Raw genomic sequence first — 60,948 nt, forward strand, 5'->3', positions numbered from 1 at the left:
TCTCGCTGTCGCTGCTGACTTTCTTCTCCTCCCTCTGTTATTTACAGCCCTGCAGCCGCTGCCGCTGCTCTGCTGCCCACGCAGGCTGAGGAACAGACAGCTCTTGTTCCAAATCCTTCTCTCCGTGCTATGCTTCCAGCTCTCCACTTTCTATGATGTGCTCAGAACACTTTTTTCACTCATCCAGTCAAAAAAACAAAAGTTCTCAGAGGTAAATGGAGTCAGAGGCAGAAGTAGCAACATTCCCATTCCCTTCTGGCGAGTTACTGGGGGCACTGGTGCAGAGACACCCCTCAGACTGGACCCTGGACTTGCTGCCCAGAGCTGCATCCAGCTCACAGCTCACCTGAGAGCACCTGAGCCACATGCCCATGGCAGAGCAGCTGCGCGAGCCCCCTTTTTTGTGTCCCCCTCTTTGCCATCCAGCCCACGCCCCACAGGAGACCCCAGCCCAGCCTGGTGGGTGAGAGGGACCCCAGCTCCAGAGGGTCAGGGGTCACAGCACCCTGACAGCAGCACCGGGTGCAGGGGGGGTTCCCCAGCACATCTGTACCTGTCTCCCACGTTTTCTGCTGTAGGACACCCCAGGATCACGCTCAGCTCCTGGAGGCCTGGGAAGAGCAGCAGCAGCCTGCAGGGTGTGTGCCAGCCAGGTCTGCCACGGGAAAAAACAGGCACAGCAGAAAGGCTGAAATTCCCTGTTGTGTCCCAGGCCTGAGTCCAGCTCCAGCCTGGACAGAGCATTTCAGTGGCAGAAGTTACAATGGGAATGCACACACAAAGCCCATAATCATCCCTACAAGCTGCAATGGTCCAAAGATCCAAGGAAAAACTCCTTTTGCAACCCAAAATCCGATCCTGCAGTGCCGACTGTTCTCGCTGCCGGAGCCAAGGAGAGCTCCTCCCGAGGATGCTCCACATAAATCCTCTAGCATTTTTCCCTTTGTCCTTTATTTGTCTAATTCTTTGCTTTCCTTCCATCTCCATCCTCTCTCAGCAGCCTTGGGAAGTGACACCGAAGATCTCATAAAACTCTAAGGCATGTGGCCTGAGGAGGGTAAGGGAGGGGGACTTCTACATAAAAAGGGGGAAATGCACTTGCTAATCTCGCTGTAACTGGGCTGCGGGCAGCCAAGTTTGCAGCTTTCCCCTCTCTCCGCTGGTGCCATGTGCCCGAGCAGCAGCAGCAGCAGCAGCAGCAGCCCGTACCTGCCGGTGGAGCGGTGCCGAAGCCGGCTGCCGGCGCGCACAAGCTGCAGAGACGCCGCCTGATTTCCCTCAGGATGCAGCCGGGAAGACTAGTCGAATAGCTAAAATTCCTACCTCAGCGAGTTAGCAGAACAGGCTAATCCCCGCAAACAGACAGCATTTAGGATTTGACTCTCGGGGTCCTGATGCAGCTGCACAAATGCGCGCAGCCCCGGCCTTGCCGGAGCTCCCGAGCCGCGCGCGGAGGGCGCGGGATGCCGGGTCAGCGGCTCCGCCCGCGGCGCACGGATCAGAGCGCTCCGCTTCGGGATGGTGTGGGGAAACGGGCCCGGTTTGGTAATTAAATATCGTAACTGAGGCTTGGCATCGCTAATTACGTATTAAAACCCAGCGGTGGTTTACAGTTCTGCCCCTGGATTTCTACTGGAAGATGACAGTTAATGTCACCACTTCTGCAAACCTGATGACATCTGCCTGTAAAAGGGTGATTGTAAAAGCTGAGGGCTTTACCTATAAATTCATCTCGCTAATAAGCAATACGCTCATGATTGAAAGTCAAAGAGACTTTGGAAAGTAGTTGGGTGTTTTATTTCCTTAAAAAAAAATGTATCTGCTAGCAGTGAGGCAAGTTCTGGAGAGCAGCACGAGTGTCACGAGTGCCAGCGCTGTGCGCTCGGTGATCCCGGGCAGGGTGATAAATAGCGGCTCCTCAATTACATCTTTGCTTTATTCCCCAAGTGACTTGTATTCGGGTTGATATACAGGCAGTGTGACTGCACTTGTTTCCCAATGCAAGGGAAATGCCCTTCATGAAAACATTATTAATTAGGCAGAGCTGTAATGGTGGGAATGCTGTGGGAGTGGCGGGCGGCTCTGCCGTGCCCAGGTCGCATATCCTTGGCGCTGGCAGAGTGCTCCCACACGTTCGTCCCAGTGGGACAGCTTGGCTGGAACTCGGGGGGCACAGCCCCTTCCAAAACCGCTTTGGCTCTCTCTGGAAACACCGGTTCACTGTGTCCATAAAACATTTTTTCCCGTTTATCGTGTGGTCCTTGTTTCCCTTTAATAAACCTGTAATTGTACATGCTCACGGGTATTTGCCGTGCTTCACGCCCTGACATCTCCTGCCTGAACCTTATCCAGGTTAAGAGAGGTCACGAGTCAGTAATGATTTCCCAAGAGCCCCAACCCGGAATCTATTTTTTTTTATTTGGAATATCTTTTATTTAATTAACCACTGAACCAGGCAGACGGTGTTTCCTGTGCAACCTGCCAGTACAAGGAATATCTCAGTGAATTTCCAGAGGGAGGATTTCTCCCTCCCACTGCGCAAGGCGGGCAGTGCCCACAGAACCCCTCTCTGGGCTCCTGCTTCCTTTCCCCCTCTTTCCTTCTCTCTCTTTTTAATTATGAAAATCAAGGAACCCATAATTCCCATGGCAGCTGTGACTACATACAGACTTAACCATAAACTGTGCAGCAAATGCTTGGTTTGTGGAAAATCATGTTCTCTGACATATGTTTCTCATTATGGGGTAGATTTTCAAAGGAACAAGGCTGGTTCCTCCTGCAGGTGCGAAGTAGAGCCCTGCATTTCCAGTGCCCTGCTCTGCACCTGCAGCCCAGCACATGGAAGGACAAGGACCGAGGCTTTGCCTCACCTTCGCAGTGCAACCAGAGGAGCAATCCCTGTGTCCCTGTGCCCGTCACACGCACCCGAGGGATGTCTGGCAATGCACCGGGAGTGCAGCAGCACTACAGCTGTGCTGGGAATAACCTGGGGTAGTGGGAGGTGTCCCTGCCCATGGCAGAGCGTGGAATGGGATGAGCTTCAAGGTGCCTCCCAACCCAAACCATTCTGGAGTTCCTCCCGAGGGGCAGTGGAGGGGCAGGTACCCATCTCTTCACTCCTGTGACTGGTGACAGCACTCGAGGGTATGGCTGGACCTGAGTTTAGGTTGGATCTCAGGGAAAGGTTCTTCCCCCAGAGGGTGGTGGGGCACTGGACAGGCTCCCCAGAGAATGATCGGGCCCCAAGGCTGCCAGAGCTCCAGGAATGTTTGGACAATGCCCTCAGGCACAGGGTGGGACTGTTGGGCTGTCCTGTGCAGCGCCAGGAGTTGGATCAATGATCATATGGGTCCCTTTCAACTCAGCATATTCTATGATTCTAAGTCTGTCCAGGTCTCTCAGGGTCTCTCAAGTCCCAGGACTGTACCGTGAGGTCTGGGCTGCTGCAGTGGGACCTGTCCCTCGACAATCACCGAAGAGCAGGGGCTGAGCAGGGATAACCCTGCAGCAACTGAGCAGGATCGCAGAGGGCAGGAGTGGGACCAGGGGAGGTTCATCTGAGCAGTTGGATGGTGTCGGCCCTGGGGAGCTGATGAGTCACTGGGTGCCCCCACAATCCTGACTCCGATCCCTGAGCAGGAGCAGCTCGTCCCTCGGCCCCAGACCCCGTAGATCCTGCTGCTCCCACTGTGCTGGGCTCAGCCACTGAGTCCTCCTCCATCTCCATCCCCTAGTAAAGAACACTTCCTCCCCCTCCTGGCTGCTCTAATTCCATCCTTCCATGGCATTAACTGTACATTCCTGCTCTCCCATCGTCAAACATTTTTACTTCAGCTCCTTTTGCGCATCCCGTGTCCACCAGTCTCCATCCAAAATTCCTCGTGTCATGAAAAGTTAAAACACTTCAGCAGCAGCAGGTTGCAAACAGAACAGAGAATTTCACGTTAATCCAAAAGGGTTGGCAAATCCACCAGCCAGAAAGAGGAAAGTTTCTGTTTCATGTGGAGCCATCGATCTCGCTGAAGGAAGCCCTGCATGGAGACTGATTCCTCAGCCCAGCCCAGACAAGTGCTCTGCGGGAGGTGCAGCCCTGCCCTCGTCCCCAGCCATCATCTCCCTCACACGCTTCTCCCTGCTGGCCAGCAGCCAGGCGCCCGCGCTCCCAGGGAAGGCAGCCGGGTGGGGCATTGGCTGCGCCAGCATCACCCCCTTTCCAAAATCAGAATGTCCCGGATCCCGGAGCGCTGCTGCAACGACCTTCCTCTTCCTGTGGGATGCTCTCACTGGCAGCATGCTTTTGGGCACGTGGAAATCTTGTCTCCCCTTTCAGTGTTGATGCAGATAATTCTGTGGAGAAATTTGTCACGAAACAAAATTGCCCAATGCGATGGCCCTGTCTCCGGCACCACCAGAGCAAGTCTAACCTCAGCCTCCCTGGCAGGAGCCTCTTGGGGTAGCAGATCTGATTGTCATCCCTCCATTTTATCAGCTGAGATCTGTGCAGATTTGGATTAGAAATAAAGAAAAATAAAAGAAAGCTTTAGATGTAGAGGGGAATGTTTCCTGGTGTTTATTATACAGCTGCTCCTGAGCTGGGAGAGTGCAGTTGCCATTAAGTATTAACTAGACAGGTATTAGCAATAGCCCATGTCACTGCTTTAAAGGAAATCAATAGACAACATAAATGCAAAATCAAAAGGTTCTTCCCCTGACGGTGTCATCTTGCCAGCACTGAGTAAATAAACCCCACAGCACCTTTCACTGCTCCCCAGTCTCTCCAGCAGGCTGGAATTGCCTGGATGTCCCGGGACATGCGGGTCAGGGATCCATGTGGGTCAGAGATCCGTGTGGGTCAGAGATCCATGAGGGTCAGAGATCCATGAGGGTCAGAGATCCATGAGGGTCAGAGATCCATGCAGGTCAGGGATCCATGAGGGTCAGGGATCCATGTGGGTCAGGGATCCATGCAGGTCAGAGATCCATGCAGGTCAAAGATCCATGAGGGTCAGAGATCCATGCAGGTCAGAGATCTGTGCAGGTCAGAGATCCATGTGGGTCAGAGATCCATGCGGGTCAGAGATCCATGCGGGTCAGAGATCCATGAGGGTCAGAGATCCATGCAGGTCAGAGATCTGTGCAGGTCAGAGATCCATGTGGGTCAGAGATCCATGCGGGTCAGAGATCCATGAAGGTCAGAGATCCATGCAGGTCAGAGATCTGTGCAGGTCAGAGATCCATGTGGGTCAGAGATCCATGCGGGTCAGAGATCCATGAGGGTCAGAGATCCATGCGGGTCAGGGATCCATGAGGGTCAGAGATCCATGAGGGTCAGAGATCCGTGCGGGTCAGAGATCCGTGCGGGTCAGAGATCTGTGCAGGTCAGAGATCCATGAGGGTCAGGGATCCATGAGGGTCAGAGATCCATGTGGATCAGGGATCCGTGCAGGTCGGGGATCCGTGTGATGAGCAGGCAGTGAAGCGCAGCCCTCGGTCCGTGGGTGGCTGGGCTCGGGCAGAGTCAGCTGGACCCCAGCTGTGCCTGCTGACCATGGGCTTGGGCGCATGGAGCAGCACTCTGTGACACTGCCCTGCACAGCCCCAGGACGTTTTGCTAAGCTTATCCCTAAGGATAGGGGCTCTCCCGGTCTCACAGGACACGCGGGAGCAGGGCAATTCTTGCCCTGCTTCTCAGAGGGGTGATGGTGTAACCCCAAGCCCTTACCTGCTGCATGTTCTACAGCAGCTCTGGGCATGGCAGGGCACATCCATGGGGAGCATCAGCCAGGATGAGCCCGAACAGGAGACAATGGGGTGCAAGGCCAAGTGTTGGCCGTGCCCAGCGTCCACCCCTGAGTGCAGGCAGACCCTTGGGTGATCCTGCTGCAGTGACTACGCCCCGGGGTGTGCTGCCTCCCCGGGAGCAGCTCCGTATGTTTCATTATGCTCACTGCTGGGAAATTGCATTTTCTTTCAAGGCTGAATTTCTCCAACCTCCACTTCCAGGCGTAACTTCAAGTGAAGAATGAAAATTATATTTTTAGGAAGTGTGATCGTTTGCTGGGAAAAACCATACAGAACACATAACATATCGAGAGAAGTTGCCTCATTAGATTAATTAACTTGTGGAGGCGAAGCCTTACACACCAGCTCTGGAAGGAGCAGAGCCTCAGCTGCCACCACTCCCTGAGCAGGGGAAGTGCCTGGTGCCGCAGGAATGTTCAGCTTTTCATGGGCTTGCAAGGGCAAAAAAAACCTGTGGCTCTTGTCTGCAGTATAAATGCAAAAACCACTTATCCTTCACTCCACCATGGAAAAAACAGGGAAAAATATGTATAATTAAGAAAATATATAGAAAACAAAACAGTGTGGGCAGCAGGGTGAGGGGGGCAGTTTCTGCCTGTCTGCCCTGCTCAAGTGAGACCCCACCTGCAGAGCTGCCTCCAGCTCTGGGGTCCAACATCAGCAGGATGTGGAGCTGCTGGAGCCAGCGCAGAGAAGGCCACAGAGATGCTCCAAGGCCACAGAGATGCTCCCAGATGCTCTGCTCTGGAGCCAGGCTGGGAGAGCTGGGAATGTTCACCTGGAGAAGGGAAGGACACAGGGAGAGCTCCGAGCCCCTTGCAGGGCCTAAAGCGGCTCCAGGAGGGCTGGAGAGGGACTGGGGACAAGGCCTGGAGGGACAGGACACAGGGAATGGCTTCCCACTGCCAGAGGGCAGGGATAGATGGGAGATTGGGGAGGGATTTTTCCATATGAGGGTGGTGAGGCCATGACACAGGTTACCCCTGGCAGTGTCCCAGGCCAGGTTGGACGTGGCTTGGAGCAACCTGGGGTAGTGCGACGTGTCCCTGCCCATGGCATGGGGTGGAACGGGATGAGCTTTAAGGTCCCTCCCAACCCAAACCAGTCTGGGACTCTGTGATTCTACAAACATGTCCTTAAGGAAGATGAGAAAAGGACCCCCCATGACTCCCAGCTGTGCCCCAGCCCACCCTGGTGCTGGGAGAACAAGGTGTGCCAGGCCTGGCCCTTGGCCCCTCAGGGACAAGGATTGCCCGGGGAGCAGGGGTGCAGCACCTCCTGTGCCGTGGCTGCCAAGGTGGGACCCCCTTCCCCAGCTCTGTCCCACCTTCCCGCGCTGCACAGCCCGCTCCCTCCCCACCACCAGCCCTATAATTCAATGTCAAGGGGGCTTATGTAATATTTAGGTGTGTATTACACTAAATTAATCTTAACATGAAAAATCTTTTGATTACATAGTGTGTTTTTGTCATTGATTGATTAATTCATTTATTCATATAGTAATGCTATGTCCAACTTCTATTTATATTCAGTTGTAAGAGAAAGTTCCTATTCATGTCAGAGGAGATGAATTAAAATAGTTATCACTGGTATTTGCCAGCCGACTGTTTCAGAAGGTCCCTTTACAATGTGTGCTCTCATTCCTGTACAAGCTGCCTGCCAGGAATCCCCACAATTCTCATCCTCCCCATGGGAGCTGCAGAGTCTGGAGGTGCTGATCCCTTCCAGCACGGAGGGCTGGGGAGCCAGAGGGGGTCCCATGCCCAGGGGAGCCCACAGTGCCCAGGGAGCAGAGGCTGGGACATCTCCAGGGAGAGGAGAAGGCCAAAGGGAGCGTGGCACGGTGTGACACACGGGACCCTGCCACTGGCACCCTGGCACTGCCAGACCCTGGCATTGCCGTGCCACCCACTGTTGGAACTGCAATGGTCATTCCTGGGAAGCAGCACCGCAGGACTGAGCCATGGGAAAGGCTTGGTTGCCATGGCATGAGGCTGCCCCGATGCAGGAAAGACTCCTCTTAATTTAAAAATAATGCTTAAATAATTGTGATTCTTTTATGGGCTCGGTGATGCCGTTAAGGCAGAGCGTCCAAGGGCCCCGCAGGGCAGTCACCACTGTGACTTGTGTCCCCTCAGCCCACAGCCCCTCACCCTCCTTCCAGCCACGGAGAGCGTGGAGGGAGTGGCTGGCTCCATGAGGCATCTCCCGGCCTCCACCCGCAGCACAGCCCGGGAGCCCGGCCCCTGCCGTGTGCACAGCCCCACGGCTCAGCAGCCACAGCAGCTCTTGCCTCGTTCCCCAAGGATCCAGCAGGCTGGAATTGCCACCAATACATTCTGTTCCTCTCACACACAACAACAAAGCCACCGGGAAGTGGTTGTGTACACATGGAATGTACCTTCTGCTATTTATATGTGCTTTCCTAAATTGAAGGGAATATAAAACCTGTGAGAAATCTACTTGGAAACATTCCCCTTTTGGGCAGAAAAACACTTCAATCCAAGCAATATTAGCAGGGAGAGGAGAGCCACCACGGAGCAGCTCCATGCACTTGGTTGCTCAGAGTGGCAGCATGGCACCAGCCCCTGGGCACATGCGGTTCGTGGCTGGCCTCTGGACACTGGAACATCCTGGAAAGCAGCACCCAAATCAGTTGGGATGCTGGGGAAAGGGTGGAGGTGTTGTAGGGCTGGAAACTCAGAGGGCGGGGGGGGGTTATGCAACCCAGAATATTCCAGCAGCATCAGGGAATTCCAAAGGGACTTTAGCTTCTCCAGAAGTGAAATATCTCTTTCTTCCATCAAACTGAGGTCCTGGAAGAGCAGCAAATGCCAGGCCAGGCCGGTGGCACATGCACGAGTTTATTATGTGGAGATAATTAAAGATAATTAACACCTGGAACAACATCCCTGGGGGTGTGAACGAGCTCGATTGGGAAGGGCAGGGCTTCCTCGAAGGCAATCCCATCGTGCAGCAGACAGTGCAGCCTGCTGCGGGGCAGAGCTCTGCTGCCCTGGCTCCTCGCTGGGGACAGGTGGTGCCCTGCGGAGCCCCGGCACGGAGGGACGCGCGTCCAGGTACCCGTGAGCTGTGGATGGAGCCGGCCCGGGCCCAGCCAGGGCTGTGTGCCCAGCGCAGGGCTCCGGGGGCGCCGACTGGCATCTGCTCATTAGCACCTGCTGATTAATTAGCCCCCACAATTAAGGCCTCCCAGGGCTGGCTCTCCTGCCTGCCGGGCTGGTCTCTCTGCTCTCCGCCAGCTCCCAGGGCTGGGGGGTCCAGCCCTCCCTTCTCGTCCCCAGGCAGGGGCTGGGGAGCGCAGCGGGGCCACGGCGGTTCTGGGGGCTGCGCCCTCTGCCTGAGTCTGTGCCCCTACACAGACACGCAAATCAGGGAGGTGCGTGTGCGGAGGCCTTGCAAAGGCTGCCTGCACATGGGCCATTGCTGCCTGGCCTGCAGGGAGCCCCTGGGTGCGCTGGGCTCGGGGCCGGACATGGAGGGGCTGCAGTCAGGCAGTGCAGCACTCCCGGGACACGGGGCTGAGGTTCCTGGGACGCAGCATCAAGGCGGTGCAGGGCTCCTGGGACACAGTGCTGCTCCGGGATTCCTGCCCTGCCCTGCCCTGCCCTGGGCATCCTGCTCCGCAGCTGCAGCCTTCGGCGTGTGGCGCAGAAAACAAGCGGGATTAGGGCACTTACCAGCCCACCCCCATCCGACCGACCGGCGAGAGCTGAACTTCCCGGCGGGTTTCTGTGCCGGGAAATGAAATCGGTAATGAGGGCCTGGACACCAGCTTCCCCTCCTGCTCTGGTCCCATGGAGGGAGAGCCGGGTTCCGAACAGCTCTGCAGTGCTCCCTCAGGAAGCCGGCGCAGTGGGGTTTGCACTCATACGCTCGATCCTGTTCATCAATATTTCACATATGCAGGTGTACGGAATCTTCATTTTCATGCAAATCCCCCTGCAGCCAGGCAGGTGCATTTCCTGATCTCTATTCATCATCCGGAAATCCAATAACGTGGCTTGTGTGCTTGCAGCTGGTTAGGGGCTGACCCGATGTGCACTTGAGCATGGATTTCAGGTCTGGGCAGCAGAGAAATAGCTTATTTCCCCCCTGGCCTTTATAAAATTAAATGCAAACCCCTCTGTGTTGGTGCAATGTTCATGTTGCAAGATCAAGCATTTAGAAGTCAGGAAATTCCATAACTAGAGGTTACTCCAGCAGTGCCAAGTTGAGGCATCACCCATTCAATGTGTCTTTTCTGTATACCTAATTATAAATATTAATAATAGAGCAATAAAATAAACAATATTAAAATATGAGAGTATTTCAGACAATTGAAACAAAGGGAATTGTGGCAGGAAATCTCAGGTGTGCTCAGAGCCCTTGGAGATGTCCTTGCTTAGCCTGACAGACAGGCTGCGAATGGGTCCCCACAGCTGTGACAGAGCAGCGTGGTTGGGGCTGAGGTGTCTCCTCATGGAGTGATTTTGCACCTTTATTGCAGGAAAACAGCTCATACCCAGAGGTTTTGAGAAGGGGTTTGTGCTGCTGCCAGCAGTGCAGCCAAGGCACCCCGGTAGCTTTGCCATCCCCCAGGCTGAGCATCCCTGTCACCTGGGTGGGGACAGCAGCTGCAGAGGGAATTCAGATGCAGTAATTCTGTTTCCTCCTATTCACGGGGAAAAAATAAAACCTGAATTTTCCATGGGGGAAAAGCTGTTTTCCTGATGCTAGAAGCTACTGTGGCTCCGAGCTGGCAGTGGCAGGGTGGGCACCCCATCTCTGCCCAGTGATGGGGGCTGTGAACCAAACCTGCTCCAGGCAGGGAAAGGCTCTGTCCTCCCTCTGCCAGCCCTCAAACATCAGGATGATTCTGTTGCTGCTGCTCCTTCAGGGATTCTGGTTTGTGCTTGCTTGTTTCAAGCAGGAAAAATATTTGTTTCCTTTATTATCTTCAAAATAGACCAAAAAAGGTTGGTTTTTTTTTTTTTCTTTTTTTTTTCCCTGGAAAACAGAGGAACAAAATGGCATGTGACCTTCAGGAATGGGCCAGACATGAACTGGTTTGACCAAAGAGAGCAACCTGGTCTAATGGAAGGTGTCCCTGCCCATAGCAGGGGGCTGGACTAGATGATCCTTAAGGTCCCTTCCGCCCCAAGCCATTCCATGATTCTGTGATTTTGGCCATTTGCTGGCTCTTCTGCACCAGAAGGGGGAAAATCTCATAATAAGGGGATAAACCAAAATCCTGCTGGGATGAATTCCCCTCCCCAAGCCAGGACCCGCTGCCTCCCATGGCTGTGGAACTGGCTGCTGGCTGGGGAGCTGCCGAGGATGCAGCCCCTGTGCTCAAATTCCAGGGCAGAGGTACACACGTTATTCCTGTCCAGCTGCTGCAGCTGCTGTGCTTTCATTCCAAAATAATATTTTTTCAAATGAAGTATCAGAAAACAGCTTTACATTTTTGTTATCCCTTCCAGCACAAAATAAAAAATGCCTGTGCTGCCAGTACCTGATTCAATCAAGTGGAGCACGTTGGATACCCACGGGCTACACGCGCTGGAAAGAGCTGACTTGTATTTTAATTAATAATGCGATACAGCGTCTCCAGACCCCGGCCTCTGGCAACGCTCTTGCCTTGCTTCATTATTTGCTGTAAACAATTTTCAAGCGATGTGTAGACAACCCTATTCTTTAATTTCTGCTAATTCATAACACCAGCAAAATGCAGGATTTTTCTTGTGCAATAAAGCATACAATTCAGCCTCCTTCCCACCTCACGGGGCAGCCGCAGTTTCTGTGGGCAACCTGCTCCCAAGCCTTCCCAAGGTCGGTGAGACAGCCCTCACCCGGCTCCTCAGACGTGTGATGGTTTTGTATTTCAGATTCCTGCAGGACAGGCTTCCAGCAAAGACGGCTGGGCAAACCCTGCTATCACCAGGACTCGATTCCTGAGGGTGGGATAGCCCTTCCTGCTTTTCACGCCACCAGCAGATGGTGACCAGGGCAGGTCTCACCTTGTCCCGTGTCCGATCACCTTCACACAACACACTGCAGGTACTGCACGTGCTCCAGAGGAGTGGAATGCCCTCGGAGGAACAGGGACACGCTGGGAAGCGCTGGGGAGGGTTCGCTCCCAGAGCTGTGCTCTGTGCCCTGTGTCTCGCTGTGCCGGGCACTGCTGCTGCCACCTGCACGGCTGCAGGCTGGCAGCTCCCTCCTGGCAGCATTCCCTCTTGGACATGACCTCGTGTGACTGAGAGGTGGCAGCAGGAATACCTCTCCTCTCCCTGGCTCATCACCAACGCCACGCAAGAGTGGCACACACAACCTAAGACAGGTGTCAGAGACAGCGAGCTCTGACTGCTCTGATGAATATGTAAAAATATCACCAAAAGCCAGAGAGGAAAATGGACCAGAAATAAGAATGGATACTCTGGAATAGCACACCATCTGCGGCAGGAACAAAATTCCACAAGCACGGCGAGCCCACTGGTATGTGGGGATGGGGCCAGCGCTCCCCAAAGCCTGCAGCAGGCTCTTCTCCACAACCCTGGGGAGAAGCCACAGCCTCTGCAAGGGCAGGGGCCCAGCACAGGGTCCTGCTCTCCTCATTTTGGCTGGGGTGGAGTTAGTTTTCTTCCCAGTAGCTGGTACAGGGATGGGTTTGAGATTTAGCATGAGAAGAACGTTGGTTCACAGTGATGGTTTCAGTTGTGGTTAAGGAATATTTATACCAAGCAAAGGACTTTTCAGGTTCTCATGACCTCCAGCGAGCGGGCTGGGTGGCATGAGGAGCTGGGACGGGGCTCAGCTGGGACAGCCAACCCCAACTGGCAAAAGGATGTTTCATACCATAGAGCATCATGCTTAGTGGATAAACCGGGGGGAAAACAGGCTGGGAGCCACTGCTCTGAAACTGCTGGGCATCAGTCAGTGAATGGTGAGCGATTGCATTGTGCATCCCTTGTTTTATTTATTTTAATTCTTTTACCATTATAATTTTTATTTTCATCCCTTTTTTGTCCCATTAAACTGCCTTTTATCTCAATCCAAAGTTCTCTCACTTTTACTGTCCCAATTCTCTGCCCATCCCACTGGGAGGTGAGTGAGTGGTTGGGGGGTTCAGCTGCCAGCTGGAGTTAAACCTTCCCACCTGCCACTCATGTTGGCTTTGTTCTGTCAGCCTGGTTGTTCACCTGACAAGCAACCACCTGGCCCTGCCCAAATCCAGCAGAAATCCCATTTCTGTGGCCATGGGGATACCCTTTCTCCAGCTGAGTAGAAAGGTGGCGTGCACAGGCGGGGTGGAGGGCGGTGTGTACAGCTTGCATATCGCCAGGTACAGGCAGCATTGTTCTGCCTGTGATCTCCCTGTTATTTTCACAGAACCATCAGGGTTGGAAGAGCCGTGAGATCATCTCGTCCAACCATCAACAATTCTGCTGCATTAATTCACCTGATCCTTTCATCTCGTGCATTTAGTTCTGGCAACTCCAGGATCAGTTTTCCAAATGCCCACGCAAATGCACACAGAAATAGCTGTACTTCTTCTTTCCCTGCTCAGTGCATTAGGGACTCTGCATCCCTTTAGATGCCTTGCCTGATGCCTCAGAAGTGCCTCAGCCTCCCAGCTCGTTTGATGAGCAGCAGTTTGATCCCAGCTCCTGATGAAAGCCCCCACACCACAAATACAGGAAATTAGGGTGATACAGAACGTGCAGCCCCGCACGGCTGTGCTGTAATTACACAACTTCTAACAATTAAGTGCTCACTGATTATGTGTTGAAAGGAAGCCGAACACCATCAGATTGCATCACTGCTGATTTATTGAGTTATTATTGGCCACATCCTGAAGCTCTGACTGTCCTTCCTTTATCAAAACTCCTCATTTAACTGGATGAAGAATTTTGCCCTGTAGTCTTTCAGGCCAGAGTGTGTAATCTCCAAACCTTTTCAAATGCTATTTATAATCCCGAAGCATATTGTTTTATGCTTGTTGAGTTTTATAAACAACTATTTTTCCTGCAAGGATAAAAATAAAGTCAACCAGTGGCTTCTGCATTGAAGTCAGGTCACCACAAAGTGCAATAGGCAGGATTTTAAAAGGTCTGGTTTTACAATTTATTGAAGACAAAAGAAAAGACTCCTGAAAGGTTCCCGATTCCGTGTGCACTGCAGTACACTGTGTATGAAATAAAGTCATAGAGGCATTATCTCCATGCTAGACATCAGGCACAGAATGAAACAAAGCTGACGAGCCATTTACCAAGTGTTTTCTTTATTAATATCACAAACTTAATTCAACCACGAGAGGACTCTTTGCATAGAGCATGCCATTGACAAAAAGGTACTAGACAATCATAAAGAGAACAAGGTAAGCGATCTTCATCATTATTATTATTTATTCCGTCTCTTCCCTTTTCCCCCATTAAGCATTTCATTTGGAAAGTCACTGGGGAAAAAGAACGGGGAGGAAATGCGTTCTGCTTTCCCATCTGAATATCCTTAAGTCACATATGTTATAATATATTTGCATTTTTAAATAAATACCCCTCGCAAAAACAAATTAGAAATGGTTATTTATGTCTTCCAAAGCTCTGCTAGCCTGCAGTGCTGTCAAAAGGTCAACCATTGCCTCTAACTTCGCTGTGCACACGATGACCTGGAAGTACCGTCAATAACGACCCTATGGCTGCAAGTCTTGAAGACTTAATCATCTGACATCCCGGGGCCCCGCGGCGCTCGTGCTTGGCATTTGCCTTATTGAAATGTACACAGACAATATGCATTTTAAACAATTCCAAGCTGCCTGCCTAAAATAGTCATCGGGCCACCGATCCCGGTCTGGAACAGACTTCCTGCTCTCTCAGCTCTCTCGCCTTGATGAGCAAGGCAGCTAACGAAACGAGCCGATGCATCTGGAGCTCGGAACTGGCTGCATTTATTATTGGCATTTGCTCCATATTGCAAGGGAAAGTTATCATCTGCGTCATCTGGAACTTAATTACGATCTGCCACCAGCCAAATTTGATTTTAAGCCTCTCTTAGAGAGAGTTTGTAAAACACAACAACACAACGGGAGGAAATTCTGTGTTCCAAACGAAACCCACCCGAACCCCAGAGCCCCTGCAGGAGCAGCTGCCGCTGGGAGCCTCGTGTGGCCATGGTGCTCGGTCAGCAGGGGCTGCTTGCTGAGCCAGCACCCTGCAACAGGCCTAAAATAGTCCAAAAAAGCCAGTTCTGCAAGTCTTCCTCTGGTCTGATGGAGCAAACCCAAACCACGGAGGGAGATGAGAACTGCCTGGAGCAGGAAAGCCAAAAGCAACATTAATGATAATGAGGGACAGGATTTAACCATCCCTGGCTCGGGGATACTCTTGGAAGACCGCGTGTTCCTGGGCGGCAGCGCACACCGACAGCTTCCCATGGGCAGAGGGACTGTGCCAAGGGGAGAAGCCAGAGGTGCCTGGGCCCCACAGCCGTGCTGGGACAGTGCAGTGCCCACAGCCAAGCCACCCTGGCAGCCCCTGGGCCAGACCACTGCTCCCTGATGTGCCACAGGAGAGCCTGGAGATGCGGTAGCTGCTTGGGAGTGGAGGTGACATATGTTAGTGGGGCTGTGGCTGTTTTCTCAGCATGTTTGCCCTCCCACGTATCTTCTCAGAGGCTCAAAGGAATTATGCTTGATACAGAAAAGGAGAAAAAGCTCAGAAAAAAAATCTTCCCTTTTCTCCCCACCCTTGAAAAATAGGCCCAAGGGATGTCTCTTTTTGGTATTTCACAGCGCTGGGAGTCAGGAAAAGCAGCCTGTGCACTTTCCATGCCTCTCTTTTAATGAAGGGCCCATCGGTTCCCTGCGGCAGCGCCAGCCCCTGGCTCTCCACGGCACCGAGAGTTCCTTTTAAACACACTTTGCCTGCAATAATACCGGGCAGGGAGCTGTGCCTCCAGTGAAGGAATGGGTAGGATTGCTTTACATCTGCACTTTCATTGAAAACATTTATTCAATCAAAGGGAAAAATAAATGTGGTCCCTCAGCTCTGTCAAGTATAAACTGTTATTGATCCCCTAAATGAAATTTGTCCATGCTGATCGATCAAACACATTATCCTTTTTCCCCAGTCCATTACCAGCAATTGGAAACTCTCAAGCATCAATAGCAGCTTGACCACACACAGCTGCATGTTCAGCCTCTGTTCCCCAAATCCGAATCATTCCTGTCCCCCTCCTTCCCCTCCAAACACTGGGATCTCAGTATTATGACCACATTTTTTCCAAGCTGACAGGTAGAAAATCTACATTTCATAAAATGCTGGGAATCAGTTGCGTTGTGTTAAACCCCAGCGCTGTGGTAACAGCCGTGTAACAGCACAGGGACTGCACCAGTGCCCAGCCAGGCTCCCCCGTAGGGTCTTGGGGATGTGTCCTCACATCAGCCCACAGCATCCTAGCTGGCCACGTCCACTGGAGCAAACTGGTGGTTTTTAGTATTTCCTAGAAGGGGATTTTTGACAAAATTGATATTTATCAGGAGTACTCCTGCTGTACAAGCTGCCTGACACGGTCCCCACTGCTGGGGACATGGGTCAGTGGTGGCCTTGGCAGTGCTGGGGGAGTGGTTGGACTCGTTGGTCTTGCTGGGCTTTTCTAATCCAAACCACTCCATGGTTCTGTGATTCCACGGAGGTGGCTGATGATGCCAAGCCCCGAGCCCAAACGAGGAGCCACTCTGCAGGTCCCCTGCCAGCGCCACAGGCACCGCGCCCTGCTGCTCTTCTCATTCCCAGGACACAGCTATCCCTTCCCATGGGCTGCCCCACCCCAGCACAGCCCCAGAAGGCTGTGGCCATCGCTCTCCACTCCTGGCCTTGCCTCAGTCTCCTGGAGAGATGAGTCTGCAGGAAGGGCCAGGGACAGACGCAGCGTGTGCCGGCTGGAGCACAGCCCGCAGTGGTTCATAGGCACGAGTTACTGGTTACCCATGGGCACTCGTGTTACTGGTGCTGTGTGTGGGATTCCCATCGTCACAAAGTGCCCAGAGCAAGGGGAGTGTTCCAGGCCAGGCTGGATGGAGCTTGGAGCAATCTGGTCTAGCGGAAGGTGACCCTGCCCATGGCAGGGGGGTGAAACTGGGTGATCTTTAGAGTCTCTTCCAACCCAAACCGTTCTATTATTCTAAGGTCTGATGTGGGCTCACAGGGCTTGGCAGAGCACTGATCCTCAAAAAGAACCCAACTTCAGGTAGGCAGTGGAAAAAACGCAACACTTGTCTCTTAACAGCCATCACGAGGGGCTCACTCTGCAGCTGTCAATAGCTCATATGTTTGTCTTTTGTCTTGCTGATGGGTAATAATTTTTTGAGCGAGCTGAGGGAGCAGCGACTCTTTATTAAAACTAATAAGGAAGGGAGTCACGGGCCTTTAAAAATCACTCAGGAAATTATTGCTGACAAGTCTTTCTTGCCTCACCCCTCAGAAGGAAAGCAGTGAGGAGTTAGGATGCTCTACATGACATCAGCTCGTGCATTTGCTGCCATGTATGCTCAGGACATTTTACAATGTCCTGCAGCTCCACTGGAGGTGATACAAACTCCAAGTGTGCCTCGCTTCAAATGTCTAATTTTGTCTAAATACAGGCAAAATCACACACCAGGGAAATAAACAACTGTGAAACATTTGGGGTGCTTTTTAGCACCTGCTCAAGTACTGAAAATACAAATCCTGAGAAAAAGTGGTGAAAGGCAACTCTGCCCCAGTAAAGAGGGAAGAACCAAGTGCTGGTCCCACTCCTGGACACATCACCCAGAGGTGGGTTCACAGGGTCCCTCTTCTTCCAGCTGTATGACAAGGACAAAGCATAGGGAAGCCAGAGACCCCTCTGCCCTGGTGCAAACCTCCCCTGCTGGGGCTGCCGCTCTGCCCCGGGGAGCTGCACCACACAGGAGAGCAGGTATCTGCAGCCCTGTGCTCCCAGCCAGCTCCTGGGCTATAGGGAACCACAGCCTAACAGAGACAGAGCTTTTCTGCAACCAGAGCAAAAACCTCACCATGCGTATCAAGATTGCATCTCCTGATCTCACATATCTGTCTAAAAAACCTTATCTTGGCATAGCACAGAGCCAGCCCTGTCCCTGGATGGATTGACCTGATGGGTCATTCCCTGCACAAATCTGGACCATATTCCAGTCTGAATTCATCCAGTTTCTGCTCTCTGCTGCTGCTCTTCAAGCCCCTTCTCTTCCCAGTGGGCAGATAACATTTTTCCCTCCCAAGCCCCAGTATTCCTGCTGCCCCATCCCACTGAGCCCTGGACCTCCGGCTGGGAGCTGCCCTGCTGGGTGCTCATTTTGGGCCATAGTTAGCCCAAAGTCCACTCCTGTTGTTCCAGAGGTCAGAAGGAGTCCAGAGGCTCCGTTTGCAGCCCTCTGAGCAGGTCTAATTGCAGCACTGACCTCTGCCCGCTCAGCAGCCAAGACCATCCCGGGAAGTTGCTTGTATCCATCATGCGTTTAACCTAATAAAGATGATGGGGAAATGACAGACAGACCAGTTTCTTGCCAATATTGTTGCATTTTGCACTATTAGAACAATCTTCTGTGGAAAAAAGAACACGACCGTGTGCGGTCACATCCATTTCCATCCTGAGGCACGCCAGCAGAAGCGCTGCCCTGTTTCCCCTGGGGTTTTCCTGGCAGTGGGGAGCCATCCCTCTCCCTCACTGCCAGGGCTCGCCTCCATCCTCTGCCGAGCTCCTCCTGGTTTTCCCCATCCTGGGATTTTCCTCCTGTGCTGCTTCACAGCTGGATTGGCACACAGGCAGCGATGTGATTTCTGCTTCATCACCCAGGAAAAGGGGGAAATGGAGCCAGTATTCCAGAAAATTTTGAAATATTGGTGGTGGTGTGGGAGAGGAGGTCAGAAACCGGCTGTGGTGACCACAGTGGGGGCACCACCCGGAATTGGTGCCACTGCACTCTGTACCACGTCCTGCCAGGGCTCTCATGGGTGGCACCCCCCAGGCAGGGTGAGGGGACAGCTGGGCTCCCGCAGGACAGGAGGTGGCAGCAGGAAGGGTCTCACCGTGGGCACCGGCTGCTCGGAGCCAGGAAATTCCTCTGCACTCACTGGGAACCAAAAAACAGTTACTTGTTTGGCAAAGCAATCAGAATTTTGGGTGTCAAAATTAAGAGTGAGGCAAGGCAAGGCCAGGCAAGGGGCAAGGCAAGGCAAGGGGCAAGGCAAGGGGCAAGGCAAGACCATGCCAGGCAAGGCCAGGCAAGGCTGCACTGGATGAGGACTCACCGAGCCATGGTGATCTCAGCTACCCCAGGATCCCGAGCCCCTCTGGCCTCCAGGGGCAAGGTCACACCAGTGACGAGAGTGGCAGCAGGTCTCAGCCTGCCCCAAGTCACATCCTTCCAGCAGGACAGCAACCGGCTGTGTTCTAATGACTGGGGACACAGTGGCATCAACAGATAGAATGGCTGGAAAAGGAGGAGGAGGAAGAGGAGGTTGAAGAGGAGAAAAGAAGAAGAAAACCAGGATAAAATAGAATAGACTAGAATAAAAACTAAGAAATAAAATTAAAACCAAGAAATAGAATGAAAAATAAGGTAATAAAACCTAAGGGATAAAATATAAACTGAGAAATAGAATAAGGACTCCTGATTTTGAAGTTAGACTTAAAACCAAAAAGTTAGCTTTTAATATGCCTCTTTTTTTCTCCCAGCTTCTCCATCTAGCTAAATTCAACTGATTTCATTATGCTCCAGTGCCTCTTCTCCCATAGCCGCCTTAGTTTTTTAAAAACTGGTATCAAAATGTGGATGTTCTTCCTCAAAACACCCGTTTTCTCCTTTACCTGAATTTTTATGGCCAAGTGCCTATGCCATTTTCTGTGTGAGTTATAAATTCTCTTACTCTAGAGCATCTGGAAGAAGAAGAAACCCTCTTCACCCAAGGCCACAGACGCTCCTTCACCCTCAGACCCTGCTGGGCATAGTTTGCAGAGGAAATAAGTTTAAACTCTTTTTTTTTTTTTAATTCTAAGCGTGGAAGAACAGGGAGTGCCCTGTGAGCACCCAGCGGGCTGCTGGGTTGATCCACTGGCAGGTGCCAACAGCAGGAGACCCAACAATGTTCCACCTCTGCTGGCACCTTGGAGCCCTGGAAAATCAAACTCACCCCCAAGAGATGGAGCTTCGGGAGGCTCTGCACCTCCTCGTTCAATAAGTGTAATTACACCAGTGGATTTGTCTCTTTAATCACAGGAGGAGCTTTTAGAAGGAAAACAACCGAGTCCAGCAGGTTCTCGCTATGATATTTGCTGGGTGATAATTCAATTATTGTAGAAAATTATTTTAAACATTAAGATGCACAAAGTTCAGTTTCCCCTGTTTCTGCGACTATCACCCAAGCTATTGATAAGATGTCTAAATTTATTGCAGAATAATTCTGCAGGAAAAGAGATAAAAGGTTCCTGAATAAAATATGAGGCGAGAGCTGTAAATTGTAGCAATGCATATCATTTCATTCAAATGTAGGAAGCAATTACCATCTGCTATACTCATCAGTTCCCTCCTTTATGACTTAATTATATGTTTAATGCTATCAGATCAAGGAAAGGGCACAATAGATGAATGAGTGAAAGAAACAGAAAAGATTCAGCAACAAGACAAAAGGCAGATGAAAAGTAACCCAAGAACAGAATTGATTTCATTTGTTGGGAGAGGAGTTAATTTAAATAGTATATTCTATCATCTCCCGTGCTGTACTGAGATAATATAAATCATGTGTTTGTGAATTTGCTTCATACAATTTTAACAAAAGCATTCAAGTTTCTGAAAACCCAGGGTCTGCAGGTTTTGATTTATTTATGAAATGAGTAACATTTACAAAGAAAGAGCAGTGACTGACACCAAAGCATTTAAATGATTATTAACAGCACTTTGCTGTACAAGTACGAGATGACAGAGGGGAAGCTGACAAGCTCAGCTCGGGCCCCTCCTGTCTGGGTTCCAAGACCAGCCAGGATCACCTCCTGTGGACATGGGGCAGTGAAGGGACACGGCCACCACAGCCACCTCCACCACAGCCACAGCCACCACACCTGGGCCAGAGGGCCAGGGAGGGCACAGGAGGTGGCGGCCCCAAGACTCCTCAGGTCCCTCCACAGGATCAAGCAGCTGCCCTCCCCGAGCTGCTCTGGTTTGATGGTTCTGGATGTGTCCTGGCAGAGCTGCTGACAACCTGCACCCTGTAGCTGCACCCTGCACCCCCATCGTGCCCCCCTCCATCCAAAATCCTGCGGGCCTGTAATCTGAACCTTGTATTCTGCACCCCTGCACCCTGCATCCTGCACCCTCTATCCCTGCATCCTGCACCCTATACCCCTGCATCCCTACATTCTGCATCCTGCCCCCTTCTGACCACATGTGCCCATGGAGGAAAATAAGCATGGAATAATGCAATTTGCTTAAATATCACATGGTGGGGTTAGAGCACAAAAAAGTATGTGATCTCGTGGCAGACCTTGGGTGCTTTTAACTCCCCCCAGTATCAGCAGCGTGTGCAGCCAGGAGCAGTGGGGCTCGAGCAAATCCAGTGGGATGCCTTCCCAGAGACCTGGGGACAGCTGGAGTTAGAGGTACAGCCAAGGGACATCCCCACTGTCTAGAACTGCACATGCAGAGTTAAACACAGTGGGCACCGAGTGCTCCTCTAAAAGAGTAAAACAAATCAAGCCTTGACACTTCTCACTTGGGGTCTGAATCCAGATTTAGATTAGCTATTAGGAGGAAATTTTTCCTGTGAGGGTGGGGAGGCCCTGCCACAGGGTGCCCAGAGAACCTGTGACTGCCCCTGGCAGTGTCCAAGGCCAGGTTGGATGGGGCTTGGAGCACCCCAGGACAGTGGAAGGTGTCCCTGCTTTAAGGTGGATGGGCTTTAAGATCCCTTCCCACCCAAGCCATCCCGTGTATCCGTGATTCCCACTGCACAGCAGGGACTTACTGAGGCGTTTGCCCCCCCTGAGGTGGGTATCATCCTCTTCCAGTAGTGGACCTGCCTGAGGGCTGGATCTGCATCCCTTTGTGGGCAGCACTGGTGCCTGCTCACACCCTCAGCGACTGTGTGTGCAGGCAGAGATGTGCTGGGAAGCTACAGAGAAAGAAAGCAGTTTTGTACTAATTCCCTTAATTTATTCACATCAAATGTCAGTGCAGTGTCATATAAAAGTCTTTAATGATTTTAAAACAAATGGTCCCTGAGGCAGGAAAATAGTTATAGTGCCATTTCTAAAATTAATTTAATTCCTGCGGAATAGAAATAAAAAAAAGTGCCTGCTCGGTTGCACATGCATCACAAATAGCACTAGAACATTTCTGGAGAGGCTTTTCAGCTGCACTCACCCAGGGTTTCCCAGCCTTTTTGCCAACCCTTGGCAGTGGGAGCCCCACACTGGGCAGTGCTGCCCCCTCCTCATCACCCTCTGCCACAGAGAGCCCCCCGCATTAATTAGCCCCCACACTAATTCCCTTTACACAGCAGCAGAACCTATTTTTATTACATTTCTCCGTGACTCAGAACAGTCTGTCTCTGCTGCTGACCACGCACAGGACAGCACTGCACTGATACTCGTGGCCTGGGATCCTTCCTCAGCAGCCCCAGAGATGACCCCACCTGCTCCAGCCTCGCTGCCCTCTGCCCCGCTCCGAGCTGACCCTGCTCACCAGCTGGCACGCTGGTTCCACACTGGGACAGGGCTGGCAGCAGCTCCCAGGGACAGACAGCGCCGTGCCCCCAGCTCCCCCGACCCTCTGGCAGGGGACATGCTGCCCTCACGCCAAAGAATCCCAGACTGGTTTGGGTTGGAAGGAACCTTTAAAGCCCATCCAGTGCCACCCCTGCCATGGGCAGGGACACCTCCCACTGTCCCAGGTTGCTCCAAGCCCTGTCCAGCCTGGTCTGGGACACTGCCAGGGGTCCAGGGAGGGCCACAGCTTCTCTAGGCACCCTGTGCCAGGGCCTGCCCACCCTCACAGGCAAGAATTTCTCCCTAATATCTAACCAAAATCTCCCCTCCTTCATTTTAAAGCCATTCTCCCTTGTCCTGTCACAACATGCCCTGCTAAAGGTTTGTCCCCGTCTATTTTATTCTGTCTCCATGGGCACTGGTGCCCATGCTGGTGCCCAAGGGTAGTGCTGGGGGAGCACAAAGGTATGAGATTTCCTGAAAACTGACGGTGTGGATAATTAAAATAAATCCCAAACACATGAAACTCTGTTGAGTGACTCAGTCCACACACTCCCCCGCTGCTCCCACACACCTGCTGATGCTCAGGCAGAAAATGAAGCACTTACAGATTTTTCATGCTTTGTATTTAGGGGTCCACATTTTCTCTCTCTTTCTGCTCATCCAAGGCCACCCCCAGCATGACAGGGGGCTTGGGAACCTACCAGAGATGCCTCCAGCTGCTCTGGCCAACCTGCAACACAGAAGGCTCCGTGCCAGTGAGGGATGAGGCAAAGACATCCCCCTGCAGTGGGGAACATGGCTTTGCTCCCCACCACACAGGGAACACCCCTGGCTTTCCCTTCTAAGGCAGGGTGCCCCGGGCTGCACAGGGACCCCTGCACCCCCCAGACCCTGAGATCCTCCCCCATACCCTGAGATCCTCCCCCAAGCTCCTCCGTGTCCTACAGGGAAGCCAGGCTGGTGCATTCCAGTACTGTGGGAGAAGTGGTGTGTGCAGCCCAGCCCTTGCCTAACTGGGGGTAAAACAGCTCAAAGTTCACCCTATTTACAAAAGCCATCAGCAGTGGCTGAGGAAGGAGGGTCATGCTGCTTTTGGTGTGGAATGATGCTGAGACCAGCCTGACTTATTGATCCCAAAGTTAAACATTCTGAGTGAGGGTGTGGAGGACAATGTTCCCTGACAGAATCTGGCACCAGTGAAGATGTGGCAAAGTTCCTGATAAAGAAACCAACAAGTCAGAGTGCTGATGACTTACTTACTTCCCTGCACAGCCCTGGGGACACGTGTCCAAGGATGGCAAGGCTGAGTGGGAAAGGAGGGGGAGGAGAAGGAATATGAGGCTAACTTGGGATGCAGGTGAGGGAGACAAGGTCGAGGTCTGCAGGAGGTCCTGGCACCAGAGCCATGGGATGATGCCCAGAGGGTCCCTGCACCCCGTGGGGAGCTGGGACCAGGGGCGATCCCTGCTCCAAACATCCCAGTGCCCAGCCGACAACTTGACAAATTTGGTTTAACTGTTTTGATGTAATAATGTAATTAGGTAAAAGGGTTCAGCAACCAATTGCATTTCACTAATTTCTACCATCTGCTTCAACACTTGTTCTATGTGTGCCAGACTTCAGCGTCTTTGCTCTAATAGTAATTAATGAAACTGTTAATAAGCTACATATATCATATTATGCTGCAATAATTTATCAAAGGATAATGTTATGAGACAAATTCTATATAACAATTATAGAAAATGGCTTACATTACTAATCCTGCACACTGCTCACTAGTTTCTTTACTCTTCCCTTCTTAATGAATTCCCTAATTAATTTAATGCATACGTTATGCATAATTTGAAATTTAAAAACATCGCTGGGTCAGGTTTTAACCATCCTCTTTTACATGCTGTCTGCTTTTACAAGACACATATTAGCAAAACATGACCTCTATGCAAATCAGGGTGCCCGCTGCTATTCCCATTCCCGCTGACAATAGCGGCATTCCGGCACGCTCCCTCTGCCACGGCGCACGGAATGCCAGCAGAGTAACCAGAGCCATGGGCAGTCGGAGGCACTGTTTACAACAAAATCCAGACGTGAACAGCTATTCCAATCTTTGATTACATAACCAGCCCTGTTTTGGGGAGAGTTGCCCTCAATCACACATCGTGCAAACAGCCATCAAACACCGGGGCCTCGCTGCCATCACCCATCCCGCGATAACAAGGTCAGCTTAAAAATCCAGAAACCTTCCAAAATAGAAATGCAAGCTTTAGTTTCTTCATCTTCAGATTTTTAAGCATCCAGCACACAATTGCCCAGTATTTCCCAGCTTTCTACCTCTACAGCTTTGGGGTTTTCCTGCAGAACATGACCACAAACTCTTCTTCCAAAGTTTCCATTTTCATTCCCATCTGACTGGGTGTAGACTTCCAGAACACCACCAAATACCCCAACGGGACAGGGTACTCCAACTTCAGTGTTTCCTAGTGTTTTACTGGCTGAACTTCCATGGTAAGAGAAACCAGATATCCCCCACAGGCGTTAGAGTGGGTAACATTTGGAGTGGGCTGGCAACCACCACGCAGTGGAGGTGAAACTCCTCTCCCTGAAAGCTACACGAGAACCAAGTCTTGAAATAAGTTTTGAGGCTTATCCATGATTTGCCAACATACTATAGGACACATCTTTGTTTGCACAGTGCACAGACCCACTCCTTACACAGTGTACACACCTACTCCCTCATCCCGTTAACAGCGTGTATCTGGGAAGTGATTTAAGGAGAAGTGGTGAAGGGTGTAGAGGAGCAGCCTGCCGGCCACATGGAGGGCAGGTGCTGGATTCTGCAGCACTTGCTGCCACACAAATAGTGGATCTGCTCACACTGCAGGGCTAGCAGAACACCAGGAAACTCCAGAGACTCAGGTTCCTGGTGCCCGCAGTGCTGCTTCAGAGGAAAATCTGTGCCCTGACAGCCGGGATGCTGGCGATGGCTTCATGCTGGACAAGGGCTGTGATGCCTGACTCCTTCTGTGGTGCTGCCTATAAACACAACCCCATCTCCAGCACCAAATGGGCAAAGAAAATCCTTCCCAGCTGTAATAAATACCTGGTAAGGAGAACTAAGAAAATACACTGTGGTGCTCTATGATGGAGAGGTAATTAAATAACCAAACAAGTAAAATAGAGCAGATCCTGCCTTGTGGCAAGTGGAAGAGGGGGATGGCTTTGGTACTACTCGTTTGCACCACTGTCTGCTATTTTCAGCCAAAAGGGCCCTTGTATTTGGCATGGTGGGATCAGCCTCATGTCTGATCCTGCCTTTTGTGGACCACGGCATTGTCTTCAACTCTGCCTGGTCTCTTATTCTGGGAACAGGCTGCCCAGAGCAGCTGTGGCTGCCCCATCTCTAGAAGTGTCCCAGGCCAGGTTGGACAGGGCTTGGAGCAACCTGGGATGGTGGAAGGTGTCCCTGCCCATGGTAGAGGGGTGGAACTGGATGAACTTTAAGGTCCCTTCCAACCCTAACTGTTCTGGGATTCTTATGCTCCATAGAAGAAATACAATTTATCAAGCCAGCCAGGCTTTAGCAAGAGATCATTCCTTCACAAATTATCTTCGGGCAATATATTATTTACATTACTAAAATATTATATAGAGACCCAGAGTGAGTTATATTAACATTGCCTTATCTTCTGGGACAGTTCTGGCTGAAAAAGTGTTGAGTTTTCATCTTCAAGCAAGCTTGCTTCCGTGCTTTTCCATCTGACACATCAGATTATTTTAATGATGGAGTACTTGATTAAATTAATTCCTCCCTACAAAAGCAGCTGTCTTGTGTCATGGAATCTGTTCAGCTATCTGGAACATTTGTACTTGCCAGGGAGGAGAGCCAAAGCGCAGAGTGAGCGGAGGGAACGCCTGACCACACCGAGACGGTGACGACTTTGTCACAACGCGTAAGTGTGAAGCCAAAGCTCAGCAGGACATCGCAGGTCTCTCCCTGCCCCAGCAGGGCTGGATCTTTTGCCCAGGGATTAGGGAAGAGGCTGCTGGCCTGGCCCACTGGCAGAGGAACACACTTCCAGCAGCTCCAGGGACCCACAATGTGCTGCTGTGTCCCCGTGCTGGTGCTGAGCCCCACTGCACCCGGGCCGGCTTGGGGGCTGACGCCTGAAGCGTGGCCCCAGGCAGGTCCCAGCAGAGGGGACTCAACCTTGCCCGAGGGAGGGTCAGCATCAGCAAGGGAAAAAAACGGGTGAAAATGGAAAATCTGTGCCAGCATGGTGAATGAAGCACAGACCGCGTGCGTCAAACTTTTATTTCTAAACAAACAGAATTGTTCCATTTAAGTTCATCCCTTGCTTACTCTCAAGATGCTGCTCTTTTTTTCCCCTTTAGATGGTTTTTGCAATCTTATCCTTCCCTCCCTCTTACTGAGAGTCCTCAAGCACCATCCACACATGCAAATCCTCTGAAATCAGAACTGCCTGCCACGTCTGAAGGAGTTTGCTTGGCAAAGAAAAGCCTTGGAAAAACAACAGAATGGACGTTTCCTTTGTTTTCCATCACACAGTGTAACCATAGCCTGGGTTTTGACATTACTAATTTTTTGAAGTATAAATATTGATATAATTTTTTCCACTTATTTCTTTTCAATATTCATATGCATTGCAGTGGGTTGGAGCCCTTTATTTAACAAAATCTCCTGCTTTGGGATTTGGGACACAGTGCATTGCTATTAAATTTATTAATACCAGAGAACTTTAAGAGAGTTTAAGCTAAGATTAATAAAGCTGCAAAATACCACCTCAGGCTTTTTTTCTTTCACTTCAATGCTTATATCCTGAGTTCTTGGAACTGCTGCCCACACCTCGCACCTGATCCCACAGCTCCTTCACCTGACCGTGTCTCCCTGTGCCTCGGCTGCCACTGCAGCTGTGCCAGGTGTCCCCCCAGGCAGACTGGCGGCATTCGCTGACAGGGGAGCTGCTGGCTGGGGACTCTGGTGTGGGCAATCGAGTCCCCAGAAGGTCAGTGTGCCAGTGCCTGCTGGTGACAGGGTCCTCGCTCCTGGACACGGTGGGATGGCAGAGACTCTCCGAGGCGTGGTGCTGCCCACTCAGTGCTATCCGCTCATGGTACTATCCGCTCATGGGGGTCTGGCGTGGCTGTCCCAGCATGCAGAGCTCACCCCTGCACGGAGTTACTCTTGCACAGAGCATCTCCCAAATATCCTGACCCCACACAGGCTCTCCTACACAACCATGTCTGCAGGAACAGCTTCTGCTGATGGTTCACCGGGTGTCACCCACACCCGACACCAGCCAAGGCCGGGGAACACTGGGGGCCCTGTACCTGGGTGTCAATCCATTTCTACAGCCACACAGACCAGGCGTGGTGGGGCGGCCTGGGGTGTTCTTAGGATGCCCTGCACAGCTCACCTGAGTGCTCCCAGGCTGGAGCACCCGGTGCCTGCAGGCAGCCCCAGCCCTCAGCTGCCAGCACGGCCAGGGCAGCCAGGACAGCCAGCACAGCCAGCACAGCCAGCATGGCCAGGACAGCCAGGACAGTCAGCACGGCCAGCATGGCCAGGACAGCTGGCACTGCTGGCACTGCCAGCACACCCAGTACACCCAGCACGGCCAGCACAGCCAGGACAGCTGGCACTGCCAGCACACCCAGCATGGCCATCACGGAGAGGACAGCCAGCACAGCCAGCACGGCCAGCATGGCCAGCATGGCCAGGACAGCTGGCACTGCCAGCACACCCAGCATGACCAGCACAGCCAGGACAGCCAGCACAGCTGGCAGAGCCAGCACAGCCAGCACAGCCAGCACACCCAGCACGGCCAGCACAGCCAGGACAGTCAGCACAGCTGGCACTGCCAGGGCAGCCACAACAGCCTGGACAGCCACCACAGCCAGTGCAGCCTGGACAGCCAGGGTAGTCAGCGCAGGTGGCACAGCCAGGACAGCCATCACACATGGCACAGCTGGCACTGCCAGGGCAGCCACAACAGCCTGGACAGCCACCACAGCCAGTGCAGCCTGGACAGCCAGGGTAGTCAGCGCAGGTGGCACAGCCAGGACAGCCATCACACATGGCACAGCTGGCACTGCCAGGGCAGCCACAACAGCCTGGACAGCCACCACAGCCAGTGCAGCCTGGACAGCCAGGGTAGTCAGCGCAGGTGGCACAGCCAGGACAGCCATCACACATGGCACAGCTGGCATAGCCAGGACAGGTGGCACAGTCAGCACATGTAGAACAGCGGGCACAGCCAGCACTGCCAGCAAAGCCTGCCACGTCCCAGCCTGCGGTCCAGGGCCGGAGCAGGAGCAGGAGGGTGGTTCCTCGCTGGTTCCTTTCTTGGCGTTCTCCGGCTCAGCCCACCGGAGGCTGCCGTGCTTCGCCAGCGTGGCTCCCGTGCCCTGTAATTGAGCGGGGTGTGGAACACACCCACGTCCTCAGCAGCGGCTCAACCACCGACTGCCGCGCCGGCTGCCACGTGGAGCACGGACACGCACCACGGCTCCCCCGAGCCACGGCCCCTCTGCCCCCGGTGGGGACCCCCGAGCCACGGCCCCGCTCCCTCCCACTCCCCCGGGCAGAGGCGCGCCGAAACACCTCCCTGGTCCTCCGGGGTGTCCCCCCCTAGCCACATCACCGGTCCCTGGGGATGTCCCCCCCGCAAGCTACACCACCCATCCCCCAGGACGCCTCCCCCGAGCCACAGCCCCGCTCCTCCCGGGATGTCCCGCCGGGGCCGGGCGGCTCCCCGGGTCAGGTTCCAGCGCGGGCGGGTCCCGGGGCGGGGGCAGCCGCGTCCCGGCCCCATCCCCATCCCCGTCCCCGTCCCCATCCCCGTCCCCGTCCCGCCTCCCGCTCCGCTGGCCCGGCGGCTCCCGCGCCCGCCCGGGATGAGCGGGCTGCGGCGGCTGTTCCGCGGCAGCGGGCGGGCCCTGGCCTTCGTGTTCGCCGCCTCGGTGGCCTGGGTGCTGCTCGACATGGCCGCGCTCCGCCTCTCCCTCGGCGAGGCGGGCGGGCGGCTGCTGCGGGAGGCGGCGGGGCGCGGGCAGCGGCCGGGGCCGGGGCCGGGGCCGGGGTTGGTGCGGGCGCGGCCCCGGCGCGGCCCTGAGGCGCCGGCGAAGGCAGCGGGGGAGCCGGGAGCAGCCCCCGCCGGGCACGGGGCCGGGGGCCCGGGGCCATCGCCGCCTCCCCGCCAGCCCCCGGCCCCCGGGCGCAGCCGCACCCCGCGGGCAGCCCCGCTCGGCGGGACGGGCACGGCGCTGCTCGGACACGCCGGCGGCGGGAGCGAGCGGCGTCCCTCGGGCACGGCGGGACAGGCCGGCCCGGCAGCCCGGGGTGCGGGGACGGCAGCGCAGCCTGGACCAGAGGAAACAAACGTGGGACGGAAAGAAACTGCCTCCAAAACTCGCTTCGTCCTCATTAGCAAAGAGGGGATGAACCTCGCCAGCCCCGCAGCCCCGCGCCGCGGACCCCACTCTGCGGGGAACGCCACAAGGGGACATGGAAAGCACAAAGAACTTGCTGACAAGAGCAGTGATGGTGCCCACGCTGCGACTGCCACTGCTGGGGCCACCGCGATGGGTGGCAGGAGCCGGACGCTGGGTGCGACGCCAGGAGCAGCTCCCGGGCCAGCTGGCCCTGGACTGGACCGGCACGAGCAGGCGGGAGCATCTCCTGGAGCGGCTGGCACTGACCAGGATGGACATGAGCAGGCGGGAGCATCTCCTGGAGCGGCTGGCACTGACCAGGATGGACATGAGCAGGCGGGAGCATCTCCTGGAGCGGCTGGCACTGACCAGGATGGACATGAGCAGGCGGGAGCATCTCCTGGAGCGGCTGGCACTGACCAGGATGGACATGAGCAGGCGGGAGCATCTCCTGGAGCGGCTGGCACTGACCAGGATGGACATGAGCAGGCAGGAGCAGCTCCTGGAGCAGCTGGCACTGACCAGGATGGGCAGGAGCAGGCGGGAGCAGCTCCTGGAGCGGCTGGCACTGACCAGGATGGGCAGGAGCAGACGGGAGCAGCTCCTGGAGCAGCTGACACCAGCCAGGATGGGCAGGAGCAGGCGGGAGCAGCTCCTGGAGCAGCTGGCACTGGGCAGGAGCAGGCAGGAGCAGCTCCTGGGGCAGCTGGCACTGGCCGGGATGGGCAGGAGCAGCCGGGCAGCAGCCCAGGGATGCACAGAGTTCTGTCCATGGATGCAACGCTCGCCCCAAGAGACCCCCGAGCTCCTGGCCAATTTGGACACCCTGTTGCAGTCCCTGATGAAAAACAAGAAGAAGCAAAAAGTAGATGGAAAGAAGGAAACTTTAATGTCTACCTCAGCGATCTGATCCCTGTGGATCGAGCCATCGCAGACACCAGGCCTGCTGGGTAAGATCCGCTCCCCTTGCACACACCCCTGTGCTGCACCCTGGGAATGGGCTCCATGGCTCTGGGGAGGGTTGCTGGGGGCACACCGAGCCCTCCACTTCAGCCATGCTACCTGTCAGATGGCTTTTGCCTGTCCAGGTTAGAGCAGTTTGTTGTTAAGTGTAACTCTGGGTAAAGTTTGCAGGTTGTTATAAGCCATTGAGCCTGGCTGCCCAAAGGGGCCAGGACACGCAGCACGGGTAATGGGGTCAGGCCTCTCTGTGCCTCAGAACGCTGTACCTGGTGTGTCAGGTGCAGCTCTGAGCATAGCTGCCTTCAGAATTCGTGCGTTGGTTCCTGGAGCCTGCACCCCGTGGGTGTGTGTGGGCAGCAGGAGCCCCACTGCCTGGAGGGGCTCTCACACCTCAGGCTGCCGTGGCCCTTCCCTCGAGGAAGAGGCACCACAAGGGCCCTCCCGGCCGGGGAACTGCGGTGGCTCCAGAAACCCCCACAGGAGACGTGCTGAGTGCTGGCACCATGCAACAGGCACGGACTGGAAAGGCAGTCTGGGGGGCTCTGGTCTGTGGGCACATGCGGGGAGGGACGTGGAGTTTGGGCTTGGAAAGCTGGCACACAGTTACAGCTGTCGTCATGAAACGTGTGCGTGGTTCTGCACATCTCGGGACTGCACTTGAAAACAGTCACTCTCTGCCAACAGAGAAGAGCAGGACAAGGCAAGGGCAACAGAAGGACGAGAGGCTGGGGAGCCCCATCCTGAGCTGCCCTGCCAGGTAGGCTTGGCAGTGCTGGGTTGAGGCTCGGATTTGATGATCTTAAAGGTCTTTTTCAACCTGAGCCCTTCTGTGGTTGTGAGAGCTGCAGGGAGGGCAGGGAAGGTGCCAGCTCAGGTGAGTGCCAGGCTCATCTCTTACACTCAGCCCTTCCTGCAAGCATCTCTCAGCCCCTGGGCAGGTGAGAGACTGCAGAGAGGTGCAGAGACCCTCCCACATCCCTCTTCCCATGCTCGCAGACCACAGGTGGGGTGGGAATTGTGCCGTGATTATCCCCCATCCCACGAGACAGTGCAGACGTTCCCACAGTGCTGGTGGTGCATGCTGAGGTGAGATCCTGCACGGGAAGAATGGAGCAGGGAAGGGGGGAGACAGCTAGGGCTGCTTCCTGATGCCACCTACAGAAGCCACCTGTGCACAGGACCAGAGCTGTGGTGGCACTAAGCCAGCGCTGGGTTTGGTCTGGGCAGCAGAGCCCCGGAGCTGCGGAGCAGGAAGCAGCTCCGGGCAGTGACGCACCTGCCCGGGAGGAGATGCTTTGCCGTCACGGGGAACACCTTGGCCAAACAGGGCGCGTCCCTGGGGATGTGAGCTGCTGCTGCCATGGGGCACGGAGCTGCCCTGGGCACCCTGGTTCTGGCAGGAGCCTGTGAAGGCTCTGCCCTCGGCCCCTTGGCACAGCAGGGACTGGGCTGTAAGGGCCAGCTCAGGGCAGTGGCTGTTGGCAGCTCTTGGGAGCCAAACAGCTCATTATTTTTTGGTGTATTCCAGTCTCTCCCAGTTTAGATTCCAGTTCCTTTTGTGATTCTTCCTGGAGTACTGGATGAGACCACTGAAATCTGGCCAATCAATGTGTCTCCGTGCACAATGCTCGCTGCTTTTGGAGCTTTACTGACAATGCTGGTGTTCCCTGGGCACTGTGTCCCTGCAGCTGATGTGAGGGAGAGGGCCCTGAGGAGGAGTGTGATGGGCAGGAGGCTTGTGGGGAGCGCAGAGTCCAAATCAGGGGTCCTGGGGCTGAGAGAGTAAGGGAAGAGAAGGCTCCAGGGAGACCTCAGAGCCCCTCCCAGTGCATAAAGGGGCTCCAGGAGAGATGAAGAGGGACCTTGGACAGGGGCCTGGAGTGCCAGGACAAGGAGCAGTGGTTTTTCACTGCCAGAGGGCAGGGTTAGATGGGATCCTGGAAAGGAATTGTTCCCTGTGAGGGTGGGGAGGCCCTGGCACAGGGTACCCAGAGAAGCTGTGGCTGCCCCTGGATCTCTGGAAGTTTGAGGCCAGGCAGAATGGGGTTCTGAGCAACCTGGTTTAGTGGAAGGTGCCCCTGCCCATGGGAGCAGTTGGAAAGAGAGAGGCTTTAAGTTCCCTTCCAACCCAAACTATTCCAGGATTCTATGTGGAGGACAAGGGGGCGTGACCCAGTTCTGCTCACCAGCTGCCCAGCAAGCGGCTTGTGGAGGCAGGACTGGATCCAAAATGAACTTTTCAGTGTTTTCTGCCCGCTGACCTCCCTGAGACAGAAAGACACATCTCAAGGATTGTGACACAGAGTAATTCTGGGGTGATTTTCACTTAGCCAGAGCACTGCTGATTAACTGTGAAGCCCTGAAATTCCTCTAAATTTCCTTCAGAATAGGTTCCTGTCAGAACCAAGTGAGTACATCCTGTCCCATGGGGCTGCCCATGAGAGGGGTCATGGGGCTGTGTGTGGGGTTCCCCCCTGACCCCTCTGTTTCCCTCCCAACACTGCAGGGCTTTCCCTCCATATTTCACATCGGGCATTTTCCCCCTCCCCACACATTTTCCCACAAACAGAGCCTGCAGATTTTCAGGAGTGTGACTGGCCTTCACCTGTGAGCCCATGTTGCTGTTGCAGGTGCTCTGAGCAGCAGGTCCACAACGACCTCCCGACCACCAGCATCATCATGTGCTTCGTGGATGAGGTGTGGTCGGCCCTCCTGCGCTCCGTGCACAGCGTCCTCAGCCGGTCTCCTCCGCACCTGATCGAGGAAGTCATTTTGGTGGATGACTTCAGCACTAAGGGTAGGTGAAGCTTCTGCTGCCTTTATGAAACTAATATAACTTGAGGGCAAAATGCAGTTTATTCTCTGTAATTCAATTCTAAGTGGGAGAGAAATCACATTTTCTCCTTCCGCTGTATTGAAGTGCATCCCTAGCTTGCACTGGGGCTGAGGGGGATCAGAGCCCTGGGATGCTGGGCTTGCCTGTGGGGGATGAAGGCAGAGGCTGCCAGAGGCTCCAGGAGCACCAGGGAGCTGGGACCTGCCCAGCCCATTCATCTTTGGGGCGTCCTGGCTCAAGGGGTTGTGCAGTCAGGAGATGCTCTCACCCCTCGCTGTGCAGCTCCCAGGCAGGTGCCCCGTGTTCCCAGTGTGGGGGACACACTCCCGGGTGGCTCAGAGGACAGGGAGCTGCAGTGGGAGCAGTGGTGAGCCGGGATCTGCGCTGCACAGTGCCTTCCATTGGCATTTCAGCCGGTACCCACCCCTGTGTTGTGATGCTTCCACTCCCTGCTGACTTCAGGCCTTAAAAATGTAGGAGTGATGTAATTTCCCGACTGCTGGTTCTCCAGGAAAGGTGCTGTCTCAGGTGCTGTCTCAGGTGGGCTTCAGAGCTCACACCATGCACACAAGGAGCCGCGCACCGTGCCCAGATGTTCCCACCCCAGACCTGAGGACCTGGTGTGCCTGGAGGTGCTTCCAGGGAAAATCTGCATGTGGCTTTTCACCCTGTATGTGGGTGGCAGTGGGTAAGTCAGCCTCACTCTCTGCACCCTGCAGAGTACCTGAAGGAGCAGCTGGACACGTACATGTCGCGGTTCCCCAAGGTGAAGATCCTGCGTCTCAAGGAGAGGCACGGTCTGATCCGGGCCAGGCTGGCGGGAGCAGAGGTCGCCAAAGGTAGGACGGGAGCCGTGTTCCAGCCATGTCAGAACCCCAGAGGTGCTGGGCATCCCTCTCCAGCACTTGAGTTTGTCCCTCCCCATGCACCAGGAGTGTCCTTTTGTCGGCATCTCCAGCCCCAGCTCCACCACCTGCCCCAGCCAGGCTGTGTCAGCACCCACATGGCCATTTCTGTCCAGAGCAGGGAAAAAACACTCTTGGCTGTGGCTGGGCAGGTCTGGGGAGCCAAGGGGGGTTGTGGCACAGTCAGCAGCACCCTGAGCCCGCAGGGTGCCTGGGGAGGCTGCTCAGCAGGGGCTGGGTTGGGGTGCCCAAGGCCTGACCCTCCCTGGCCTGTGCCGCAGGCACTGTCCTGACGTTCCTGGACTCGCATGTGGAGTGCAACGTGGGATGGCTGGAGCCGCTGCTGGAGAGGGTCCACCTGCACCGGGCCAAGGTCGCCTGCCCCGTCATCGAGGTCATCAGCGACAAGGACATGAGGTGAGGCAGCTCATCCCTGGGAATCCCACTGCCCGAGCTGGTGTCCTGAGCGAAACCTCTGACTGGGACCACCATGGATCCATTCCAGGCAGTGGATCCGTGACTCTGGACCCCATAACCGGCCTCCAGCAGCTTTCCACAGGGGACACAGAACATTGCTGTACACCAGAAATTAACATTAGCTGTGGATGTGGCCTGTGTTTATCACACACCTGTTCGCTTTTTCACAACTTTTAGTACATGAAGAGGATTCCTGATGAAATTGTTAAAATCCTGGTTTAATTACCTACAGATATTCATCTTCACTCATTAGGGGTGACATTTCAATCAGGAATGTGACTCAGAATTAGTCAGCCCGATCTTTTTTCTGTTTAGTTACATGACCGTGGACAACTTCCAGCGTGGGATTTTTACTTGGCCAATGAATTTTGGATGGAAGCAGATTCCACAAGAGGTCATTGAGAAAAATAAAATCAAGGAGACTGATATAATAAGGTAAAAAAAAGCAAATGCGAGAGCTTTGCAAACCAGCCTGTTCCTTTGGTAATAACTTAGCAGCAAAGGCTCCTTTGAGGCCAGATGTTGTTCTTTTGTGGCCAAGCGTTGTTCCTGTGCTTGCCAGGACAGCTGAGGCACAGGTGCGCTGGGCAGTCCCACCGCCAGGCACGGCCAAAGCCCAGGAGGCCTCTCTCCCCATGCATGGCACTGCTGGCGTGTCAGCCGTGCTGCAGGGCCAGGAGAACATTCCATTGCCTTTTTCCCTTCCCTGCCCCATTGCAGCTCTCAGGCCAGGTAAAGCCATGCCAATGCCCTCTCTGTCACGGCCACTGACAGACCGTGTGGCCTCTCTGTTCCCAGGTGCCCCGTCATGGCAGGTGGCCTCTTCTCCATCGATAAGAAGTATTTTTTTGAGTTGGGAATGTACGACCCAGGGCTGGATGTCTGGGGAGGGGAAAATATGGAGATTTCATTCAAGGTAGGTCACTGTCACGTGCCTGTACCCCTGCCAGCCTGGGTGGGTGATGGGGCTCAGGTAGGGGCTGCCCAGGGACAGTTCCGTGCTGGACACCCCATCTCCCCTGGCACCTGACTTCCTGGTTCTCTCCTGGCTTGCACAAAGCCAGCACCCAACATCAGCTCGTGTCTCTACCAGTGACCTCTGTTTCTCAGGTCTGGATGTGCGGAGGAGAGATCGAGATAGTTCCGTGCTCCAGAGTTGGGCACATTTTCAGGAATGACAATCCTTATTCCTTCCCAAAAGACCGGGTGAGAACGGTGGAGAGGAACCTGGCCCGTGTGGCAGAGGTGTGGCTGGATGAGTACAAGGAGCTCTTCTACGGCCACGCTTACCACCTGCTCCTAAAGAACGTGGACGTCGGCGACCTGACCCAGCAAATCCAGCTGCGAAAGAAGCTCCAGTGCAAGAGCTTCCAGTGGTACCTGGAGAACGTCTACCCGGATCTGGAAGCTCCCCTGGTTAAGGCCAGTGGGCTGGTACGTGCCCAGAGGATTCACTGTTCTCGGGGGATGGCTGTGCCCCGGGCAGCATCCCGCACGCTGCTGCGCAGCTTCCTGGCCTTCGGTAGCATTTCGGATGTTTGATACGGCACAGAGGCCTGGATTCCACGGTATTTTTGTAAAGAAATAGGTCACAGATAGAAGGGATAGTTTCCTTCTGGAGAGCTAGGTGGGTGTTTTGATGGTTGAGCTGGGCACATGGCAGTGCCAGGACAGGATGTGCCCCTGGGGTGGATGTGCCTCAGGGCTGGATGTGCCCTCGGGTGAGAAGTCTCTCGTGGTGGGAAGTCCCACATCACATGGGCATCCCAGGGGATCCCACCCCGGCTCCCTGCCCCGGCTCGGGGGTCGCAGTGCAGGGCGGGGATCCCAGTGCAGGATCTGTAGGGGCAGGGTCTGTAGGGGCAGGATCTGTGAGTGCAGAGTCTGTGAGTGCAGGGTCTGTGGGTACAGGGTCTGTGAGTGCAGGGTCTGTGGGTACAGGGTCTGTGGGTACAGGGTCTGTAGGTGCAGGGTCTGTAGGTGCAGGGTCTGTGGGTGCAGGGTCTGTAGGTGCAGGGTCTGTAGGTGCAGGGTCTGTGAGTGCAGGGTCTGTAGGTGCAGGGTCTGTGAGTACAGGGTCTGTAGGTGCAGGGTCTGTGGGTACAGGGTCTGTGGGTACAGGGTCTGTGGGTACAGGGTCTGTAGGTACAGGGTCTGTGAGTACAGGGTCTGTAGGTGCAGGGTCTGTGGGTACAGGGTCTGTGGGTACAGGGTCTGTGGGTACAGGGTCTGTGGGTGCAGGGTCTGTGGGTGCAGGGTCTGTAGGTGCAGGGTCTGTGGGTACAGGGTCTGTGGGTACAGGGTCTGTAGGTGCAGGGTCTGTGGGTGCAGGGTCTGTAGGTGCAGGGTCTGTAGGTGCAGGGTCTGTGGGTACAGGGTCTGTGGGTACAGGGTCTGTGAGTACAGGGTCTGTAGGTGCAGGGTCTGTGGGTACAGGGTCTGTGGGTACAGGGTCTGTAGGTGCAGGGTCTGTAGGTGCAGGGTCTGTGAGTGCAGGGTCTGTGAGTGCAGGGTCTGTGGGTACAGGGTCTGTAGGTGCAGGGTCTGTAGGTGCAGGGTCTGTGGGTACAGGGTCTGTAGGTGCAGGGTCTGTGAGTGCAGGGTCTGTGGGTACAGGGTCTGTAGGTGCAGGGTCTGTAGGTACAGGGTCTGTAGGTGCAGGGTCTGTAGGTGCAGGGTCTGTGAGTGCAGGGTCTGTGGGTACAGGGTCTGTGGGTACAGGGTCTGTGGGTACAGGGTCTGTGAGTACAGGGTCTGTAGGTGCAGGGTCTGTAGGTGCAGGGTCTGTGAGTGCAGGGTCTGTGAGTGCAGGGTCTGTGGGTACAGGGTCTGTAGGTGCAGGGTCTGTAGGTGCAGGGTCTGTGGGTACAGGGTCTGTAGGTGCAGGGTCTGTGAGTACAGGGTCTGTGGGTACAGGGTCTGTAGGTGCAGGGTCTGTAGGTGCAGGGTCTGTAGGTGCAGGGTCTGTGAGTGCAGGGTCTGTGGGTACAGGGTCTGTGGGTACAGGGTCTGTGAGTACAGGGTCTGTAGGTGCAGGGTCTGTAGGTGCAGGGTCTGTAGGTGCAGGGTCTGTGAGTGCAGGGTCTGTGAGTGCAGGGTCTGTGGGTACAGGGTCTGTAGGTGCAGGGTCTGTGAGTGCAGGGTCTGTGAGTGCAGGGTCTGTGAGTGCAGGGTCTGTGGGTACAGGGTCTGTAGGTGCAGGGTCTGTGAGTGCAGGGTCTGTGAGTGCAGAGTCTGTGAGTGCAGGGTCTGTGGGTACAGGGTCTGTAGGTGCAGGGTCTGTAGGTGCAGGGTCTGTGGGTACAGGGTCTGTAGGTGCAGGGTCTGTGAGTGCAGGGTCTGTGGGTACAGGGTCTGTAGGTGCAGGGTCTGTAGGTGCAGGGTCTGTAGGTACAGGGTCTGTAGGTGCAGGGTCTGTAGGTGCAGGGTCTGTGAGTGCAGGGTCTGTGGGTACAGGGTCTGTGGGTACAGGGTCTGTAGCTGCAGGGTCTGTAGGTGCAGGGTCTGTGGGTACAGGGTCTGTAGCACGGCTCTGCCGCCAGCAGAGCGCAGCAGCCGCTCGCGTTCCCGGCGCTGCGGGGCCGGGAGGAAGGACCGGCACCGCTCTGGGCACAGAACCTGTGCCTCGCCGGGGGCAGTGGGCAGAGAACACCTTAAAGTCCTTTTGAATTCAATGCTGCCTCCACAAGCCCCTTGCTTGGTGCCTGGTGGGAGAAACCACGTCAAGCTCCCCTTCTCCTCCACCACAGAGTCCCTGAATGGTTTAGGTGGAAAGGGACCTTAAAGCTCAGCTTATTCCATCCCCTGCCATGGGCTGGGACACCCTTCACTAGATCACGTTGCTCCAAGCCCTGTCCAGCCTGGCCTGGAACACTCTTTTCTGCCTTCCTTTGTTATGTGAACAGTATTAATCAGAGTCCTGTGAACCCAGCAGGTTCAGTGCAGTGTAACATCCTCTCTCCCTTCTTGGGAATTTATGTCTAAATCTGCCTTTTGTTGCTGTTTCCCAGCTCGTTAACGTGGCCCTGGCAGGGTGCATCGCTGTGGAAGGCTCCACTCTGGCTTTTGAGGAGTGTGATGTTAACAACACGGTAAGGACAGTCTGCACACACCCCGGGTGTGTCACACTGCCTGTGGCGCTTGGCGTGGAGCTCCTGTGCCTCGCCGTGGTGACCTGTCCCCTCCCTGGGAGCTAACTGAAGCTCTTCCCGCCTGGGGACATGGCCAGGTGATGCCTGGCAGCAGCAAGGGGCAGGAATTGCCTGTTGGCACAGCCTGTAGCCAAGCAACAGTGTCAGAAACAGCAAATTCAGCTGCTGTAGGAAGGTTTGATAAAGCTATGAGTTTGCACATGAAAACAGAAATATTTAAACACCAGCCTGTGATTTGTGTGCTGATGCTGAACATCCAGCTCTACCTTAGAGCCCCTTCCAGTGCCTAAAGGGGCTCTGAGAGGGCCAGAGAAGGACTTTGGACAAGGGCCTAGAGTGACAGCACAAGGGGCAATGGCTTCCCACTGCCAGAGGGCAGGGATGGATGGGGTATTGGGAAGGAATTCCTGCCTGTGAGGCTGGTGAAGCCCTGGCACAGGGTGCCCAGAGAAGCTGTGGCCATCCCCAGCCAGCCCTGCGATGGAGCCTGACGGGGCCGTGTCTCTTCCTGCTCTCTCCCCACAGAACCAGAAGTTCAACTACACCTGGCTGAGGCTGATCCAGCACGGAGAGCTCTGCCTCGCCCCGTCTGCCATCGTGGGAGCAGTGGGCCTGCGCCACTGCCAGGGCAGGAGCCGCAGCCTGGCCTGGCTCCACAGGTCACTGGCCACTGTCCAGCCGGGGCTGGTGAGTGATGCAGCCCCTGCCATCCCGGGATGGGTCAGCGTGCCGGGACAGCGCTGACGGGGGGACAGCCCGGCACAGGGGTGCCCCACCCTCTGCTGCCCGCTTTGCCAAAGCCACCTGTCACCTGAGACACGTGTTGGTGCCCGGCCCCCCGACACTGCTCGTGCCCCTCTGCAGGGGCTGTGTCAGGCCCAGTGACGAGCATCCTGACCCAGCCTGCCAGGCTGGGGGACACAGGGGGACACTGGGGACATGGCAGGTGCTGCCACTGCCGCAGCAGAGTTACAGAACATCCTGGTTCTAGACAGAAACCGTCGATAGCACTTAAAGGGAGACGAGTCAGTATCGATCGGCTCTCAGCTCACAGGGGGTTTTAAAGAAAGCATTTATGGAAAGGAAAAGAATGGATACTCGCATTAATTGCCTGTGCTGCACAAAGAGTCACGGCTGGTGTAAGCAGCTGTCCAAAATGCTCTGAAATGGCACAGTTTATTGTTGAGAAAGAAACACTGTTCACTTAAGAAAGAAAAAATGGAGTTGAATTACGCACTCAATATATAGACAATTTCCTGTTCCACTTTGGTTTTTTCAGCCTAAAGTGTTGAATGCCAGAATGCCACAGGCTCACCTTGCGTGTTTGGGGAAAACTACAGGAACATTTTTATCCACTTACTGAAAATTGTCATTTCACTTTGTGAAGAATATGCAGAAATGCCCAGGGAGCTGTATGGGGCACGGGCAGGTCTTGTCTCCTGTTCCAGCCTGATATCTCAGCTGAGGGTGAGATGGATTTGGTGGTGCTCTTTTACTGGTGCCAGCAACAGGAGTCTGAGGAGAGCTCAGTGGTTGTTGGCTAAAGGAGTTGCAGTGCTTTACCCTCTCCTGACATCAGTCATTGTGTTGTCTAATGATGTGAAGTGCAGCTCCTGTCTGCACAAAGATGCAGCTCCTGCCCAGACCCCCTCCACACCAGGAGCATTTCACCTCGGTGTTAATGAGCTGGCCCTGAGAGTCGATGTCCCTTGCCTGGGGCAGCACCTGCAGCATCACCTGGCTGACCGCTGGGGTTAGAGAGGTAAATCCAATGAGATGTGAAAAGCAAAAGGATGGCGATCACTCAGACTCTTTGTTCTTTCACAGTGCAAGGTACTGCCCCAGCACCTGAGCTCCGGGGCTGGTGCCTGACATCCTTTTCAGTGCAGTACCAGTGCTGAGCTCATCAGCCAACAAACTAAAACACGGAAATCAGTCGCCTGCTGTACATTCCCTAGGTAGCAAATCCCATCCGAGTGACTCCCTCCGTGGTAACTGCCACGCAGACAGTGAGAGTATTCCAGGAAGCACAACAGGTGTGGCGTGAGCCTGGCTCAGCAACAGGTGCAGGCCTGGATCTCACACCAAAGTCCCTGTAAGTCAGCAAAGATATCCAGGTATTAGGGACAAGCCAAAAAAAGGGCACACTGTACGGGGCTGGGCTTTCTCAGAGGGAAAGTAGAACTGCTGCTGCAGGAGCCCTAAAGCCTGAATGGCCCCTAAGCCTGAGCCCTGCCAAAGCCCGGGCCCCCTAAGCCCTCCTCTCTCTCCTGCAGACCGACCACATCATCTCGGAGCACCAGCACCTCCCGCAGCTGGCTTGCTTGGAAGTGGATCCCTCGTACAAAGCCCTGAGGGTGAAAGCCTGTGACTCCACAAACCCTTATCAGAAGTGGCAGTTTGGCACTTACCACGCGGACTGAGGGCAGCCCAGTTGCGCCAGGACCGCCGAGGTGTGACAGCAGCTACCGAACGGGAAGTGCATTTCCAAATGATAGCTGGAATCCGTGGTTTGATACCAGCGCGTTGAGGGACCCGAATACCGAGAGCAGCACGTCTCACGTGACAGTGCCTGAACAGATCAGCCTCATTTTCCCTCACTGGAGAAGACTTTGAGGAAAACTCATTTTCTGTATTATTAAATGGAAATATTTTTCGAAGTCCCCATCCTGCTGTAAGCAAACATCCCTCAGTTCCCACCCACAGCAGCATAAGCTACAGAAATACTTCCAGGGCCCTGTAATTTTGTGAGCAGCCAATTGGGCTGCTTATTCCTCCACAGAAACTGGAAGTTTGTTGACCGATGCATCAAAAAATCCATCACCGTGTCCGCGCTGGATCTGGCTGCAGGATCCCTCCCTGTGGGACCTGTTGTGTGACAGATGAGGATCAGGGTTCTGTGAGGAATCAATTGCACGTTGATAAAGCCCACATTTTGTAGTGGGAGGTGGATGGGGGTCAGCCCCACCAGGGCTGCAGAAGAGGCCTGGAGCAGTCCTTCCCTGTGCTGGGACAGCGAGGACACACGTGCCTCGCTTTGCGTGGTGGGGAGAGGAGCTGCTGGAGCAGGGAACCAGAGGTTTATCCTGTTTCTTGCCAGAGGCACGATCCAGAGGCCAGCCTGGAAGCTCCTCATCCCAGGGCAGCCAGGTTGTCCCAGCATGGGGCTGCCAGGACCCACCCATGTCCCTGAGCCCCTGTGGCTTTCTGGGGGCTCTCCAGGAGCACTGCTGCTCCCTCAGCCCAGGCTGCATGGCACAGCCAGGCTCTGCACACCAAACTCCCTCTGGACTCACTGTCATGGGCAAGTGTTGTCCTTCCTGTGAAACTCTTCATCTCCAAAATCCATCACCAGTCACCGATGGGACGGATTTGATGGGAGAATAAATTCTGTGTGCCAGGGCTGTGAGATCCAGAGTACGTAACACCAAGCGGGGTTTCTACCCCGCTCCCATTGGGAATTCCTGCTGAGGGATGCTGCTCCCTGTACCCCTGCAGAGATGAGGGGCAGCTCCAGCACAAGCCCTTGGCGTACCTGGGCTGAGCATGGCCCTCGCTGCTTACGGCACCGGTGAGCACAGCCGAGCCCCAGTCCTGCCTCACACCCCCCGACCTCTCCTTTGGGTTTGCAGAAGGCCCTGGCATAATGCTACCTCTGACAGGGTGGATCAGTGCTGACAGCATCTGACAGGCTCAGTCTGCCAAAATATTGATTGGCCCAAGAGATTTTCCCAGTTGACTCCTATTCCAACTGTCTTCCTGATTTTCTCTCCCTCCTTCAGTGCAGCTAGCCCGCAGTCACCATCAGAAAAATGACACAGACGTTGTTTGGGCAGTCAGCTCGTATCAGGAGCATGAATTTCATCAAATTCTGTTTGCTGACATTCAATCACTTGTCACCGAGCAGGCACCAGGCGGTCATATGTCACAGTCACATCCCATCGCCAGCCCTGTCACTCGTGTGCCGCTGCCCTGCTTGTGTAAATGCTCACTTCCCTGTTGGATCTTTGCTCAAAGACTGGAGGGCGCCTGGGGGCCGCTGGCAGTGAGCTGGGGCCCTGCTGTTGCTCCATACTGAGAACATTCCGATGGCACCAGTCAGCCCAGTCTTCCAGAAACGAGAGCATTTTTCCGGCAGGCTCGGCAGCCGTGGCGCTGGGCGGCCGTGCCACTCCTCCCCACGGACACTCGGGCTGGGCATTGCTCCGTGGGGCCGGGCAGCTTTGGGAGCAGCAGGGCCAGGCACCACGGGTGGAAAAACCTGTGCATGGGATGGGGACAGGAGCCCCTGATGTCCCCGGTGTTAAATAATTTAAAAAAAAAAAAAAAAAGGAATAAATGATAATAGATGAAGCTGCTTCCTCTGAGTGCAGTGTGTTAAATCTGACCAACCTGGACCCTCTCTAGGGGCTCCTCCCGAGTTACAGCCAGGTTGAACCGTAAAGCATCACCGCAGGAAGAGCCTTCAAAGCGCCAATTCCCCTGATTTCTGGCCGTGCTGGCTCCTCGTTCAGTGCAGGGAAGGGCAGTTGCTGAGCTGGTTGCTGCAGCCACAGCTGCTGCAGGTGTCGTGACACCTGGCACCAACTCTCTGCACAGGGCTCCGCCTCTCACTCGCCGGCCGTCAGAAAGGATTTTCAGGCTGTGGTTGCCATGCCCTAGGCAGCATCTGCCTGAAAGTGCCTCTGCTCCAAGGACAAGGGCCCAGATCTCTGCGTGTCCCTTGCCCTCACACGCCGTGCGGGCAGCTCCGTGCCCGGCTCCTCCCCATGCGCATCTGGCCCGCTGACCACAGTGATGGCCAGAGGCCCAGCACTCCATCCCTGCCCATTGTGAACCCCTTGCTGTTCACACCACACCCTCCCGGCGGGTCAGGCCAGGTGGGAAGGGCTCTCGGGAGAGGCTCTCGGGAAGGGCTCTTGGGGGCCCCGAGCATCCCAGCCCCTTCCTTTTCCAGCTCCCCGCGAAGGGGAGAGGCCCCTGCCGCTCTGGGCTGAGCAGGCGCTGCTGTGCAGGGGAGGTACGAAGCGAGTCCAAGGCTCTCGGAAGCCCTGGGGAGCCTTTCCCACCGAAAGCTCTGGGAGTGGTCACAAAGACTGATAGAATCAGAGTGGTTTGGGTTGGAAGGGACCTTAAAGCTCATCTTGTTCCACCCCCGTGCCATGGGCAGGGACACCTTTCCCTATCCCAGGTTGCTCCCAGCCCTGTCCAGCGTGGCCTTGGCTGGAATCACCGTAACCACGTTTTCAAGAGGGACGTGCCACCCCCAGAGCAGCTGTCAGCAGGAACAGACCCACAGTATAAGTTGGTACAAGCGAAGCTCAGAATTTCCCCAGGCCAAGGAGCAAATAAACAAGTGTGAATGGCACAATGAGGGCTGTGTCTGCTGGCACAATGCAGAATTGCCCTGTATTATTTTCACGTTGCCAGTAAATAATTGCCTTTATGTAGAACAAGAAAAGTCAAAGCGATAATCAGTGCTGCTGGAGATGTAAAACTAATCCTTAAAAAGGCACTTATGGCTGCAGGAGGCCACTGTATAACTCCATCCTTACCTCCTCTCCCTTGCCAGCTGTTCTCAGCTTTCCCAGATGCTTTCTGGAGTGACAATTGCAAAGCTAAATCCCAACTCTAGACAAATCTGAATGTAAAACATTTTTAAAAGATTGCCACCACTGCATGGTGGTTACACAAAGGTCTTTCAAAATGGAGAAGGGTAATGTCCAGGTGAGACAAAAATAATGGATAAAACTCACCTGGTTTTGACAAAATAATCTTTAAAATTTTGTGTCTAAACTTAGCATGAAAATCAAGAAGACACCTAAGAGTCTGACCTGGTGGCATTGGGAGATTAGGTGTTCCTGGCAGTGGCCAAGCTCACCATGTGCACGCAGGCACAGGCATGGAGGTGCCGGCTGAGCTGCTGCCCTCAGGGCCAGCCCAGACCCCGCTGCGTCTCTGGAGATGGCACTGGTCACCGGTACCACTGGCCCAAGGCCACCCTGGGCTGGCGGGGCAGACACCGTGGCCAGCCAGCACCAGCAGCACTGCCCACAGCTGCCCCCCGGCCTGGTGGGGACCCCAGCACCAGGGCTGGGGCTGCCAGCGAGGAGGGACAGCAGGGGAAGAGGAGCCCGGTGTGGGCTGGCTGCACCCTGGGTCACAGTCCCGCTCACACGGGGGGCAGCAGGGCCGGTGTGGGCAGGCAGGTGACACCACTGCTCACACCTGAGTCCCCAGTGCTATCACACCCCGAGTGAGGGGTGGCAGGAAGGGCACAGGGGCCTCGGTGCCCCCTCATCCCCTTCGGCTCCCAGCCAGCAGCGCCTGCCCGCGGTGTCGGTGCATCTCCACCCCCGCAGCACAACGTGGGCACGGACGGTGCTGGCAGAGGGAGGCTGCCAGGGCACCATCAGGCACAAGGACAGGCAGACTGCAAAACAGAGCAGGGGGGTGCCAGCAGTCGTCCCTTTTTCCCCCTGCCCTGGCAGTGTCACGACTGCCACACTGCCAGCTCATTACTGCACGGCTGGTGGCTTGGGCCACGTGCGTGTCGGCAGCCAGAGGAGCCCCAGCCAGCTCCAGCCTTCCTGTGGTCTCAACACGCTTGTAAAGGTGGAGACAAAATAAGAGGATAACCTTAAAATCAAATGGGTATGCACTTAGCAAACTGATTATTTATTTTCCTGCGCTATGGACGCTTCTGCCCCTGTCAAAGCCAAGATGTTAAATTTTCACAGTGTATTATAAATCATATACAAAAAGAAGGAAAGCAGTGACCTTGTGTTGCGTGAAGAGACACGTCTTGGGGGAACAAAATAAAACCAAGCTTGGAGCAAAGGCTTGGTGTGTTAGGCACTTCCCCTCAGTTCATAAGTGCATCATGGACTCAAACTCATCGATCCGCTGCTTGGTGTTTCCTTTGCGGATCCTCCGGTAGGAGATTGTGTTGTATCTGGAATAGCTGTGTCTGGAGATGTCATTCTTTTTTCCCAGGCCGGGCTGCTCCCCCCGTTTCTCCAGCGGGGAGTTGCAGCCGGGGCTGGCCGGGGGCGGTGGTTGCTTGTCGCTGTCTCTCTGCTGCAGGCGGGACGCTTCGCTGTTCTCCTTCTTGATTTCAATCACCTGAACTTCATCCTCTTCGGTGTCCTCCTCCTCTGCCTCCTCCTCTTCCTCCTCCTCCTCCCCGGCCGGGTTCCCTGTGGGGTCGGCGCTGCCCGCCAGGGTCTCCGTGCCGGGAGCGGCCGCCGTGTCTGGCCCGGCGCTGCCCGCGGGCAGCCCCGCTGTGCCCCCCGGCCCTGCGCGACACGGGCGCGGCGGTGAGAGGGGCTCCGGGGACACTCACCCGCTCCTGCCCCACATCCCCCACCCCAGGGACAGGGGGAGCACGGCCAGGCTGGACCCCAACACCGGGGCTGCCTGGGGCACGCTGGAGAGACTCCCTGCGCTCCCAAACTCATTGCTTGCCCTTTCTAATGCCTCCCCCGTTGTACTCCCACTCCCGGGAAGGGAAGGGAAGGGAAGGGAAGGGAAGGGAAGGGAAGGGAAGGGAAGGGAAGGGAAGGGAAGGGAGCTATTCTGCATGCAGTGCCCAGCTGTGCCCCACTGGGACGTGTCCCTCCCTCAGCAGTGGCCGCCCTGGCGGCGATGGCCATCTCCCATTTGCCCTGTTTGGCACGTCTCTGTGGTTAATGATGCTTTAATGTTGCAACAAATGGTCTATTCAAGGTTTTGCCTGTGGGGTCCAGAGTATTAATTAGACTAAATTGGTTGGGTACTAAAAAGCTGCCTGCAATTTCGAGATAAAGTGCTGTGGTTGCAGGGCGGGTGCAGGGGGCCCATGAGAGATCCTTTAATAGGTTTTATTGTGTGCTCCTAAAGCAGCACAGCTGGAATATGGATGTCAGCTCTAAGTGGGAAAGCTCCACCACTATTCACCTCACAGCCTAGGCAGCTGCTATGAAATATTAATTTGCTCATGACAAATGTTCAGATATTTTTCCTTTTGTTAATGGAAGCAGGTTTTGCTTCCAGGGCTGAGCCCATGACTCATTTAGAGCCCACTTCAAAGATCAGGGCAGAGCATCCCCAGCAGCTCCCGGTCCAGCCACCCTTGTCCCACCACTGCCAAAGCCACAGAGATGGGAGGAGCCTGTGGGTGGGAGATGTGGAAAGGAATAATGCCTAGAGCCCCCTCGGAGAGACGCGGCTGTTCTCCTCTAGTAACACTCCAATAAATATAATATAAAATACTCCTTTGGTAACTCTCCATAAAATACTCCTCCTTTCGGAGGAGTGGCTGCAGTTTGCATAGTGAATTAAGTATGTTCATTTATGCATATACTCAGTATGTTTGTAACTCCTGACCAGGATGGGCAGTGACCCCCCTGCAGCCCTGCTCACCCACAGGAGATGGCTGAGGGTCCATTTCCACCATTTTCACCCAGAAACGAGCAGAGCAGACCCAGTAGCAGGTGTTCAGGGGAGCAATTTTTTGTGGGTAGTTGGTCATTGGGGGATTCAACACTTGATGAATCAGGCAGGAAAAGAATTTGGGTTTTGTGACCACCAGCAGCCTCACAAGGTTCTCCTCTGAGCATGGAGCAGAAGACAGAGTATCTCCCAACCTCATGAGGCTGTTGGGGACCTCCTGGCTGAAGACCCCACAAAGCTTCAATACCCCAAGGTCGAGGAGATTCGTAAAACCTCTGTAGGGAAGATACCAGCCGTGGTTTCTAAGGTGCAGCAACTCACAGATGAGAAATGAGTCACTGCTCTCTGGAATAGAAGGGTCTGACCCAATTAAAAAGATAATAACCACCTACATCCAGCATCCATTGTGTCTTTGCTACACATCAGGGAAACCCCGCATCAGATGGCATTTTGCATTACCTTCCCCTGATCCCTGGCCATTGGTCCCTGTGTCCTGGATATCCGCTGGTCCCTGCTGTAGTGTCCCATTGTTCTCCGCTCGCTTTTCTTTGGGAAACACAAAGCACAAGACATGGGCTGATGGAGCAATTAGTGATGACAATCAGGTTTTAATGGCTGCAGATCGGCAGATTTTCAGAGCAGATTTAGATTTGCTCGTTTCTTTAGTTACGAACTGTTCATTGCATCCATCAAATGTGACCCAGACTCTGAATTACTCCAAGTCACTGTTACAGCTACCACCAGATTAGGAATTTTGACTAACACGTGCAGTACATCCCGCTATTCATCAGGCTATAGATAGAACAGAACTTTTCTCTCCCAGCACTTAGAGACAGGCAGCCCCGTACGATACCTTGGCACCGCTTCTCTCCAGCAAAATTCCCAGGAGTGATGTCCTCTCCCAATGAATTTCTATTTTCCTCCAGATTTTCCTTTTCAGGTGAAGTGTCAGGGCTCGTTTCCGCATTTGCGTACGGGACTGTCCCAACAGATTTTGCAATTTCATCGATGCCACCGATGACGGGGCGCGGGCCGTGCTCCGGGGAAACGCTCCCGTTGCACGCCGGCATGGTGGGTGCTGCAGGGATTTCTTCCGTCATGCTGAGGGCCGGACCGTGCCGTGCCGTGCCGTGCTCTCCGACTGGGGCCCTGCTCCTCCGGGGCCCCGCTCCTGCCCCGGGGTGGGGAGCTCCTCGTCACCCCTTCGCCCCGGGGTCTGGTCCCCTGCGAGAGCGGTCCTGGCGCGTCTCCTCTGCCGAGCCCGCGGCCGCACCATCCGCTGTGCCCAGGGCTTGCCAGCCCAATCAGCACCTCCCTTGTCGCCAAGGCTCTGCCCGTTGCATAATTAAGTGCACCATTGTAATTTAGATAAACAAACAATCTGAAGCAAGGAAGCTTTTGTGCTGGCCTGGAGAGCGGGGCTGTGGGCATGTCAGCCCCGCGGCAATAAACGGGAGTTTGTGCTCCGGGCACAACGGCCCTTTGTGTCCCCGCTGGACACAGGCACGGCCATTGTTCTGACCCCTAATCCCCGGAGGGTGACCACCTTCCCCAGCGCCTGCCACCTAACCCGCTTAACATTCCCCATCGGGTTTGTGCCGGGAATCCTGCCGGGGATGAACCTCGCCGTGGATGGACCCTGCCGTGGATGGACCCTGCCGTGGATGGACCCTGCCGTGGATGGACCCTGCCGTGGATGGACCTTGCCGGGGATGGACCTTGCCAAGGATGGACCCTGCCGGGGGTGGACCTTGCTGAGGATGGACCCTGCCATGGATGGACCTCACCATAGATGGACCTCACTGAGGATGAACCTCGCCCTGGATGGACCTTGCCAAGGATGAACCTCACCGAGGATGGACCTTGCCAAGGATGAACCCTGCCGTGGATGGACCCCGCCGTGGATGGACCTCGCCATGCTGTGGGGGCTCAATGGGCACATTTTGCCCTGTGGGGAGCAGCCCGGGCAGTGGGAAGGGCACAGGCCCTGTACACGGCGTGGTGCCACACTGTCCACCTGTGCCTGGCCACAGGCCCTGGACAGCCAGCACTGCTCAGAGGGGCTGTGGCTGCCTCTGGAGCCCTGGCAGTGTCCCAGGCCAGGTTGGATGGGGCTTGGAGCAACCTGGAATAGTGGAAGGTGTCCCTGCCCATGGCAGGGGGTGGAACAGGATGAGCTTTAAGGTCCCTTCCAACCCAAGACATTCCATGATTCTCTCAGTAGCTCTCAGTCAGACCTAAGGCTGGCAGGATCCAGAGTAGAGTGTTTTGCAGAGGGAAGCTGGAGAATCAGTGGAGCAGCACTGGGGCATTTCTGACCGCAGCTGAACTTGTCTCAACCCTGCTGCCCAAAGCCAGGTTTACATAAGAATGTAATCTCCTGCTGTGAATGACATTCTGTGTTTGTACAATACAACACTTCTGGTATCTTTGGGCTTTAGGGTTTGGAAATCCTCTTGGGGAGTTCAGCCCCTGATTAGAAATGGATCCAAAGCCTTTCCACTGCTTCTATTCATCTCTTGAGTTCGTGTCTTTAAATCAACAAGTTTTCATTATTGTTTTGAAATGAGCTCGGTTTAATTGATTTATAAAATCCATCCTTCGCTGGAAAACTCTGTCCAAAAAAAATGAATGATAAGGTTTGAAAGTGAGTTGACCGTGCAGCAACTGGTGCCCTCAGGAGGAGAGGCTGAGTACCCAGCAAGGTCTGGTGGCTGGAGAGGAGGAAGTTCCTTTCTATTATCAGAGAGTCACAGAACCATTTGGGTTGCCACAGCACCCCGCAGGATTGCAGACGGAAAAGGCAGCTGTGGGTTCTTCCCACCACAGGCAGCTGTTTGTAAACACTGGGCAAAGCTGCCTCTCAAGGCAGGGAAACATTCCTTCTGCACAAACCCAGTGGGGTGGATTTCTGCCTCTTCAAGCTTTTAAAAATGAAAAAGCTTTCTTCTTTCCAATCTGGTGTGGCACAGCCACAGCTGGATGTGACACCACTAACAGCAGCTGGTCCATGCCAGGAGCACCGGGACTCGCTGCTGGCTCTGTCTGTGGATAAGTGTGAGTCCCCTTTGCCTTGCAGGGCTGGCAGGCCCGCGATAACCACGAGTGCCATCTTCTGCTCAGAGCTCAGAGCTGGGTGTGACCAGCGGCTGCCACAGGGGAACACGGCCCGCGTGGGAAAGGAAGTGCTGGGTGTGGCTGGAGGAACCAGCTCAGCAGAACAGCAGGAGGGAGCCAGGACCTGGTGGGAGGGTCTGGGCACTGGGTAGGACCCCGTTGAACAGTTAAGTCCCCTCAGAAGGTCAGGCTCTGTAGCATTCATCAAATTAATTAAAATGTTCCATTTAAAATCAAATTGCATTCTTCGAAGACCAGCTGCACTTTCCTCTGCAGTAAACTTGTGTTACCCCCTCAGCCCCTGGGGGATAAGCCGAGAAAAGGTTCCACTGGCTGCTGGGAACTCTCCAGTCCCTGCAGTGCCCCCGTGATCAGTGAGAACACCTCTGCTGCTGGAGGTCCAGAGCACCCGGAGCCGAACCCAAACCCCTGGTGTCACTGTCCCGTGCCGCCTGTACACCCACCCTCCTCCTGCCCCGCTCCCGGGAGGCAGAGCAGGATCCACCCAAAGTGCTCTCTGCAAGGAGAAATGCCATTTCAAAAAGCTGTAGCAGCTGCTTTGCTTTCTGAGCACTTTGGCTGTCCTATGAGCTCCTTCCTCCCCCACAGGCTGGGGCACAGCAGAGCTCAATGCTTGTCACCCACATCCTGTTTGTGATCCTGGCTGTGAACGTGTCATGTTGTCATTTCATAGCACCCAAAGCGTGCTCTCACCCTGCTGGGACCACATCACTTGTTCTGTCTGTCTTGAGCCTGCTGGGTGTTCAGGCTCCTCCAGCCTTTCCATGCTCACAGTAAGTGCCTATATCCCAGAGTGTGGCAAATTAACCTTTCATACCAAAGGAATCACAGCTTTGGCCTGTAAAGCTGCAATAAATTAGAGTCCCTTTCTCAGTGCTGGGGCCGCCCATTCCCTTTAGGCACTACAACTCTCACCAGATGTTCAGTTTTTTCTGCCCTCAGTTCCTTTTGGACACCCCTAATCTGCCTGTAACTCAACACTTTGGCCAATGAGAACCAATCTCTGATTTTTATTTCTCCCTCCAGCTGGTGCTACTGGCAATGAAAAGTAGAAACCTATTTTGAGATAGCAAATCATGGGCAAAAGCTTGGTGTCTAGTGACGAGCTCCAGAGCCCAGAGCAGCACCTGAAATGCCCCAGCCTGGACTGGGGATGGGCTTCAACACCATGGGGGTGTTGGAGCAGAACCCCCCTCCCTCCAGGGGCTGGGGCTGGACCCAGAGCAGAGGAGCTCCCAGGCTGAACTGCAGGCACTCGGTGCAGCAGCAAGGACAGGACATCACCCTCATGTACAAAAAGCTCCTCTCCTGATCGTCCTCCAGCTCCCCTGACTTCCCTCCAGCTCCTCTGAGTGCCCTCCAGCTCTCCCAGAGACCTGACATGTTTCCAGCTACTTAATCCTTTCCACAGAAATTACAGAGGCCGGTACTGACTCTTCTGCCTTAGCAATGTCTATGAATCAGAGAAGTTTTGGGAACAGATTGCTTTTGTTTGGAGCTCATCTCGGAGGGAAGCTATTGGATTTAGCCTGTGGTCCCTCTCAAGCCCAGAAAACCCTGGAATGGCAGTACCCGAGGGTACAGCTGCACAGGCAACAGGAGAATGAGTCACACAAGGTCTTTGAATTATATTTAAAATGCTTCCAGTTGTATTTGAAAAAACATCATTAGGCTGCTCAGGCTGAACAAACAGCCTATTTCTGTGTACTGAGAGGGAGCGAAAAATCTCTCTTTTTCCTCACATCTGTGCCCATAGTTATTAAACCCCACTTCACACATGCTCTCATGGCATCCTTACTGCCTGAAGCCTCCACTTCTGGAGAAATGTGAGCAGGTGTGGAGTGCTGAGAGCAGTGGGACCAAGGGGCAGCTCCTGCACCCCTGGGGCACTGGGGGACAGGGTCCCCAGCACAGCATGCCAGGGGAGGCCCTGAATGCCACCAACCTGCCTGCACAGAGCAATCATGCTCATCCCTGCAGGACAGCCCTCTGCCTTTTTTTTTCTCTTTGCCTTAGAGAGGTCAGATCTGCTGGGCACACACAGATGCTCTGGGCAGCACCACAGACACCACTGTCTTCCCCGGCACTGGCTCTGCAGAAGAGTCTGGGGGCATGTGCCTGCTCAGGAGGGTCCTTTCCACTCCAAATCCCCTGGAATGAGACAGCCTGGCAAGACATGGAAAATCAGCAGCTGGCAGAGACTGCAGCTGCTCAGATCAAACCAGTATTGGGTTATCACACAGTTTGTACAACAGCTGCCAGGACACTAAACCTGTCATCCCAGAACATCCCTGCCCAGGGTCTCTCTGCCATTCGCTCCAGGCTCCGTCCTCTTCCCAACAGGACTCTGTCACTGGTTTTAGTAGAAGCACTCATTTTATTAAAGACCTTTGGAAGACACTGACTCCGGTAACAGGAAATAAATAGCTATCAATTTCGCATTCAATTAAAAACTGTTATTAACAGTAAAGTTCGCTGAGGAAGTTCTGCAAAGGTTCTTCACATTTTGGAGTCACTCATTTTTCACATTAATGAAGAGGTCCGTAGCGTGCTCTGATTAAAAATGAAAATAATTAAAACGCCAGAGCTGTGTGAATCCCATCAGTGCTGTTGTCTGGGGGCGTGCCCTGCCGTGCCACCGCGCTGCACCCACGGTGTGCCCCAGCCAGCGGCAGCCCCAGCCCCACATGCGGAGCCCACGCATCGAAGGGCTCACGTGTGACATCAGACTCGACTTTCTTCCTCTTCCACTGCCCGGTGAAAGCCTGGAATGAATTTCAAAAGATGCTTTCGAACACTGGCTCTCCTGCTTTTCCGTGGGAGGGTCCCAAAACTGCTGGAGTAGCTGCAGCTCTCCCAGAGCGGGGACATGGACCCGCTGCTGGCCAGGCTGATGCTGCGGTTCCTGCGCAGCGAGCTCCTCCCAGCAGCTCCATCCCCATCCCTGGGGAAGACACAATCATCATCCATGCTGGACTGGCGGCTCAGGCTCTCTGCAGCCGAGTCCTCGAAGGCGCTGCCCTGGTAGAAGCTGTCCTCGCTGCCCACCGTCATGGAGCTCAGCCGGCTGCGGGAGCTGCTCTCGCTGGAGAAGCGGGGCTCGCTTGGGAAGAAGGGTGCTGGTGAGCTGCAGCCACCACACGAGCTGGGCTCTTCCAGCTCCAGCGTGCCCAGCTGAGTGTTGTCGTTCACCTCCCCTGGAAGCACGAGCCAAAGAGGAGTGTTAGTCACCGGCTGCTCATCACCAGGAGCAGGACGTCTGTTCTGGGCACAGGGAAGGATCCTGCCCAGCCCCTTGGCACAGGGAGCAGCCCCTTTCCACGTGGGAAGGTGCTCTTGGCTGTGGGGTGGTCCCTGCACCCTGGTGCCTGGGCAGTCCATAAAAAAACCCAAACCAGCCTCTTCCCTGCTAAGACCGAAGTAAGAATGGAAAAAATTTTACCACCCACATAAACTCATATCCTAGGGCTGATGCAAAGAGCCCTTGGTGTGCATTGGTCAAGCAGCAGCCAAGCTCATTACTCTCGGGACAAAAGCGTTCCCTGGGCCAGCCCCTTGCCTTCATTAAGAGGGGAAAAGGAAGCAAATGACAGTGAGATTGCAGAAGTGCTTTCGGGGCCGGCTGCAGTCCCCACACGTACCGTGCAGCAAGAGCCGCTCCCGCGCCAGCAGCGCCCGCAGCTCCCCCCATCGCTGGTGCAGCGCCTGCTGCGGAGGAGACGGAAGAGGCTCTGTCACTTCACGGAAGCACAGAGCACTTGAACAGAAAACACTCTAAGAAGTGCAGGTCAGGAAACACTTGTGTGTCCCACTTTTACTCAGACAGTTTTCACAGAGTTTAGCAAATTTCTTCCAGAAAACACGAGTGTGCTCATGCCCGAGGGTGCTCTGGCCAAAGCACTGGCCACGTCTGATTTGGAAAGGAGCAGCCTGAAACCCGGAGAGCATGCAGCCCGGAGAGCATGCAGCCCACCATCACCCAGCTGTGGCAGTGCCAGCGCTCCTCTGCAGCTCTGCCCAGCCCTGGACCACCCACCAGGAACAGGCACCCCACTCCTCCTCCCCGGGCCTCACAGCGTGGTGTGGGAATGGCACAGCCAACCGTCCCTGCCTGCGCTGGGAACACACCACCTGGAAATCCTTACAGCCCCCCAGTGCCACAGGCCTTCCAACACCCAGCAACGTTCCTTTCCCTCTGCTGCAGGCCAGCTCTTGGGGTAAAATAAACCACTGCAGAGCTGATTAACAACACCCACCAAAGAGGTGAGGCTGTGCCTGGGGACAGCCACAGGAGGCACCTCCCCACCAATCCAATGAACCCTGTGGAGCTGGACATTCCTACACCCAAACTGACCAGCCTAAGCTCACCTGGGCAGTCCTGAGATTGTGACCACATTTCTTCTCTATTCCCCATTTCCGAAAAATATTATCAGAGGGACCAGTGCTGGGGCGGCTGGGGGTGCTGGCAGCAGGGAACCCACAGGTGTCAGCCCTTGCCAGGACCCCAGTCCCACGGACACCCGCCTGCCCCCATCAGCAGGGAACCCACAGAGCCCTCTCCATTTGACAGTGGAATAACTAATCAATCATATTACCTTGAGTGCCTGCAGTTTGGCCTCCAGCTCCATTTTCCTCAGGAACAAGGCCCCATTGACGGTCTCTAACCTGTGGGAACAGGTGATGCTGGCCCTGAAGCACAGAGGCTCTACCCAGAGGGATTTCTGCCTCTCAGACAGTGCAGGGCTGGGGGACAACACGATCCTGCCTTCAGTGGGAGATGATATCAGGCCAAACCCCGTCTGAAGGAGAAACACCCACCTCAGATAGTTCCCTGAAGACTTTATCAAGTCCACTATTTGCTTGTGACCAAACCCCTCGGTGTTCACGCCGTTGATGCTGGTGAGGATGTCACCTGTCGGAGACACACAGAGGCCAAAGTGAGCACGAGCAGCTGTGCACACCTTCCACCTGCTGCTCAGGAACAGCAACAGGCAGAAGGGAGGATGAGACCTCCCACATCAGGAAAACCCACGGATAGTTACCAGTCTGAAGGCCAGAGAGATGGGCAGGGCTTTCCTCTTGGATTCTGCAGACGCAAGTGCACACCTCCAGGGAGAAATCATTTTGGTGTGGAAACCTAATAGTCTGTTAACACCAAAGGGACAGAGTTACCAATCCTGGAGCCATGAAAATCATTTAAAATTCAGTACTTTTTCAATGAGAAGGCTGTGACGAGCAGAGTATATTACGTGCAAGTGAGAACCCCAAAATGCTATAACCCAACAATTAAAATTAATTTGTACAGCAGAAAACAGCAGACACCTGACAGGTGCCTGTATACTGGGTTTGGAGAAAAAAAAAAAGCAAAACAAGCTGGTTATTCAGTATTAAAAACGCTGCAACTTCAACCAAGAATGTGTCAGCATAGGTGGGAATGCCTTTCTGGAAGGATGCCTCATATTCCCAGGGGAACATGGCAGGATGGGACTGAGGCTTTTCAAGGGATTGGCTCCTACTCATTGGGAATGTTGTGTGGAGTCAGCTGCTGCTACAGAGAGCTCCATTTGTATGGGAACTGAAAAGAGAGAAGATTTGAACCTACTTTTGCTCTTCTGGCCTCTGAAAGTCATCATCCACACACATCCTCACACTCCTAAAAGTGCTTTTTATTCTTGCCTTACACATTCAACTAAACATTAAGTAACTCTAATTACTCTAAATCCCTCGTGTGGTTCTAGGTGCTGACATGAATTTAGAAAAATGCAAAATCCGGTGCCGCAGCCTGTCCGGATCCTGCGACAGCAGGAAATGTTTTCTGGTGACATGCAAATACCACATCTGCCTTCAGCACTGAGCCTGAGCTTCCTGGAAACCTGTGACTGCCACTTCTAACGCAGAGAGAAGAGCTCACATTGGGTTCCCAAATTTCTCATCCAGTGTGGAACAACATGATGGAGGCCAGGGGAGTTCAGAGCTCATCTGGCCAAATCCCCCCAGTGCAGTGATTCCAGCCTTTGGACTCGCAGTAAAATTCCTGGTTAAACTAAGAGTGACGAGTGAAGCATGAGCTCCCTGCAGATGTAGACCTAAAGTTTCACATCACCTTATTCTGCTTTCCTTAAATTTATCTCATAGCAATGAAACTACAGCTTCTAAACGCCCTATCTGACAGATGCTGCCTTTCTGCAGCCCAGACTCTCTATGAAGTGCTCACGCTGAATGTACGTTCAGGAAGAAAATGTGCCAAGAACAATTATTTTTAATCAGAATGTCACGTACAATGAAAATCTGCCCTGACAATTTACACAAAAGCCCAATAATTGACTCAATTATCCTCCCTTCTGAAAGCTCTCCTCTGTTCATGAGCTGAGCGCTGACCCCCTCATTAGTCACAGACCCAAAACGGGCAAAGTTAAGCTTTTCCTAATACACTAATTTCACAGAAAATACTGCTTTCCCTTTGTGTGCAAAGAGAGGAAAGCATTTTGAAAGTGCCCTGCTGCTGGCAGGCAGATCCCCCTGCTCCCAAACTATGTCCCTTTATTCCTGGGATCATTTTTTAACTGTAGCCAGGATTTTAGCAGACCTGCTGATTAGGAGTTACCTTTCTCACAAAAACCCACAAACATAAAATCTCCCACTAGCAGTACTCCTGGTAACATTCTGGTTCTCCTACTTGATGACTTACTGACTTCTACACCAAACAGAATCTCTTCCTGTATGATTTAGCTTCTGCCCCAAAAGTCATGCTTAGCAGTTATTTATTGAAAAATATATCAATATCTTCTTCAAAAGTACATACCTCTCTGTGCATATTAAAGGAGGTAGCAAGAAGCCAGTGTAAGGTAATTTTTAAGAGAGTTTTTTGATCTCTCATTTTATATGAAAATATTCTCATACACAATTCTCCCAAAAATATTCACTTATGGAGGTAAGAAGACACTGTCATTGCCTCTTATTTGGATTTGGACGGGATTTCTCCTACATTCAACACTCTGACTTGTGAGAAGGCCAAAAATTTTCATCTGTGACCTTCGCTATGAAAAAATCCTCAGAAAAGCATCCCTGTGTTGTATGAGTGCTGCAAGCTCTTCAAATTTCACAGCTCTGACAGACGCCTTCCTCTGCTCCCGCTGGCCTTAACCTCATTTTGAGGATATGACACTTCAGACTCTGCACCACATTTTGTTTTTAAGGAATCAACTTGTCATTAAAGTCTTACCTGGATTTCAAACCCAAACGTCTCTTTATCTTCTTTCAATATAGCAACGAGGTGCCTGCATGAGGAACACACAGAATTCCGTGTGAACAAGGGGGGCTGTGCTCTGTGGGACTGCATTTCCACCCAGAACAGTGGTGTCCCCACCATCACCCCTCCCTGTGCCTGCAGGGTGTCACCCTGGCACTGCTGCCTCTTCCTTTGCTCAAGCCAAAGGTCACAACTGCACCTGCACGTCCCAGGTGCTGGGTACCACTCTCTGCCTCGCACCCCCATCCCACCTGGGCTGGCAAAATTCCCGGGACACACGTTTCATGCAGAATAAGACAGTGACTCTAGAATCAGAGAATCTTAGAATCATAGAATCATAGAATCATAGAATCGTACCTTTGAGGCTTGGAGGAGTCGCCCGAGGAGCTGGATCTGGCTAAGGCAAGCTGTGACCAGAAACAGGAAAGGAAAGGGGTCAGTATGTTTGTGGTTCTTCGAGGCACACAGATAAAACCAGCGGTTTAGAGAAGAACTAAAACCAGCTGGTGGCATCCCACCAGCGCCTCACACCAACGCAGCCTCTGCCTTGGTCAAAAGAGAGCTTGAACTTTCCAACCAGGAGGAAAAGCACCTGGAGGTCGAATCCTCCTGTCAGATGCTAGTGGCGAGCTCAGAGCACAAATCACATCTCTGTTGTGCCAAGAGCTCATCTCACTTTTGTCCCTTTCCTCTAAAAATCTGTGGGCATTTATAAACTGAACCATGCCAGGAGAGGTTGTGCCTCTCCTGGAGTGCAGACAGAGAGCTCTGCAGTGTCTGCACAGCATCTCCCAGCCAGGCACAGGCACCCAGGACCCCTGCTTCAGTCTAGGGACAGCTGTGCCTGTAGAGGTCTCTGGGAAGAGCTAGGATCAGTGTTAAACATGGATTCTTCCCCAAAAAGTGAACCATGAGTAAGGAGTTCCATTATCAGTGAGATGTTTGTAATCAATACAGGTTCAGCAGGACAAAATGGTGCCACAGCATGACCTCCTACAGAAACAGCAACTTCACAGACATGCATTTACTTGTTGAGGGACAAGGGGAGGAGAGACAGGCCATGTATCACCCATCTGGGAGAAGATGAGAGGGCTTGACAGCAGGGCCACACCTGGGCAAAGGACCCCAGCTCTGGGGACGGTCCCTGCAGCGTGTCCTTGGCCCTGATGTAACTCAGCTTTACCAGTCGCAGCCACATCGCAGCCGACACCTCCAGCCTGTCCCCTCCAGCCTGTCCCCACCAGCGGCCACCGCCGCACACCGAGAGCTCCACCGCAGCCGCAGGAGCCGGTGCCACCCGGCAGCAGCGCTGGCAGGACCGGCTCTGGCTTTCCCTCGTCCCCTAACACATGTACCAAGAAAAGGTTAAGTGCCCTTCCGTGGCTGAACAAAGCAAAGCCTTCAGTGCACAGATGTTGCACACGATTTTTCTGGTTATACTTTCACACTATCATGCCTCACACTTTCTGTTCAGGCTTTTTCATGTCAGACAAATAGTTCAGAGCTGGAACTGCTCAGCCGACGACTTACGGCCACAGCAAGACAGTTCTGTGGGAATCCCGTGGCCAGCAGCAGCACTGTGCCGCACTGCGCTGCTCTGGGGGAAAAGCCCAGAGGCAGAGACAGCCCCAGCAGTTGTACAGAAACACTCCCAAATCCAGATGGAAATGGCACATGGTGGGCGCTTTCTGTCAGCGTCGCACGCAGAGGGCGGCCAGGCCACTTGACCGAGGCAAATGCACGTTCAAAGGAGCACCCAGACAGCACAAACCCTTCCTGGCTCCCAACACGGCTGGAAATGGAGGGGAGCTCAGCCGGGGCCGGATCTCAGCTACCACCGCCCCTCACAGCCCCAGCCCCGCAGGCAGGATGCCCGTCTCTGGCTCCTCCAGAGCTTCCCACACCGCCAGTGCCGCCAAGATCCCCTGCCATCCCCAGAACCAGCCCGCTAAGGGCACCCGGCGGTCACCCTTCCGGCAGCCCAAACCACGGAGAGCCTGAGGGGCCGTCCTGGAGCCGGGCACACCGGGCCGGGGCACACCGGGCCGGGGCACACCGGGCCGGGGCACACCGGGCGAGCCGGGGCACACCGGGCGGGCCGGGGCACACCGGGCCGGGGCACACCGAGCCGGGGCACACCGAACCGGGGCACACCGAACCGGGGCACACCGGGCCCCCCCAAGGCCGGGGCACACCGAACCGGAGCACACCGGGCCCCCCAAGGCCGGGGCACACCGAACCGGGGCACACCGAGCCGGGGCACACCGAGCCGGGGCACACCGAACCGGGGCACACCGGGCCCCCCAAGGCCGGGGCACACCGAACCGGAGCACACCGGGCCGTGTCGGCTCTGCCCCGCGCCCAGCCCGTACCTGTTTGCGCCCGCGGGGCAGCGTCGCCACCGTGCTGGCCAAGTGCTGCATCCTCCTGCCGTCCATGGGCAGCGCCTGCTCCCCGCCCGCGGGGCCGGCGCTCAGGTTGTGCTGCAGGAGCCGCCGCAGGGCCATGGGCAGGGGCTCGGGGCTCAGGGCGAGCGCTGTGCCATGGCCGGGGGCCCGGGGCTCGGGGCTCGGGGCTCAGGGCGAGCGCTGTGCCACGGCCGGGGCTGCCACCACCCCGAAGTGCGAGAGCGGAAGGGCCCCCATGTGACCTGTGGTTTAGGTGCGAGTAACACAAATCCCTCCGAGCAGAGCCCCAGGCTCTCGCTGTGCCTTGTGCTCACAGGGGAGTTAACAATCAGGCTTGGCAGTTACAGAAATCTGCTTAATTTTTCCATTCCTG

The 60,948-nt window shown here is 54.5% G+C and overlaps 4 protein-coding genes across 5 annotated transcripts; 2 read left to right on the plus strand and 2 right to left on the minus strand.

Moving 5' to 3' along the window:
* Window positions 1-29,824: 29,824 nt before the first annotated feature.
* On the plus strand, window positions 29,825-43,678 carry GALNT5 (polypeptide N-acetylgalactosaminyltransferase 5). Its single transcript, XM_032114238.1, has 11 exons — window positions 29,825-30,568; window positions 30,713-30,965; window positions 33,609-33,775; window positions 34,534-34,653; window positions 35,001-35,136; window positions 35,512-35,631; window positions 35,995-36,112; window positions 36,307-36,630; window positions 39,207-39,287; window positions 39,873-40,034; window positions 41,624-43,678. The coding sequence occupies exons 1-11, from the start codon at window positions 30,022-30,024 to the stop codon at window positions 41,768-41,770; spliced, it is 2,175 nt and encodes a 724-aa protein (XP_031970129.1). The 5' UTR covers window positions 29,825-30,021; the 3' UTR covers window positions 41,771-43,678.
* Window positions 36,640-39,200, plus strand: LOC116446438 (spidroin-1-like). Its single transcript, XM_032114239.1, has one exon. The coding sequence runs from the start codon at window positions 36,906-36,908 to the stop codon at window positions 38,862-38,864; it is 1,959 nt and encodes a 652-aa protein (XP_031970130.1). The 5' UTR covers window positions 36,640-36,905; the 3' UTR covers window positions 38,865-39,200.
* A 2,320-nt stretch (window positions 43,679-45,998) lies between the features above and the next one.
* Window positions 45,999-49,053, minus strand: ERMN (ermin). Its single transcript, XM_032114240.1, has 3 exons — window positions 48,634-49,053; window positions 48,240-48,326; window positions 45,999-46,645 (listed from the first exon to the last, which is right to left on the minus strand). The coding sequence occupies exons 1-3, from the start codon at window positions 48,878-48,880 to the stop codon at window positions 46,218-46,220; spliced, it is 762 nt and encodes a 253-aa protein (XP_031970131.1). The 5' UTR covers window positions 48,881-49,053; the 3' UTR covers window positions 45,999-46,217.
* Window positions 49,054-53,275: 4,222 nt separating this feature from the next.
* Window positions 53,276-60,719, minus strand: CYTIP (cytohesin 1 interacting protein). 2 transcript variants are annotated; one of them, XM_032114251.1, is made up of 8 exons: window positions 60,540-60,719; window positions 58,525-58,574; window positions 58,141-58,195; window positions 55,961-56,063; window positions 55,737-55,830; window positions 55,514-55,583; window positions 54,560-54,623; window positions 53,276-54,115 (listed from the first exon to the last, which is right to left on the minus strand). In XM_032114251.1, exons 1-8 carry the CDS (start codon window positions 60,672-60,674, stop codon window positions 53,643-53,645), a joined length of 1,044 nt encoding a protein of 347 aa, XP_031970142.1. In that variant the 5' UTR covers window positions 60,675-60,719; the 3' UTR covers window positions 53,276-53,642. The 2 variants fall into 2 exon arrangements, with proteins under 2 accessions (XP_031970142.1, XP_031970141.1); XM_032114250.1 differs by having other exon boundaries at window positions 54,560-54,626.
* Window positions 60,720-60,948: the final 229 nt, after the last annotated feature.

The sequence above is a fragment of the Corvus moneduloides genome, chromosome 7 (assembly GCF_009650955.1).
Source record: "Corvus moneduloides isolate bCorMon1 chromosome 7, bCorMon1.pri, whole genome shotgun sequence".
Lineage (NCBI taxonomy): Eukaryota > Metazoa > Chordata > Aves > Passeriformes > Corvidae > Corvus > Corvus moneduloides.

Coding starts and splice junctions, on each gene's coding strand:
- GALNT5 (XM_032114238.1), top strand. CDS start 30,022: ATGAACCTCGCCAGCCCCGCAGCCCCGCGCCGCGGACCCCACTCTGCG. Junction 30,966..33,608: donor GCAGACACCAGGCCTGCTGG/GTAAGATCCGCT, acceptor TTGCTGTTGCAG/GTGCTCTGAGCAGCAGGTCC. Junction 40,035..41,623: donor CCACTGTCCAGCCGGGGCTG/GTGAGTGATGCA, acceptor TCTCTCCTGCAG/ACCGACCACATCATCTCGGA.
- LOC116446438 (XM_032114239.1), top strand. CDS start 36,906: ATGTGCCCTCGGGTGAGAAGTCTCTCGTGGTGGGAAGTCCCACATCAC.
- ERMN (XM_032114240.1), bottom strand. CDS start 48,880: ATGACGGAAGAAATCCCTGCAGCACCCACCATGCCGGCGTGCAACGGG. Junction 48,327..48,633: donor TGGAGAGAAGCGGTGCCAAG/GTATCGTACGGG, acceptor TGTTTCCCAAAG/AAAAGCGAGCGGAGAACAAT. Junction 46,646..48,239: donor TGGCCAGGGATCAGGGGAAG/GTAATGCAAAAT, acceptor CGTGTCGCGCAG/GGCCGGGGGGCACAGCGGGG.
- CYTIP (XM_032114250.1), bottom strand. CDS start 60,674: ATGGCCCTGCGGCGGCTCCTGCAGCACAACCTGAGCGCCGGCCCCGCG. Junction 58,575..60,539: donor TGCCCCGCGGGCGCAAACAG/GTACGGGCTGGG, acceptor TTCTGGTCACAG/CTTGCCTTAGCCAGATCCAG. Junction 58,196..58,524: donor GACTCCTCCAAGCCTCAAAG/GTACGATTCTAT, acceptor TTCCTCATGCAG/GCACCTCGTTGCTATATTGA.